This window comes from Gymnoscopelus microlampas (assembly GCF_963454915.1).
Source record: "Gymnoscopelus microlampas genome assembly, chromosome: 12".
NCBI classification, from domain to species: Eukaryota; Metazoa; Chordata; class Actinopteri; order Myctophiformes; family Myctophidae; genus Gymnoscopelus; species Gymnoscopelus microlampas.
Window position 1 is genome coordinate 25,911,692 of NC_139949.1, and position 72,089 is coordinate 25,983,780.

A 72,089-nucleotide genomic window follows, 5' to 3' on the forward strand; every position below is an offset into this window, starting at 1 on the left:
GGTCCGCTTCATATACATGTCTCTGAAGAACCAGAAGACGGGCGTCTGGAGCCAGTCAATACAACAGGCATTTCAGAGTTTCCACAACCTGACTGCTAACAACAATGATGACCAAGGTCGGAACAACAATGTTTACCACCGGGTTCTGCCGTACTGGCTGCAGTATCTGATCAAAAATGATGACCAAGTTCTGCTGTGCTGCCAGCAGTACAAGAGTCTCTACCCAGAGCACGCTCTCATCCTGTGCACTAATGATAAGAACCTGTGCAGTAAGTCTATAGGGAGCGGGGTGATGGCCCTCAGCAGGTCAGATCTTGTGGAAAGGTATGGACCCAAACCCACTGGCACCATATGGCAAGAAGAAGCCTAATGTGCATACGCACCCTCTGCGGTAGGGGAGCCATTTGGCAACAATTGGAGAGAGTTGAGCCTCTAAATAAAAAGGTACAGGAGACAAAGAAAATACGGAGGGAAATATGCACCATGTGCATGGCCTTTTTTTACAGCCGACCCTAATTTTGGTGTGCAGATTTCCCGTCAGGGAAGTTTGGTTGTTTCGGTAGCATTGTAGCGGCATAGTGTGTAGGCAGCCTGATGAGCCGCATCAGAGTGAGAAGCTCGTCACAAGCTCGTCACCAGGTCGAAAGATACCAAATCTTGTGCAAATGAAACATAAAACATCCACCCAGGGCATTCATCAGCAGACCAATGGGCATCGAAACCTTGAATAGCATTTCGCTACTAGCCATCAACCAGACATAGCAGCAGTCCATACAGAATCCTGGGACTGCATTAGAGTACTTTGCTTCACAAGCTCACCTGAACATCAGAATTTGGCCCACACCCTGAAATGATTGCTGCCACACCTATCGATCCAGAACACCTTTTATCTTTCAACACAATTAATCATCTTTGGTTGTCTTTTTTACCGCCGGCATCCATAGGTGACATCTTGATTTTTAAATGGTGACCGTGGTCTTGTACCACTGGCAAAATCATTGTTTCTCCACGGTATCATTAACCTTTATTTATACAGGGTAGGTTGACTGAGCATGCATGCACTTTTACAGTAACACCGTGTCACCATGTCATTGGTGTGGTAAGAAACCCAGGTGAACAATCAAATAACTTAATTTCTGGTCAAGAGCCACTTGGTCATTAGAAATAAGCAATGTACTTCTATTATAATTAACCTACAGAGACAAACGCAAAGGCTGTAAGACATCCTTTTGTTTTTTTGCTCTGCTGAGCTAGCAGAGCAGGGAATTCTATGCCTCTGTTTTTGGTATATAGATTTCACATACATTCCAAGAGCTCATTATCATACAGTATGAGGTCATAATAAAAGACAAACTCACTCAACTCACCCAATGTCACTGGTAAATTTCCAGTTGTTGCTCCATGAAGGGAGGAAAAAGAACTCACTCTGTTTTACAACCACCATATCTTTGCTTTTATGTCTGTCTGCAATAATGAGTGCGCGCACCAAATGACACTACTAATAATGAAGTACAACTTAATGAATTTCTCCATGACTGCTGAAAAGCAGCTGTCCAGGTATGAAGAATCATGCCATCAGTGGGGAAAGTTGCTAGATAGTGCATATTGACTTTACTTGGTATGATATTGGTATGTACAGTATATTAGAAGTACAGTATAGTCTTTATATGGAGCATGGGTGAGTTTACCAGCATGGACTTCTTCCACTCCCGACATCACACAACTTTAATTATGAAATGTTTTCTGAATGTTGGGGTGGGGCAGATTTTGCTGTTCAAACACTGATTTCCAAAATGTAGAACATAACTATTGTTTATGGAAACGCCAAATTAGGTTTTTACTCATTTGAATTTCCACCATTTAAAATGATCTGCTACCCTGTCTTTCACGTATGATTTGCACACCATCTCCAGGACAGACAACATACATTGTTATGAATTTATTGTTCTACAAGGGCCATGCCAAGATGAAATACTGTTAAGTGCAAGTCTTAAAGAGTGCAATGGTGCATATTTACATACGTTTTGTTGTATTAATGCATACATCCAAAAACTAAAACACACATCAGACAAAACAACTGTTTAGTTGGCCTAAAAGGGCCATAAATAAAACTTTATTCTCTCAATTTATTAACAAGCCACAGAGTGTCCATGGCTGTCTACCACAGCACTCAAAAAAACTCTCATTCTGGTGCAGTCCACAGAGACACGAGACCCATTTGAGATACTTAAGAGTCGCTGAAATCCTCAAGGCTCTCATTTCCTCACTTCCTTAGAAAAACAAAACAAAACAAAACAAAAATTGTGTAATACTGTACCAGACTGATGGCAGAGCAGCAAGGTGATCTTTTTCAGGCAGAGAAGGGCCGGTGCTTGAGAAAGGGCTTATGTGGGGTGTGGGGGCTTAAACCAAACAGCAACAACAATAAGAAAAATAAAAAAACTTAAAAGCCTACAAAAACCTTCAACCTTGTTTTACAAAGCTGAAGCAGAATGTGCTTGGCTTCCAATCACTGCAGGATTGCGTTTCTTTTTTTCTTTTCTGCTTCATTATTTGTGTCCCCTCAGAAGTTCTCATCCTTCCTCTTGGTTGTGATTTGCTTAAAATATAACTGAAATAATATTTATAATGATAACCTATAGCAGCAAAAGAGAAACAGAGGAGTAACAGCTATAAGCAAATGACCCCTGGTTTATAAGGAAGGCATGGGTTAAAAGAGAGGTCCATGGGTTTTGTTGTGAGTTTGTTTTGTATTTTTTGCCCAGGGCTGGGGCTGAGATACAGGGGGCTTGATGCTCCACCTAGCTCATCTTCCACCTGTGGGCACCCTGGCGAGGGCAGCCATGACGTGACTGAAGCGTTCACACAGCTCGAGAGTGGAGAAGGTGGGCAACTTGGGAGGGTCGTGGAAGCTTTTGATTTCGATTGAACAGTCCAGTAACTTGGGGAGGAAGTCTGTTAGCTTCTCCTGGAGGTTGGCTGTCATTGAAAGGAGAGCAGAAGATAGTGTTGAGGTTCCTCATTTTGCCCATGCATAATCACGACAAACACAAGCTAAATAGTTTCTCTGTGATATGACTAGTTGTCTCAAAATATGCAGAAACAAAGATTATGAAAATAAGATGAAACAAAGATTATGAAAATCTTGTTTTATGAAAATAAATGATTAACAGCAATATTTCTTAGGACTGGCATCCAAAACGCACCGTCACCAAAACAACACAAACAGCTTAGTAGCTGCACCTGGCCTTCTACTATACAGAAATCCTCATGTATTTCATATATCACATACCCAATCTCTCTGTTTGCCCTGAGTGAGGGAAGGGGTGATAAAAGGACAGAGAGGGTAAATAAGCTGTCAGCTCTAGCTGACCAATCAGCGCAAGCTAAAGAGCCACCATTCGCCGAACTGCGTGCAACCACACTGCAGAAGAAACTCACCATGAGACATGGACAAAATGAGTGAAACATCTATAGCAGCTAAAGAATGGTTGTTATGGATGATATGGTAGAATTCTCGGTTGAGGAGACACTAGTTTATCCAGGAGCAAAGGAAGCAAAACACGAACACGGAAAACGACGGCATTCATTGGGTCACAGAATGGCGGCCAACTCTCTGCCCACAATGTTGGGAAAACTATAATTTCATTTGCCGTGTCAGTTCTTTGGTGACAATAATGCTAATCTATTTAACTTAAAATGTTGATTAAATAAGGATATGGGTATGTGATATACAAATGATTGTCTGGTATTCGTTATTGCATGAGGTTATCCAACCAAGTACCGATGACTGGGCAACCTCGTGCAAAAACATAATGCTGGGTGATAATAAAATATCTCCCATTCCTTTTCTTCACAAGAACTTACATTCCATCTCCTGGCCCAGGTAGGAGCACCAGCGGTTCCTCATGTCTTCCACAGCCAGCAGGTCACTCTCAACCTCATGGACCAGCAGCAGAGGGATGCAGGGCACCACCAGCTCATTCATGATGCCCAGCCCTGTGGTCACCTCTGGCTCCTCCCCTGATTCAAACATGGCTGCTGCTTGCTCGTTAAGTTTCTGCAGGTAGAAATACAGGCGACAAATTAATGACTATGGTCGTTTGATTTATCACTCCACCACTCATTTCTAATCACGTCTTTGTAAGCTACAACACTAGCCTCAGGAACTGCCTCCATGCTACACAGGGCTCATAATTCATTTCACTATATTATGTACTGCTGAACTCACAATGTCGGCCATGAACTGCTACATTATAAATACTCTTTCCCTTGAGGAAATTTGGAGCGACATTTGAGTGAATGTATATCGTATTGTCCTGACCACTTAAATGGATGAATATACGAGTCTGTTAAATGTACATTCTTGGCAAATAAACTGATTTGGATTAATTACACAAGAAACCTAAATACTGTAAGCTAATGAACACAATTCCCCTGTACAGGCATGTATTGATGGCATTAATCAGTGTAGATGGTATAATGTGTGACTCGTCTCTATGCCTTATGTCCAAGTCATCTGTTTATTATCAAGTGCTAATTTGTTTTAATTTGTGACTCCTCCATGTCTTATTACCAAGTCATCCCTTTATTATCAGTGCTAAAAAAAACACATGTCCTACAGAACCCAGTAGACACTGACGTACTTGGACTGATGCACACTGGACAGACAATTCCACCCAGCTCTTGGCTGAAGACACCTTTTGCTGTCACAGACAAACTCTCTGACCTCGTCGTAGAAAACACCTCTTTGAGGCCCACCAAAAACATTACAGACTATGGTTGGATTTGCAAATCATCCAAGAACATTAACTATGTCAATGTTAGCTGTGTTTTCAATTAAAATAACAAGCCAAAGGTAAACAGCTGAGCAGACAGAGCGGGGACTTTGGGGCCCCAGCCAGAGATCTGAGATGGCCAATATAGCTGCGGAGACCTGGAGGAATGGAGGTTAACTGAGGACACGGTTTGTGTCTCATGGTAATGTTAATGCCTGATTTATAGTTGCATGCCGGTGTCGCACACATACATGCTGTGAGCTTGTAGATCGACTGTGTTCGGCGTGTGACACCGACACGCAACAAAGTATAATGGGGCTTTCATGTGTTTACACTCCCTGGGCCTCCTGCTTCCTATTCCCACTCCCAGTGATTACATTATGAGAACAATGCTGGTGTAAGGTTACCGAGTGCAGCAGTAATACAACTGCTACAGACCAGTTCCAGGCTGATCACACAGAAATACCCTTAGCCCTGACCAGTAATACCTAAGAACAGCCCGGAGCAGGGCAGCAGTGAAATAAAAACAAGGCTTTGTTTAAAAGACCGAGAAGACATTGGTATGAGATTGCAGAAAAAAAATAAAAAATAAAAAGTTCAGTTGAATCGTTTGTAAACCGTCTGGAAGCCAATACAATTATCTCTTCAAAAGCACACGGCTCTAGTCATGAGGGAGAAAGGTTTTTGGTGCTCTGACTCATTGGCTCAGTTGCTTTGGCATAGCTGAGGAAGTCTCACAGAGGGGAGAGAGGGGGAGTTTGACAGCAAAAGGCGTTCAGGGTCACATGAAGAACTGTTGAACAAAGCAGTTTCTCCTTTCAAAGAGGCTGGCAAGTGCTGTCAACGCCTTCTTTGCAATCAGTTAATTTGAAAACAAATTGCGAAATTAAACAGGTATACGTTTTATCATTACGTCTTCAGTTCATCAGCTCATTTAAGCGAGTGTGTTTATTAATCCATAATAAAGATTGAGAGATTGTTACAGATACGAGGAAGACGAAGGTAGTAATGAACTAAAGCATTCATTTAACTAAATTCTGGGTTTCATTTTAAACAGAACAGTGACGTAGACTTTTTTCTGATCTTGTGGGTTGACTCACCAACAAACACTGTCGACGGTGGTAACTAAGGAGTCCCTCGTCATGACCTCTGTAGGAGCCCTTGGCCAGCAGCTCCCTGTTGTACTGGTAAGCGTAGATCAGGTACATCAGGGCCTCCACATAACTGGACAGGAAGACACACAGGTAGAATACTCATCAAACACTGGTGTGGTACTGGCTTCATTGGCTGAAATGAAGATTACAGTAAAACTATTTAAGATTAGGCTGTAACCTTTTGAATAAATAATACAGGCTATTTAAGCAAATCAAAACCACAGATAGTTTTGGATGATACCAAGCTTGTATTAAATCAGTTTTATTAGTGCAATGAGTACGATATCAGATGAGATCAAATAGGTAATTTATCTAAAAAGATTAGGCAGGACATTTTGAGTGAATAATGAAACGGAAATTACACAATAGTGAAATTTGGATAACATTAAGCTACAACTTTTGACAGAATTATTATGAGGTTAGCCGAGTTAGAATGAGATTAGTTTGAAACAGCTATTGCTTGAGTAAATATCAAATTGAACAAGACACAAAATGTCAGCAGTGAACCAGTAAATGGACAACTGCCTAGATATCAGCTAATGAATATGTAGAGCATAACAGCAGTAGGTTAGACAGAAGTCACCCGTCAAAGGTCGTGAAGTTGTCTTTGCAACAAATTAAGAGTGCGCAACTGTGTCACATAATCCAAAAGGGTTGCAAATACAAGCACTGATTTTATTCCTATGAATGAAATGTTACCCAGCTAATAAAACAGGAAAGGTATTAATCTGAAGGAGTAACAAGGTGTCACCATACTTTGTTTTCTGGAACAGCTCCAAGCCAATCACCATATGGATAGTTGTCTCGCGGAAATTCCTGTATTCCTGATGCCACATCTGATAAAAGAACCAAACAGAAGCTAATGAAAGTCAGCTCTAAGGAGTGGCCGGAAAGAGATGTGAAAAGTCAGTTTCTCATCTATGATCAGGTTATTTCATGGCAATGGCAAAGATTGGAAAAACAGACAGGATAGCGTGTAAATAACATCTCTCTGAGGGTCTGTGAAGGAGTGAAGATTTGTGTGCTTTATAGATTGCAATGTCAGACCGTAAGTATTTTGCTGACCTCATATTCATCCATGTTGATCTCCTCTGGCTTAATGAGGTCCAGTTTGGCACGTGCCACATTCATAATGCTCTTACACCTGGTGAGGAAGGAGAGGAGAAGTGTCAGTGTTGGGATGGTGAGTCATTGTGAAATGCTCCGGGAGGATGAAATGCTCCAGCCTGCCCCTAGGCCTTAACGTAGCCTAATGAATCACTCTTTAGTGCTGAGTGGAGGAGTGAAATGCTCCTCCTGAGGTTCCTATTGAGGCCACGAGCACACATAAATCTAATTACCCTGGCTCAAAATAGAGGAGAGGGGCGAAATCAATTTTTGACTCATGAATATGGATTGAGGCCAACAAGCACAGTTGAAAAGTTTTTAGATGTCATCAAGAAGGAGCATTTGATCCTCTCCCAACATGAGAAAAAGGTACATTAACATGGCGGAACATAGATAAACCTAAACCTAGATAATTATATGTATCATCTGACATTACCATGAGAGTACCTTTTTATCATGTGTTTGCGCAGAGGTGGAGACAGCACTATTTATTTATTTATTTTGCTGCAAAAATAGACTGGCCTGATGAGACCCTATCAAGCTGCAGTGAGCTGCCAGTGAGCCAACAAGGCTGCATTGGAGGGTGTCATCTAGCCATGGGCTCTGCTACCCTCTACTGGCGATGTTTGGACATAGTCACAACACAGTAGAACACATGCGGCAGATCAACTCAAGTGGTGCACCCTACCTCTCATCAAAGGCCAGGTTCCTGTCCGCAAACTGCATGAGCAAAGTCCTCTCCAGGATCTTTTTAGGGGCCTGGTTTTGGATGAAGTAGACGATAACATGCTGCAGCCGGTAGTCGTTCTCTGGAGGCGTGTCCTCCTGGGCAAACCTCAGGAGACGAGTGTACTCCACCTTTATGGCCTGGCCACACACGGAAAGAAGGATGCTGAGATTCAATGAGAAGCTCTCACTGAGGATTGAGACAGTATGGATGTACTCTCTTCTGTCTGTTTTTTGTTTTTGACTGTCAAATGAATATGATCACTGGCATGACATTCTATAGGTCAGTTACTTTTAAGGCTGTGTCCACAAAGCTTTTTTCCTTGAGCACAGCATATGTTTTGAATAGTTTTTTTATGAGCGTCTATTTTGCACTGCACATTCACGTGTGGCATTTATCTGCTTGCCAATAGTTTCAATATTTTCAAGCCTTTTTAGACGGGAAGAAATGCTTTGGTGGATACACAGCATAAGTCTGCATACTTCCTGGTTTATTTTACTCACTGTTCATGGTATGTACCAAACCAGTCTGCTGGAAGGTTGTTTTAATGTTTGTTTTTTGTTTGTTTGTTGATGTATTTTTTTTCCTCCCCAATTCCCTTCAAACAATGAACTACAACTCGGTCCCTGTTGCTGCTAAACCCCACTTGTTGGTCTGGGGAGGGTGTATGCAACCACGTCTCCTGCAATACACATGGAGTCGCCAGCTGCTTCTTTTCACCTGCCAGTGTGGAGTTTCACCAGGAGAGTATAATCCCAGTTCCGCATGCTGCTGAACACCCACCTCGACCAGCCTGTAGGAATCACTAGTGCAGCACCAGTGACAAGGAACACAAACCCCTGCCGGCTAACCACCCACGAACAACGGCAATTGTGTTCGATGGGGCGCCTGGCCAAGCCAGACGCACTGTGGAGGAATCAAACCCCGGTCTCCACAGTGGCGGTACTTTACCCCTGCACTACCCAGATGCCCCTGGAAGGGGTTTTAAGACAACATTGAGAGGAAAGGGGCTGAAAGCACAAAGCCAAAGACCATAGTTGTTGCTTGAGATGGTAAAGGTCAACTTTCTCTTTAACAGAAGGTCAGTGTGTTCCAACAGATTTACACCAATAATTTATTGAGAAACCTCTAGATTTAAAAGGAGTAGTTCGCTCCTAAAATAACGTATTTTCCTTTCATTTACTCACCCTGTGATGGCTTGAAAAGAAGAAGAATTTATATTTGTATAAAATTCCTTAACGGTGAATGAAGAATCCAAAAACTAAGAATATACTTAAGTGGGCTACATTAACAACAGCAAAACTATATAAAAAAGATCTCCTCTATCAGTAAACTCCAAAACAACACCCACAGTGTAATCCAAACTGTCTTCTATCCAGTCTTATGATACTACTTTCAAAACGTCACTTTATGTTGAAGAAAATTACATTTTTAAATCACTTACAGTGCACTGTGGTACGCACAAGCGAAGAACACGCCTGGGCATGCCTGTGGGGTTTAACAGGAGCTCAGTTCACACGCACGCGCGCACCCAGGCGTGTGCAGAATTCGTGCATGAGACGATTTGGCCTGGAAATGTTTTAAATAATATATTTTCTTCAACATAAAGTGATCTTTTGAAAGTTGTGACATACGACTGGATAGAAAACAGTTTGGATTACATCGTCAGCGTTGTTTTGGAGTTTATAAACTATTTTTTTAAATAATTTGGCTGTTCTTGGCCACCTACAACTTAACTAGTTTTTGGAATCTTCATTCATCGTAAAGGAATGTTATACAAAATAATATTCTCCTTGTATTCAAGCACAAACGTAATCAAGCTGTCATTAAAAATTTCTTCCATTGTTTATGTTTATTAAAGGATCCCCATTAGAGACACACGAATGAGCCTCTAGTCTTCCTGGGGTTAAAACATCTGGATCTCAAAAACAAAAAAATGAAAAGCTGCTGAGGACATCAGTCACAAGAGAACAATCTTTGGCCAATAGCATGTAGGCCTAACAGGAAACATAATGCCATCACAATCCCCATCATACTCCTCATTCTTTTAAAGAAAACTTTTCTTTCCTTGTGTTTACTAGGAAATGGGGCACGCTGACAGTTTTACAATTCTATTCTTCACTGACGGACGTAGAGAAAGGAGAAGGCGGCAGACAAATGAAGGGTGACACATCAAAGAAGATGAGGATGGACAGATGAAGAGGAAAATAAGACAGGAAACAGAGACATGGGATGTACCTTAAAGAAGGCTGCCTCTGGCCCACTCTTTTCAAACACACTGCTGGATTTGCCAATGGCCATAATAGTACCCTGCATGTTTGGGGTCATCATCGCCTGCCCAGAAGGTGGAACCACGTTAAACATGACAAAACATCCTTGAGATGCACCGAGCAAGGCCAAAACACTATGTTATCTGCTATGAAGCACTACAGCACAGAACACCGTTCATCATTCAGCAGTCCATGCATTGGTTAGGGTGACAAATCTATGTGAGTCAGCCAGTGGAAAGGCACAATCTTTAAAATAAAAGAAAAATGTAAAAGAAAAAATACATTGTCCTACTACCAACCTCCAAAAGCCAAGACAACAATTTGTAGTGCGCAGTATGACAAAAAAGCCAATCCAAACCACACTGTACACACGGATTCAAAACTAACGTCACACCAGTCCAAATCACCCATCTTAATGAAATCAGAGCACAGTGCAATGCCAGATTATCTACTGCCATTTATATACTGAAGTAAATCAGAAGTTGAATGAACATCAGATAACATTTCACATTCTTCATGTCACTGGCATGTTAACCGGGTTCATTTGGATCGTGGTTGAGCTGCAGGTCACAAGCTCCTCTTAAGTGTGTAAATGAAAACATAAAGGATGCTTCTGTAGCAAGATGCAGGGCTGGGACAGGCATTCCACAGGGGAGTTTTCAAGTCAAGCAAGCCCGTCCCATTCCAGACTGGTTTCAAAACACTGGCCTTTAACCTGGAGTGACGCCCGGCACGGCCTAACCCTGACCTCAATCGGCAAAACGTGGTGGGCTTTTCTCAGGCATGAAAAAAACAAAATAAAAGTCATTCCAACAGCCATAAGAAAGGAGCACTGGTGTTCTTACACCACATCCAACAGGCACAGACTTAGCGCTACGAAGGAGCAGGGATCTGGCGGAGCGAGTGCTACCTCGTCATCGTAACCCCCTTCCTCTGACTCAATGACAAAGGTTCCCACATGAGGGATAGCCACCTCTACGGTGCGCTGGGCGGGGGACTCATCCTCCAGGGTGGGGTCAGGAGGAGGGGTGGAAGAGGCCTGAAACTCAGGCTGGGGGGGAGAGGAGGGGCAGGGAAGAGACTGTGAAAAGAACGGAAGGGACAGAGCAGATAGAGGACAGATAGAAAAGCCGTGGGACATTCAAAGTTGGTACATGAGTCATATTTCTGGTATTTTTAACCAATTAAAACCTATACACACTTCATTGACTGAGGTCCCCCATGGGTCTACACTTAGTCCCCAACTTTTTCCCTCTACACCAACGCTTTGTCAAAAATAGCCAATTTACAAGCTCACAATGCGTCACAAAGTGTGAGGTTGTAGATTTGCAATTTTAGCATAACGTTCACCTACAGCAATATGATATGCCCAGAATAGGGACGCTAGGGTTAATGCGGCTAAACATTCTTCACTACCTTGTAACATTGTGATTATTTTGTGCCTAAGAGATGGTCTTCCCTTTAAAATGGATTATTGGTTGATGTTTCCTTAACTGAGTTGCATGCAGTAAGAGACTAACTCCATTGACTGGTTATAACTCATTTCGAGCGAGCAGGCAAGTGTTGCTATTTTAGCAAGCCAACATGGGTTGTGTCCCTGAACTTTGAATATATAACCTTTTGACTGGCATAATTCTTTAGCTGTCTTGCAAACCCCATGACATAAACAACAATGTTCCAGTTAGTCAATAGAACATGCAGTTGAGAAGGAAGGAGCATTGCTCAAATTCCAAATTCTTCAGTGACTACAAAAATGATGTCAGAAGTAACTTTGTTATAGTAATGTTAAAGTAAAAGGGCATAATTAATAAGCCAAAATGTTTCGAGGGGGAAAGTTTTTGCTCCCGCAAGATTTAAGGTCACACACTCTCACAAAAAAAAGAAGAGAGAAAAAAGAATGAAAAAAAAGGGATGAGACAAAGATAAATACATTGGCACTAATGTCAACAGACTGACAAGGACAGTCTGAGGAGTGATGCATGATGAATGCCTGTGTGTGTGTGTGTGTGTGTGTGTGTGTGTGTGTGTGTGTGTGTGTGTGTGTGTGTGTGTGTGTGTGTGTGTGTGTGTGTGTGTGTGTGTGTGTTTTTTTACAGCATTCAGCAGTGCCTCAGGGCTCCTCTCCTCTAACTCAGAGGCAGCCTTGGAGATGGCCCTCTCCACGTCCTCCTGCAGGTGTTTGGAGTCACTGGTAGGACACGGCTGCTCCATGTACTCAGGGTCCTGCTGGGGCACTGAACAGCACAGGGAAACAAGGAGGTCTAATCCAACCAGAATCTTAACCACTTAACCCAGGCTTCGTCCACACGTACACGGGTATTTTCATAAACGCAGATATTTCGTTTTCGTTTTTGAAAACCTCCGCGTCTACACGGCCCTGTTTAAAAAAATCTCTCTGTCCACACGGCAACGGCTAAACGTTAACGGCTAAATGCAAAAACTCCGTTTACCGTGTCCACACGGGAACACATAGCCGGAGTTTTTAAAAATCTACACTGTGGCAGGAGTTTTCCAAAAGATGCGTTTACATGGAGCAAAAACGCGTTTGCGTGTGGACGAACCCCCCAAAACGCATATAAAAAGCTACGTTTATGAAAATACCCGTGTGCGTGTGGACGAAGCCCCATTAAGACCTCTACAAATCCAGTCTCTTTATCAAACTCCTCTGCAAAGACACATTGGACAGATGGTCAAACATAAAGGCCTATTTGTAGCTACTCACAGCTGAGTAACTAACTATCCTAATATTTTTGTATAATATTGTACAATAAAGCGAAAAACAAAAGACTGCGTATGAGGTGGTAAATCTTAAAACGAATCTCAAACTTTTTGGTAATTCAAAATTATTACTTCCAAGATTTTTCTAAAATGTTCGAAAAGTAGCAGATGTACAAGCTCGCGGCACGAAGTGACGCGCTGTGATCTTGTATATCTGCTATTTTTGAATAGCCAACACAAAAATCGAAAATGACACGGATCCGGTTTTAATGGGTTAAACCATATAGTTAATTGACTGGAGTCCCCCCAGGGGTCTATTGTAGGCCCCCTCCTTTTCCCCCTCTACACCAAATATCTTCATAGGGAAATGTGCCTACCAACCATTGATTGCTAATTTACGCATTCTGCTGGGCTGCTCTGTGTCTTGAATACTGTTACCCTGACCTGAGTTGTCTGGAGGACTAGACTCGATGCTCATGGGCTGCGTGGAGGGGGAGGAGGTGCAGGCATTGGCTGCGGCCAAGGCTGCCGCAGTGGCCAGGGCCAGCTTCTCCTGTTGGGCCTTGCGGGCCTGCAGGATGTCCCACTCATTCATCTCCTTGTCAAAGAGGTGGTTGTCCTCCTTCACGTACTGCTTCAGGTCGGGGGGAAGCTTATCCAAGCCACTCAACATCTGACCCGTCTCTTTATCAAACTCCTCTGCAAAGACACATTGGACAGATGGTCAAACATAAAGGCCTATTTGGAGCTACTCACTGCTGACTAACTTAAAATTTTTTGACTCGTAATATTGTTCAATAAAGCAAAAAACAAAAGACTGTTCACAAGGTGGGAAATCTTAAAACAAAAATAAATACTTAATATATTTTGATTAATTACACAAAGGTGAGAGAAAGAGAGATTATTAACTAAACTGTTAAGTAACTTAAGAGAATAACCAGAATATGTATGCACTGAGCCATTGTCACATTTCGACAAGGGTCTGACACTGACAGAGTAATCCAGTCCAACTTCCCTTTATGTGTACATGCTCAAGTGTGTGTCACCTTCTATGAGAAAAGGCTTCTTGTCGTTGATGTACATGAGACAGTAGGCGCTGGCATTCCGATAACCTCCGAAAGAGTCCCGGACCAGCTCCTCCCAGGATGACTTGGTAACAGAGATGTCGTTGTACTTCATCCAGCGCCGCTGGTGTGGGTCGTAGATGTAGGCCCAGTAGTGGCCCGCATTGGCCTGGCCCTCATGGACCAGGACTGCGTGCAACCGGTATGGAACCTGCATGGAACCACAGCCATGAGAAAAACAAAGAACTTGATATGTTCAGTTTAGTTTTTAAGGGTTTCTCATAGTTATACAGTTAACATGGAAAAGGGTGTTGCGCACACACACCTGCATCATGGATTTGTCAGAGTACATCATTTCAATGGTTCTGTGGATCCTGGATATGCTGCCCTGCAGATCTGAAATGACAAAAACATATAAAACGCAAATAGAAATCATGTGGACTTATTATAGTCTTGTAAACCAATATCCCCCCACGGTTATGGACTAATCCTACTATAATTCTACAAAGCTCTGTAGTGGTGAGGCCAAAATGTGTTCTGCCCGGTTCTCCTCAGTGGCTGGAGCAATTGATCTGAATTTGCACACAGCCATTGACCATTACCATGTGCAAGGAACAGCGAAGGCTGTTTTTTTCGATTTCACCAAATTTCAGCTGTTTATTAGCGTTTTGTGTAAAAGCATGTCGCCATGGTTACGGCTGCCCAGCTGTGGGATGGCCCCGTGCGCAATGTGACGAACTGACTGGGGATATGCGCAATGTGCGCATATCCCCCCACGGGTATGGACTAGTATACATAATTTCATATAGTAGAATGGGTTCCAGAGTATTGCAAATAAAGCTGTTTTTTTTTATTCTAGACATTTAAAATGTACATAGTGTATTCTACAACTAGCAACTTCCTCCACTCTTAATGTCATGTTTCTTCTAATCTGAGTTCCCAGAAGTTCTCGCATAAAAATAGGAGGGGCGAGAACATGTTTCTTCATACCCGACAGCTGCTTTTTCAGCAGTAATGTAGAACCTCTCCCCTTTTAAGTAATTTCCCTTATCTGCCCAAATTTTAAAAGACCATACCAGTGATGTGGTATGTTTAGCCCATTGACTACAACTCACAGTGTACTTGACATTACCGCTGACCATTTACCAAAGCACACCATGATTTGTTTGATTTTTGAGGAAGGCTTTTGTATGAATTGCATTTTAGTACAGTATGAAAATCAACTTGCAGAGACTTGAAACTTGCTCGAGATAGGTAATCCGACATTCTATCTATAATTGCACGGTTATTTCTGTCTAAGTTATGTTATTGTTCATTGTAATGCATTTCAGTGCGAATTAATTTGGAAAGTCCAGCTGGAAAGAATTTTATGAGCTAAATTCGAACATCGACAGCCAACACTGACTTACTTAATTACTTTGGAGAAAATGTAAATTTAATGCCAAGTCTAAAAATAAAGCCATTAACATGAGAATTGTCTATTTATGATACCTGGCTGCAGCTGTGAATAGACACTGGCATGTACTGACAGCAGTACGGTCCTTTAGGTTAACACCAGCAGTGAAAAACATTTTAAAAGGGGTCACACAAGGAAGTTGAAAGGTCGTACCACGGGTGTCATTCTCCACTTCACTCCTCCAGCGGTGTAGACAGCCCTCCAGCACCCTCAGCTCGTCTTCCGTGATGTTACGTGGGGCAGGGTGCATGGGCAGGTCCGGGGGAAGCCGGGACTGCGTGAACGGCTTGTGGATGGGCGCTCTCTGCTGCTGCTGCTGCTGCTGCTGCAGCTGGGCCGACGCCATGCCCTGAGCCCCGGCTGAACCCTCAGCAGGAGCCGTAGAGCCCTGCTCAGCTGTGCTGTGGGAACCAGAGACAACTTAAAATTAAAAACACTATCATGTACACACGTCACACACTAGCACTCTTAATGATCACATGGCAGCTTTAAATGAAAATGTTCAGAATTTTGTAGCATCATAAAAAAATACCGTTGTTAAATGTTAATATTATTGTTTTAGTACTTGTTAGGACAATTCACCTGTAAGGATTGCTGCTACTCTGTGAGGACGTCCTATGTAGGTTAATGCATGTCACATACTTTGTCTGAGTATGAGGAATGCACATACAGTATGTATGGGGACCGTGTCCTGCTACCGTTTATTTAACGACTTAAACCATATATCCTTGGTTGACTGGGTTCCCGCTCCCCACGGCTCTATACTAGGTCCACTCCTGTTTTCCCTCTGCACCAAATTCCATCACTATAGCTTGTCTACAAGCATTGCATCATGAGATGTGCGTTTGTAGAGCTGCTATTTTCAACAAATGTTTGGCCCAGAATAGGGATGCTATTGTAAAAGTGGTTAACAGTGTAGTGTAGACTAGTTTGGCTAATATGCAAATAAACAAAAATGTGGTTTATATTTTATTGTTTAGTCAGTGGCGGCGTTTCATTATAGATTAGAATCAAATTATTCTGCGTCGTTAGTGTTTTCTCTCTTGAGAGAACTGACTAACTTATACTTCTCATTTCCACATACTGCACTTCCTGAAACAATTGGAGAAGAAATGAGCAGCAGTGAAACCTTTGTTTGCAACTTGCCTTGGTGGGGGAAGCTGCTGCCCTGTTGTGCCACCAGGGGGCGCTGATGTGTCTACGTCCTCCACAGGGGAGGTGCACACAGGTTTACTGGAGGCAAACTCCATGGCGTATTGGAGGACATCTGCCAGAGGGAACCTCTTGGGGCCGGAGCCATAGCTTAGATATCTGAGAGGGCATAGTAGAAAAGGAGAGGGTGAGATAAAATAGACATTAGAGACAGAGAATAAGTCTGGAAAAAAGTGAGCAAGCGACAGTAGGCCACGCCTACAGAATGAGAAATCAGTCCCTTGGCTACATGCGAATGTTTTGTTGACTTTGACTAAGTACACAGGTGTTGTACCTTTCCAGTCGCTGTTGGAGCAGAGTCAAGTGCTCTTTTAGCCTCCTGATCTCCTCTCTCTTGATCCTGGTGATCTCCCTGTTCCTGTCCATGTACCTGACCACACACACCAGGGGAGCACTTCAGTCTTACATGAAACTAATGGCATTTTATTTATTTTATTATAGATAGACTAGGCCATACTAGTAAATATAATTTAACCACTTATGCCCCATATACATAAGATGATTAATCTAAACGCTTACAACACGTCACTACGTGACAATTTGTGAGCTTGTAGATCAGCTATTTTTGCAAATGGTCTTCTTCTTTTAACTTTGTTTACATTTATTTTCACCTATAATGACATGCCCAAAATAGGGACGCCAAGACAGCAATCTAATGTAGGCTTATATTTTGACGAGTGACGCCAACGCTGTCTCCTTCACCTGTCCATATACAGCATGGAGGGGAACTCAAGCTTGTTGTGGATCTTCTCCGGCCTCCCCAGTGCCTGGTTGAATTCAAATCTGGACAGTTCAAAGGTCAAAACGGGAGGGAGTTCACTGAACCAGTGCTGAAAGAAAGAAAATGTAATGACGGTATTATAATTGAGATAAATACACATACACACAGAGATTACAATTGTGCTGCAATGCTTTTGCACGGTAATAAAAACAGCCACCACTTTGACTTGAGGACAATCTTGGTTATTACAACAACATCAATAACTGATAAACGCACGCAAGGCCAAGTTGTATTGTGACGACCAGGTTGGGTTTTCTGGCTTGGACATGCCAGGTTTCCACCACTTAAACAGCCACACATTATAGGAAACAGTTACAGTCTGTACAAGCTACCATGTCTCACTTTAATTATTTTTGCTTTACCAAAGAACTGTCTACCATGCCATAGTTTTGTGTAGCCAGATGATCAGAGATCTCCGCCTCGAGTACATTTGGTGACATCTATATTCAATGTAGTGGCTAGAACAGCAGAGAAACCTACACTTCTTTGAAAACAAATCTCAATACGAAGGATCGCCTTAAGGTCTTTGCATTGGACCTGTAATAGTTTTTTTAATTTTGTATCTGAATTGTCTCCACCCGATTCTAGCAACTACATTGAATTTAGAGGTCAACAGTAGCTGGAGATCTCAGACCGTCTGGAAATGCGAGACTACCCTTGCCAGATTTTCTTTCCATTTCTTGTTCTTTCTCCGATGTATTTTTTCTCTTGTCCTTTCTCCATCTCTAGCACCCTGTAAGTTGTAATTGGGTCCTGGCCAGAGGCCATGTCTGTGTACTAACCTGGTAATTAGCTGTTCTCAACTCCTGGGAGACGGCCTAATCTGGGCTGAAGCTAACCAGAGGTCAATGCTAGACTAGCAAGGGGTCACAAATCTGGTCAACTCTTTGGGAGACGGGGTTATAGACGATTCCCAAACAGTTCAACCTCAGTCTCTTGAGTGGGCGAATTTAAATGCTGTCATTTGCTATGCATTTCTTTATGTAATAAAATCAAACTCACTAAATGTCAGGCATTTTTTCTTTGTTCTCCAATGTGTGCTATAATGGCATCTCATCACATGCAGACACAGTACTTCTTGCTATGTGCCTGCCTATGTTTAATTTTCTGTGGGCGTAATCCATCCTTGGTACTGACCTCCTGTCCAGACTTGGCAGAGTTCTCCGCTGAGTGTAAGGACTCGATCTCGCCCTCAATCATGGCTGCCTCGAGACACTCGTGGAGGTCCTTAAACCCGTTCACTTGCAGCGGGTACTGTCCGAACATCTCTGTGTTCTCAAACTTCTTACCTGGAGAATATCACACAGATCATTAGTAGGTACTTTCCCTTTAAGGCAAGTCCTATACAAAGTTTATTATTACATAAAGCTGTGTCCTTGTGGCAGTGTGTGCAAAAAAGAGAGTAAGCAAAATATGGGCAGGCCCAGGAAGAACTGGGTCAGGTGTGACAGAGTCCAAGATCACACGAGCGAGCGAGAGAGAGAGACAGAGAGAGAGAGAGAGAGAGAGAGAGAGAGAGAGAACTGTATAACTCAGGCTTAATGTGATATATGAGCCATTTCATATTCATTTGCATCTAAGCTGATTTTCACTAGTTCAGCAATCAGTCACTCATCATAACCACTTTAACATCAGCAGCACAGCACTCTATCTGCAGGAGCAGCACAGCCACACACAGCATTGACTACTGATGAGAAGTAAAAAAAGAAAAGAAAAAGAAAGCGACGTGGATGGGTTGTTAGCGGACATGCAGATGAGGCATTAAGGTCATTTTATGAGCAGAAGTGTCCGCTGGCCCAGCTTTTTGGTGGCTCTAGGCCAGTATTGTCATGCATAATAAGCGCAATGTCAATCAGCCGTCAAGGTCCTCCAGGATCAATGTGGCCGACCCTCTTTCTCTTTTACATGGACTCCATCTCATTAAAACAAGGTCACCTTTCATTACCGGGGGCAAGGACTTGCTTGCATTCTGGCTGCTGCATTGGGGCCAGGCAAGGCCTTGATCTCTCTCTTCCTTCTCTGGCTAGCCATCTCTAATTTTCTTTCCTTTCAGAGATTAAACAAGTTATAAAACTGTTATTACGTTTCAGCAGCCTACCTTCTAGAACGCCCACAGCCAGGAAGCGGCCATAGAACAGTTCCACCATGGGGTTTTTTGGCTTCTCGCCCTCCCTGCCAAAAACAAAGAAGAGGTCAAATACACACAAACAGCAGCTGCTAACCGCCACTTAAGCCCTATACACTGACTTCCTTGCACAATAATTATAGAAAATAGCCAAAAATAAAATGCAGTTAAAAGAGGACATCTCTGTCTCAGAGCCATGTGAATCGCACTCGTTTCATTCTCTATGCCCATTATCTATAATGCCTATTGTCTATTAATCCTTCTCTGAGAAGAGAGGGGAAATGGGGGGATTACCTGTCCTCCTCTGCCTTCATCTGGAAGGCGTCCTCTAGCCAGTCCAGCAGCTTGTGGGTGAACTCACTCACATCCTGCTGTTGGGTGAAGCACAGACATAAACACGGGACAATTACGGGGTCTGCTTTTTAATAGAGCCTGACTAATGCCACATTTTTGGGGTCCAATAGTGATTCTGACTTTGAAGAGTCCTCACTTAGACCACCGATTCAATTTGAAAAACCGAAGATTTGATTCAAGTTGACCATTTTTTAACTTTTGAAGCAAAACATTTTCAATAAACACTTATTGATAGAGAAAAATGTAACACAAATGGAAATTAATTTTATTTTACCAGGCCCTATTCATAAGTTTTTAATAACAGCCGATCTACAAGCTCACAATGCTTTAGAACGTGACACTACGTTTAGGACCCTGAGGTCAGAGACAAGGTTTAACAGGGGGTTTAACAGGGGCTATAACCATGCCAAGAAAGCAGTGGTTTAAACCAGTCAGAGTAAAACCTGACATGGCCGGAGTTTGTAAATGACAACAGCAAGAAGAGTTCATGAATTGGTGAACTTCAAAAAGGAGAACCTGGTAACCCAGACCCACTCTATCATAATGCAGACATCAATGGCGCTCTGTAATTCAGGTCAATGCCTCAATGTGATAATACACAGTGGAGGGACATGACTGATGAATGCGGTGACCAGAAGGCTGACCTCACTTAACCTCCAAAGAGACAAGAGCTATTATTGCTTTTCGTAAGGAGGGTGGAGGGGAGAAGTTTTTTTTTCGGGGGAGGGGGGAATTTGTCATATTAACATTACATTATCACATATTAGCATACAGAGGCTAATCCCCGGTGTTCAATAAGATGTTTTTCTTTTTGCAGTGTTCACGGGGACGTTGTGAGTCTAGGGATTAACATTTATAGACGATGGAGCGGTTAAAGCGCTGAATTAACAGAACTGTAATGTAAGTGAGGGGTCAAGCCCTGCGCCAAAAGTACGAGGCCCAATTAGAGGTTAAAGGGTAGCCTCGCGTAGCAGGAAGAACCAAGATCACATCTATCCCACAATTCTAAATTAAAAAAAAACTTAGAGACTTTAGGGGGCGGCATTTCATATTGGGATATTATCAGGATTGGTTTTCAAAGCAGCAGATGTAGGATTGTTAGCGAACGTTCTTGACGATGTTCTAGCGCCTACATTTTATTTAGATGTCACCAGACATATCGGTAGTCAGAGATCTCCGATCGTCTGGCTATGCAAAGGGTGTTTTTCAGATGTATGCAATAAAGTTCAAGAAATACTTTTAACGCAAGACATGTGGTTCTGTGAGTTACTTTATATCACATTTTCAAGCTCTAGCAACCTGTCTACATTCAATAGTTTACAACAATTAGTGAATTACTGTGCTACATAGTGAGAGCTTCAACAAGGCATTGTTGTCTGTCATTCACAGGTAAATTGTTCCCTCAATTTGTATTTAACAAAATCACTGAGTGCTGTGTTTCTCTCTGACAGATGTCGATCACGCAAAAAAGGAGAGTGAAAACCGTGCGTGCGTGCATGCGTGCGTGTGAATCAAATATTTGAACACATTTTAGATAATTGGCTTTGAAGACCTTGATTATGTAGGAATATTTTATACAGGAACACTATATTAAAGTGTGTGATGTCTACTCAAATACACAAAAGTAGTAATGGATTTTCAACATTTTTGCAATTGTAAATTGCCTCCTTTTTTTTCATCCTGCACATCCAAATGTGCAGGATGAAATAGTGCTGACCTGCTGTGACTCGCTGGACTTGAAGGCATCTTTGAGAATCTCCACGGCACGCGACGGGTCCACGTACTTCCTATTTGATCCCACCATGAGGGAGAAAAGGTTCCTCAGCTCCTGCATGAAGGGCAGGTTCCTGTGCTCCTGGTTGGAGAAAACACACAAATGCTAAATTAGAGTACGCTCAGTAAAGCCAGGAAGCGTGCCTTTAATCCGTACTTTTACTTCATCTTACAACAGGATTGCATTGTGACATGTTTTTAGATCTGCTATTTTTTGCATTTTTTTTACTTCGCCTATAATGACATGCCATAAATTGGGATGGCAGGTTTAAAGTTATTACATTTCTTGATACATACAGCCATGAAAGTGGCCCAACATGTGATAAACAGTTGTACATGATCTCTACGGTCTGCCTCCCTGTCTCTCTCATACACATTCATCGACTTCTCTCCATCTTTTTCTCAGGTTTCTGTCATTCAAATTTCTCTGTAATACGCAAAGCTTGATTGTTAAGTCCTTTTGTCAATTATGTTTGTGGGTATAACCAATCAAAGGTAGCGAATCTAAGTGACTACCCCGACACTGGCTTTGAGTCCTGGCGAGAGGAAGAAGGATCTGGAATGCCATTGACATTATGGCGACAACCCCACCATGGTGGGATATATGCAGGGGGACTAACATTCCGTTTTTAGTCTGCTACTGCATTAGATTAACAGTACCAGGCTAAATGAAGCTGCACAAAGATGCAGAGGCCCTGCAGCAAAGGCACACACTGTCTGTGTGTCTGTGCTGATGGGGGAAAGTGGCAAGTCCTCATCAAACATTTCACACCAGTGGAAAGACACTCCACTGGTGTGAGCTTAGGAGCTGGGAATAGAGTAGATTTTCTGGGTACAGTCTGACCTAAGGGAGAGATTTCACAGCTGTTTGAATGTAGCTGCAAACATGCCACGCTGATTTCATGCTAGTGCACCACACAACGCTTTAGTGGAGTTACAGCTTCAATGGCTCGCTAATCCTGCTAGCCACTGCAGACCAGCTTAGCTATGTGAACTAGGGCTGAGCACTGTACAGTACTGGTTCTAAAAAAGTGGGGTTCTGAGACCCCCAGGGGCGTTTGAGGGGGTTCCAAGAAAATGAGCAACAGTTTTAACACTTAAAGGACAAGTCCGGACTAAAATAACATATAGCCTTTTTTTCCTACTTATATTGATCCCAAATGACTGCAGAATCGTTGTCCAATTTTCCCAGCAGGCTAGCGCCATAGCATTGAGTGGAGCTCATAAGCATATCGCTACTGAAGCTATTTTTTTGCGGTCAAACTTGTTCTTCATTAATCTGTTATTAGTTGTCATTACACACGGATCCATGCCTTGGTTGCCCCACACGGGCCGCCAGTCTCGTACATCATGTTTTGGGATGAGCGTTCGGACAACTGCCAATCAAAGTAACTGTACTATAATAACTGTACAACATGCTTATGGGCTCCACACTATGCTATGGGGGCTGTTGGGGAAACTGGACGATAAGGGCAATCTGCAAATAGACCCCAAGGCCAGTCATTTGGGATTTAGTCCGGACTTGTCCTTTAAGTCCCATCTTTATTTTTAGCTATTTGAAAATAGCTTGTAGATCTGCCATCATTTTTTTTTTTAATTATTCTGTTATGAGAGTCCCTGGCACAAATTATTTTCAAAAGGGGTTCTGCGGCCAAATACAGATCAGAATTTAGGCACATAGAACATCATACAGTATTACTAAAAAAAAAATGTTAATCATCAAGAAAAGCCACCATCTCAGTTCAATTACTCTCCAGTGAGAGACCTAAGAAAAAGGAATGGGAAGGGGCCTCACCTTCTGGTTGCGAGGCAAGTCGTGGACCCTGGCCGGGGGCGAGTAGTGGAGCACTAGCCTCTGAAACTCCAGCAGGTTGAACAGGGACTAAGGGGGACAAATACAGAGGACATAGTCGTATCGTGGAAACTTAAACGAAAGCATATAACATTCCTGTGATAATGTATTACCAAGTGACAGTGATAACTAATCATAAACTACTGCTTTAAAGGACAACTTTGGTTTTTTACAACCAAGGTTTATATTTTAGCTTGTAATTAAAGTAAATAAATGATGAGTGTATTTTTTTTTTCATTTACTGCTTTCTATAGTTTTAGCATTTTTTGCGATATTTTTTACAGTGGGCGGGGGCATTCTGTCCGGTGGCTAAATATGCCTTTTTTACACCATAAAAAAGGTCCGGCTGTCTGAGATGGCCAGATGTGAGTTATTGGGGGCTAGAAGAGCTACTGTAAATAATAATAAAGAAAACGCCGGGTTAATGTGATAAAAAAAATGCATATTTAGCCACCGGACAGAATGCCCCCGCCCACTGTGAAAACACTCTGAAAAAGATTGTGAAAATTGCTAAAACTATAGAAAGCAGTACATTTAAAATTTTTAACACTCATCTTTTATTTACTTTAATTACAATCTAAAACATAAACATTGGTTGTAAAAAAACAAAGTTGTCCTTTAAACGGTGTATCAGTCTTGGTGTCACAAGTTGAATTTTATGGTTATGTTACCATTTCATTTCCCAGCTTAATGTGAGAGTGAACATCAAGCAACGAAAACATTCTATTCTTAAGCAGCCTTCTCAAGATTTGATGGTGGAAATGTACATCGAGTAAAGTTGTTTACTCCTTTTCATCACCTGACTGGTCCAAGCTAAGCGCTCTCATTTGGGTGGTTGGGAGGGTTACATTACACACTGGGGACATGCACCGTGTGACAGTGTATCCAGTGTTCATCTGGCATATTTCAACTCAGTTCACATTCCTGGCCCTGTAAAGGATACAACAAACTCACCAAAACTTTGTGATTGCTTCATCCCACATGAAAAGGATCATACCATCAGCAACACATGTATTGTGTAATCGAAGCTTCAGCCATGTATCTATTTTTCCGCTAAATGGATTTGTTTTTAGATTTTGTGTTTGTTTATATTTTCTCCTATGTCATTAATATCTTACTGAACTATTACCTGAACAATCCAGTTAATATTGGCTAAAAGACCGAACACAACACATCACAGTATGCTTTGGAAAATGGACAGCAGTTTTGGCAAGTGTTCTAGACCTTTTCACTAGAATTGTGAAAGGTCTTCAGGAAACTGAATTCTGAAACCGAAGATGGAATTTGATCCATTTAGCCACTGAAAAAGATCAGTAAAATATGTTTAAAGTTGTAGTTAACACATCCAAACTTGGTCAGAAATATAAATGTTTGATCAATAATGCCCCTGTCAAGTATTTTTCTCACCCAAAAAACGTCTATAAAGGAGTTTTATAGTACCTTGGACTTGGCTATGTCTGTGCGCTAACGCAGTACCTGAATTTCATGTCACGTGCCACACCTGCTTTCACAGAGAGGGTGGTCTTAAGAACAGTTGTTGGGGTAAAAATCCATATTACGGTAACTCATTCGCAGCCAGAGTAAATAAATAAATAAGCCGTTCGCTTATTATAGGCCGTTGAATATAGCATCGTCATCTCGTCAAAAATGCAGAATAAAACCAGGGAGGCGAGATACCGGTGTTTTTCAAAATCGAATAACAAGGAAGTGAACGGTGGAGGATCACGTGATCTCCTGGATCCGTGTGTCTTAGGATGAAATGGTCGCTCATGTGTTAGCGAAGAGTGCCATCTAGTGGAAAAACACTGAAAACACCAAAACACATCAAAGGCGGTGTGGGCTTTGGAAAAAAACATGTCAAAGGCAGAGAATGAGTTAATGCTTTATCCATTTTCATAGATAAGCTTAAAAAACATGTTAAAAACATGTGGAGTGCGTCTTTAAATTGTTAACGAAGTCAGTTATGCTTTTACAAACTTGAAAATATAAGCTCAGGATCATCTTAATATTTTTTACACCATAAAAAATGTTATACCATGGCCAAAGCTGATTTGCCAGTGGCAACCAGACGAATCTGCCAGGCTAACAGATGATAGGCGTTTGTGATTGGCCGTAAAGTGTGCATTATTTCAGACAACATGGCTGCAGAATCATCACCATATTAAATGAATATGCATAATAATAAATGTTGTACTGTATTGACATTATTTAAGTGACCATTAGATACAAACTATCCTTAAAAACATGGATGCAATATAATTTTCAACAATTGAATGTAATTTCTAGGGTGTTCCAAGTGAGCTTCTCTCGCTTGTTGGAGTAGCAAGTTAACGTTTATTCTAAGGTTGACGAAGATAGTGCCAACTCTAAGTTATATTCAATTTTGATAACCTCATGGATCGTCATGGATTATCATCCCATACATATAATTCAAAAAATTATAGATAGGGTTATATAGGGTACATTAGGTAGAGAATACTGAAAAATGATTAAAAAAAATACTAGCATACATTCTCTTAACCTTTCTCTTTCTGCTTTGTGTTTCACTGTCAGCTGGATAGGAAATTGATCATTAGTAACAGGGTCTCTAACAAACATAGACTCAAGTCAGTCTCTAAACATTTGGCTCAAATAGAGACTGAGGACAATCTCACAACTGTCATTTAAAATTGGATGGAAGCAATTACAGAGAAATATTGGGTCAGTGTCAGGATTGGTTTCCAAAGCAGCAGACGTACAATAGGTTTGTTAGCGGCTGCTGCTCTAGCAAATACCTTGCATTTAGAAGTCCCCAGGCATATCGCAGACATGACATCACCCTCTTTATAACCAACCCACTCTGTGGAAGAATGTAATGCTATGCATGTTCAATAAAAGAGTGCATCCACCTGAATGACCGCACTGAACCAGCAAGTATTGCCAACGTTCTTCAGCCCCACAGGGCAGTTGTCCATCCTCTTTCTGTCATGGGGGTTAGGGGAGTCGCTCCACACTTCAGTGTGGGTGCGCTTCAGGCATGCCTTGTTCTCTGCTATGCTGGCCTCCAGAACTCTAAAAAGAGGAAAGCATGACGTCACTAACACATTCAAATATAATAAATACACATTTCACCTGACTTAATGTTTTTTTTTACTTTTTTTTACTTTTAAATTTGTTCTTTTCAGAAGTAATGAGGAACAGAAGTAATGGAGCATTCACACTGATGGCTTAAAAAAGAATAGGCAGCTTTTAGGCACTTCCTTTTTACAAATGAGAAGTTATCAATAGGCAACAGCATGCAGGCTGCTTTTAGAAGGCGATGGGCACTTTGAAAAGCTGAAAATAGTTTAATAATCATAAGCGCAGAAATGCGCTCATGACGTGGGCCGCTTTTTATCAGCTGTCCAATCACGACTGTGTGAACACATGCTCAGCTGCTCCTCGTCTGAGCTAATTGTCTCGCTATGATCTGCTGTCTGCCACCAAGACACAAACGGACCAGACTTCCACCAGCGTCCCTCCTCCTCTTATGCCTAAAGAAATAGTATAAAAAAACTATTATTACCTAATATAATTACATCGTATTTGCTATATTCACAGTGGAGTTGTATTTTCTTACAGGCAGGTCTATTAATATATGGCAATTAAGGGAGTTGTAGTCCAAGCAGCGTGAGCTCCAGCCTTCAGGCGACACAAGCAGCAGCAACGTGCCCAGGTCAGCACAGCTGTCAGACGGGAGATGAAATGCACTGACCTCGGTTCTTGTCTTTGGCACCTTGTTTATACAATATGATAGATTTTAGGCGATAAATATGCCATATACTTGCTCAATCATATTTCATCCACATCTACACCTACTAGTTTAAAACATTGTTTTCAATATTCGGTAAGTAAGGTCAATGGAGTATTGAAGTCTGTTTCAGTCATTCGCGCAATCAACCGCCCCTCTACCCCTACCCCCTTCAGTTTTTTCTGTTTATATTTTCAGCTAAAATGTCAACAATAACTCCAACCTACTACTACTACGGTTCATTTACCAGTATGTCAATTATTAGGTTCTCTGTTGTTTCAAATATGTCAGCAATGTTTCTTTTTTTATTTTTTTATCTTTATCCATACAGGAAAATCCCACTGAAATACAAGACCTCTGGGAGCCCTGTCCAGTCCACCTGTGTATTTACGGTTTTACCTGCTTTTACATGACAGAAACCAGTGGCTTGTCATTTCTTTCAATAATGTTGTAGAGAATCACCCAAGATGGAGAGAATCTCTGTAAAAAAATCAGGGATGCTAGTTCCTGGTGTTAATCCCTACAAGGTAATTAATAATTGTCGACTTTGATGGGAAAACCTGCAAATCGATTGTAAAAAATATATATCCGATTAGTAGGTGTGGCTACAGCTCACCAGCCTCTTGTCTATCAAAACAAGCTGGTCGGTGACAAGTACGCGCTTTTGGTAACGGTACATTACATAAATTTTCTGCTAAATCTAATAACAATAATGAATAATAAGAATTAATCCCCAATGTAAAACGATGTTCTGTGCAAACAGTTCTGGTTTTCTGCTGTAAAAAAGTCATCATTCAGAGGCAGAATTGAGCCCACCTGCTGATGGCCTGCTCCTCATCGGTGATGCCCGTCTCCCTGAAAGCCCGGCTGGACTCTTCCAGGCTGAGGGCGATGGCCCTCTGCAAGTCATCCTTGTCATCCCCAGTCAGGTCAATCACATCTGCAACAAGGCACATGGCATTCACTCTGACACGCTTGTGTCATTGGGAGAAATGGACATGCGACTACGGTCTTATAAAGACCACCCAGGAAGAATTTGCAGTGGAAGGTAATTCTTCAGAAATATCTGCAAAACGGTTGAGGGATGCGGTGGGGCTAAACCCATCAAGTCATCCATCAAGATAGAATGACAGCATGACTTAATATCATAAAGAATTTTGGTGAGGGACTGCAAATAATTTTATTGATTCCGGCAAATTATAATTGGCTTGTAGATCAAGTATTTTATTATGAGAGGAGAAAGAGAAAACAGCACAGTAGCGAGATTCCATTTTTTAAATTTGAGCTAAAAAGCATTATTTTACACTTTGGTCGAGTGCCGCGCTATGAGCTTGTAGATCTGCTATTTTTGTAAATCGAGAAAATGTGTGCAATTCTTTGAATATACATTTTTTCAAAGCGAACATTTGTAACTCAGATCTTTGCTTCTGGGGGTCCCTGGAACAAAATATTTTGAGATGGGGGTCCACGGCCAAATACATATCATTTTGGGTGGTCCTTGATATGAAAAAGATTGAGAACCACTGACATAGTAACATCTTTTTTTTTTTTAAACAGTTAGGATTTAGAAGACATTTTGTAGAATCGGCCTCAGGTCTTAATGGGTTATGACAATGTAAACACATAGTTAACCCCCATTAGTGCCCCCAAAGTGTATAGTCCCACCCTATGTGAAGCATGTAAGGGGGAATTCAGCCCCATTTTGAAAAATGAATTTCAGGCCCCGGTTGTAGATTGTGTGTACTCAGGTTGTGTCAGAAGTATGCCACTCACTTGTGTCTGCCTGACTGCCCACGCTGATGTATCTGTCATTGGCCACCTGGGATGTCTGGTAGTAGGTGGCCTCATCCTGTTGTTGTGGTACCTTAGCGTTCTTCTCTGTCAGATATGTCACTGCCTCTGCCAGGTCTCCATTACTGACCTGGGCCGGAAGAAAGGAACCGGTTTTTAGACTATGTGGAGTCATTTTTGTAACTGTCAGAGAGTGAGTGATTTATTTCTTCATCCAAGTCTAGGCTAGCATATGTACAGTATGGCATACAGGTTATGGCTTAAAACTTGATACTGCTAAGAGCATGGATGGGCGTATACAAACTCAGCCGGATCTGTTCCATTTGCATTAGTGTGTTTGTTGGACAGTATTTGTGTGGATAAACATGAGAAGAACAAGTCATTGAGTGTTCATAACACTACATGTGTGTATGTGTAAGTGAAACTGTGTATGCCACCAACTGTATCATTTGTGGATGTCTGGGTGACGTGATATGCATTTATTTAGAAACGTTGATATACTGTACCTGCAGAGCCTGTTGGAGGAGCTGGACATCTGTGGTGCCTGTGACCTCTCTCAACTGGTTTAATAAAGTCTGCTGGTGCTGAGGTGGTGGGGGATGGAGAGAAACAAAGGGCAGGGTACAGGGTAGGTCATTGCGGAGATATTCACACTTTTAAGATCATTGCCGGACACTAGTTTAAAGTGGTCTCTATATGTTTGTGATGCCCACCATCCACCACCACAGGGCAATTTTTATATAGGACGGAGAGAAACACATTTCAGTTTACAGTAAAAAATAACTTCTCTACTCCAAAGTGGTAGGCCAGATCTGCACAGATGCCTCTGCCTGAAAACTATTCTATATGGCTCCACCTGGTCCTGTACTTCTATATCACGCTCACTGTAGCTACACAATTTACTACTGGCTTAAAAGCAAGAGTGCTTCTTCACCAAGCCATTTTAGAGAGAGTGAAAACAGAGTTCACACCTCTTAGAATAACAGCACATGAATAATGCACCTGAGTCTCTGGTCCTGCGCTCAGTTTGCAAGGCTACAGGCTCTGTACAATGAGTTCAAGACTTTGCTAGGTTGTGTGAAAGACAACAAATGTGACACTGAACATCCCAAGAGGTCATCTCCACAAAAGGACACCTATCCTGTTTCCTGTCTGATCAAATGTCCAAATCCATAGATATGCCATAGAAAGGAAATGCTGTTGGTAGGATAAATCTACGGTATATTAATTGTAACTTTGTACCACGGCGTCGCGAGGCTCACACCATAAACACCTGACGTCCTAAAGCCTTCAGAAAATGGCTGTACATTATCGTGTAGCACAGTGAGCTGTGCGAGATTGTTTAGATGGGTGTCCATCATGTCCTCTGATCAGATGATAAACAAAACAAACCAAAGCAACAGTTCATCCAAGAATACAACCTAGTCAAGAGATCACCACAATCCTTTTAAGTTGGGATGAATTACGCTGTGTCGCACGGAACGGAGTGAGTGGATTGTCCATTTAATTATTCATTATTACTGGTAAGTAACCAGTTTGTAATCAATTTATCCCTTAATCGTTTCACTCCTATTGTACGCTTATAGCACCTTTTCATTCAGCCATGTTTCAGCCACTTGAGAAGTAAACAGGTGTGGCTAGTGTGTTTGTTCACTGTCAGAATTTGATGTATGTAGGGCATTCCGAGTGGCAGACGTTAGGTGACAGTGTTAGAGAACTCATGTGACAGATTTGGGCCTGCTCATCGAGAAAGGCATGTACACCTCTCATCTTCATCTGGGAAGTCTTGAGTTCCTATCTGTCATTCAGGTCATCTGTCCTTACTTGTCAGCTTGTCAATGACACCCTTGAGGGTTTAGAATGAACTGAAGTCCTTGCCTGCCTGAGAGGGAGTGAACTTGGTGGCTTTACGCCAGGTTATGAAACTGGACATCCCCAAGTGTTACTGCACTGTCAAGGAGCTCATAGTATACTTGTTATGTGTCTGTCTGAAGTCAAATGCCAGGTGGGCACTGGGCAGTGGGCATGGTTGATCCCCACTATGACATCACCTCACCATGAGCTACAGGCCACAGGATTTATGTCCATCCTAAATTCATACAGTGCACAACAAAATCTGGTAGGCTTAATAAGCCTTGAAATGTTGTACAATACCCTAGCAAGTAGGGCTGGGAAATATGACTTCAAACTCAAATTAAAAAACATGTGGTCCAAAAAATATGTCCAAGGAACATACTACCTGACTCCCCATCTTCAAATGAGTCCAGTGACTCTGATTAGTCTATGACTGACCATGTATGAACTTTTGACACTGGTGTTTCTACAAATATTAGTTATTTGAAAATACCAAGATTCTTTTTGTGAAATATCTAGTATTTAGACAGCAAACAGCAGGCATAAATGAATACATGAATCATAAGCACAGTTGTTGGGCCATGGAACCTGCTGACTTGTAAACAACCATACAGGCATGCACATGCCAAATAAATAAAACTGCACCACGGATGAGGTTGCATCCTTCTCCTTGCCAAGTTGCCATGAACCAGATAGCATGACTCCATGGCATCAAGTCTGTTATCTACAAAGCAGACACCCCCGTTAAGTGTATTGCTTTCAACTGTCAAAACCAACCAACATATTGCCTAAAAATAGCCCAGGATCCTTCGTGGCTGCACTTTGTCCGCCTCAAACCACACTCTCTGTTTGATTTGGCCACACGTAATACGTAATGTGAGTGCTTTCAAAATGCTCAGAATTAAATAATCAAACTAACTAATGTTTTGGGCACGTGTAATAAACTGCAGGTGTATACAGTAGAAATGTGTTACAGAGTAGTTATAGTAGGAAACAAGATCATATTAAGTCAATGATGAACAAAAAAAATATGTTTTTCAGTTTGGAACCAACTGAAACTGGGTTGAGACCTTAAGATTTTAGTAATTTATTGGGCCATGACAAACAGTATTACACTCAAAGTGTTACATAACCAAGCACAGTGAGCTGTGCTATGGTGATCAACAGTACTTTATTGAAATGCCATGTATGTTATCACCTCTACCCTGGTGATCTGTCTTTGCTCCAAGTTCCTGTGATTATTGGCAGTCATTCAAGACATCACAACAACACACACATCCAATCCTTAGGCTTGCATACATTAGCTCAAGTCTTTGGTTGCCAGCTAGCCGCCTAGGCTCCTTCTCGGCTTAAGTATGTCTCACCACCGTCACGGCTGACCACCACGACTTGTAAACAAACATATCAGATATTAGAAACCTAAGACAAGGTTCTAGAACCAGCCACTACTAACCAAGGCGCAGCTAAAGGCAACTTGCCCATGACAATGGCTGATCAGTGTACTGTTAAAGTCACCAGATTGTGTATCTTTAGAATGGTGTTTTGTTTTCTACACCAAACCGTTATCTGTCACTTGGCCTTGTCTAGCTAATTCAACACAGTTAGCTAGCGTTAGTAAGCAATGTGTTGGGTATCCTGTCATTAACGATCACTACTGCCGTTACAAAACTCAGATTTACGTGGTTAAACTTGCTAGCTAGCTAGTAGCTACTTAGCAAAATATTAGATAACGTTATGATGACATAAGCTAGGCCAGTAAACGCTACCACATTATTTAACCAAAAAAACAACAACACCGAATGTGGAACTTAAAGCAGTGTAGCAGAGTAACTATCAATCTGATTCTGACTATAACGTTAAATAGTCGGAAAACTATTAACTAGCCAGCTAAGCTAAAGCTAGCTAGCCAACCAACCAGCCAGCTATTTTACGCTATCGACCAAAATGACGCATTTCTAACTGTCAAACGTTGAAAATGTTGAAAATGCGTCATTTTTGTTGCTGAAAATGCGTCATTGTGTCGAGCGACACGACCGCGCGACAAAGCTACAAATTAGCCGTTAGCATCTACGCTTACCTTCTGAGAATGCTGTTGGAGGACATTCTGCTCCACGGTCATGGCCGCTTGGAAGTGAAATTAAGTAAAAAATCAAACCAAGGGAGCGAATTAATTACGCAGTTGCGTTTGATCCGAGCGATGAAATAGAAATGTTCAACTAGGATGCGCCCTGCTGTGTGTTTATGTTTATCAGTGAGGTGACGGCGGGCGCCATGACACAGTAACACTGGTCGTCAGGGATGAAAACATTGCAGACACCGTTGCCAGATTTTGTGAGAGAAACAAGCAGCCAGTTCTATGAAAACAAGCCCCCAAAAAGCTATAAGCCACATCTACAAGCTCTCAACGCACCGCAAGCTTGTAGATCTGCTATTTAAAAAAGCAAATTGACATAAAGTGTGGGATAATTTGGAAGATTTTTAAACATTTTTTTGACAACGCAAATGCTCCCTGGCACAAAACGTGTTCATGAAAATATTTGAGAACCACTGGTTTGTATTGGAATCAAGCATAAATAAGCAAGTACACTTTGGAAACAAGCCCAAAAAAACGCAACCCGCAACTACCAATATTTACAAGCAACTTTACAGAAAAACAAGCCCAAAGTCGCTTATAATAAGCAGACATGGCAACGCTGCATGCAGATCCATGGACTGGACTGTGGGTTCGATTACTGATGTCTGTCTGAACTCTGCATTTACGTCACGCCTCAAACTTGTGAGAATGACGTAATTTATTTTGTTTAAAAATAGATACATATCCGATTTTGTATATTTGTTTATTATTATTATTATTAATAATAATACAAATAACAATAATAATAATGTTTCTTCTTCGTATTATTATTATAGCAACAATAATAAAATATATAATACAATATGTGCAGGTTTCAAGGAAATTGTTTAATGGAAAAATATTATTATTATTATTATTATTATTATTATTATTATTATTATTATTATTATTATTATTATTATCATCATCTCACTTATTTTCTTCACAAGTCGGTGGATATGCATGACATACACCATGCACCAGTGGTGTAAAAAGTACTCAAATGTTTTATAAAAATCTTTTGAAAATAGCAGATCTACAAGCTCACAATGCCTTGCATCACAACACATTGTGAGCTTGTAGATCGGCTATTTTCAAATGGCCCAAGATGTATATAGGGCTGAAGTGATAAATGTATGTGTTGTAATAATAATCAAAGTAACTGATTGATTGATTGATTGATTGATTGATTGATTGATTGATTGATTGAGTGATTGATTGATTGATTGATTGATTGATTGATTGATTGATTGATTGATTGATTGATTGATTGATTGATTGATTGATTGATTGATTGATTGATTGAATACTTTATTTAGAAATGTGCAGAGAAAAAAAGCACATGAAAGTAAATACAAGGTCAACTAAATAGGATTGAAAAGCCCATGAAAGCCTAATGGCTTATTTCAAATGGGGTCCCCATGTACTCAATTCATACTTCATAGTGACATTAAAGGAGTAGTTCACCCAAAAAAAATACCTATTTTCTATCAATTGCACACCCCATGAAGCATTGAATTCATTGAGATTTTTTTGTTTTTATCGCATTCCTAAACCAATAAATTGATAACCGGCGGTCTCTCTGGTGACACAATAAAGAGTCTACTTTGTGTCTCCTACCGGATACATTAGCACCTTTATTATTATCATCAACTTATTGGCTCAGGAATGTTACAAAAACATCATCGGGTGTGTAATTGATAGAAAATAAGTCAATTTTTTGGGTGAACTACTCCTTTAAATGACAGACAGCTATACACTACTATGCAGAACATTATATAAACAGTTTATAAATTGAAAACTAGTATCTAAAGTTTTTAAATAATTGTAGTGGAATAAAAGTATAATATTTGCCTCTGAAATGTAGTGGAGTAGAAGTAAAAGAAAAAGTACTGAAGATTGGAAATACTTAGTTACTTTACACCACTGACCATACCATCAGGATAGATTAAAATAGAATTTGCCCAAAAGAACAGTGACACCATGGCGTGAAATCAGATTATCGCTCAAATGCTTTTATTATGAAATATTGTTTTAGAGTGAGCTTACAAGATCATGACAACAATACATTACAACAAAATAAGGATAAAAGGTTAGTAAACTGTGGTATGCTGTAATTATGTTTGGCAGAGCCAAAGTATGGTTTCTCAAAAACTATTGTTGTTACTGTGACAGTCTGAAAGTCAAGTCACTAATAGTTCAGGAATAATCTTGAGTCCAAAAAATATTACAGCTGTCATGACCGACCACGACCAGCTTAAAGATGCATTTTGCACGTTAAAATATTTTGTTGGGCATGCATGAGGTGGACATTTTGCTCTGCCTTGGATCATAAATCCTTAGATTTCCTAATTTGGACATAAGGGGGTGCTATTACAACAGATACAGATCGAGTGAGCACCTCAATGTTATATTGGCTATATTTTACCTAAATGTAAAAAAAAAAGGAGGGGGGGGGGGGGGGGTAAAGAATAATAATAAACGTATGCTGTGGGAAATAGTCTGAAATAATGTAAAGTAGGCCTATACATGATTTGAAAATGCTCGGTACATCAATATCAGACCAAAATTTACCCTTCAACTTCTTTATGCCCAAAATTACCTATGCAAAGGTTTTGTTACAATGTTTTAGCAATTGTAGAAATATTAGGCATTGAAGGTATAGGGTAAGTGATATTCTTTGGTCAAAACTAAAAGTTTTCTGTTAAAAGGTATTCTGATAGTATTCATTGCCATAGAGTGTTTGAACAGTAAGAGGGGTCCCCCCATATCTCCAGCTCTTTCATAAACAGAAAATACCTTTTCAGGTGGGTTGCAAATGTTCAACCAATCAGGAGAGAGTACCTATTTATCTTCAATGTTTTTATTGTTCCAGTTCCGATTGGGTCTGCTTATTTCTCTGTGTCATCACTTCCAATTTCACTTGTATATCCTGTATGAGTTCTCTCTCCTGATTGGATAAAATTGGTATCCCGGCCTGAAAATGAAAGAGCTGGGGAGACAGGGAGACTCCTGTTACTGAACAAACACTCTATAGCTCTATGATTACTATCAGAAAGAATATATAGTTATTTAACACTTATTTTAACAAAGGAATATCTCTTACCCTACCTTTAAAATATACTACCTGTGGATTAACCAGTAAAGAAACCTTTTGTGGACTATGTGGTTGAACTTGACACTTGCCGATACTCTGCACCTTAATCTCATGTACAACGCACTGATACTCTTCTTACACTAATGTCAATGTCATAAGCAGTATACCAGCTGCTATGCTCATGCACCTTATTTCTAAACCTCATGTAGGCCTACATAATGTTTGGATGGATATGCTATGTGTGAATATGTAGATGCTATGTTGTCTATTTTTTGATTCCTTCTTTTTTTTTTTACAATCCCTTGCCTTATAGATTATAATAAAACATATATACATGACCAAGCCCTATTTTATATTTCAGCTATTCAAAAATAGCCCATCTACAAACTCACAACACATTGCATGACGACATGTGAGCTTTTGTTTTGAGAAATCTGATTACTTTTACTTTGGTACTGTATATTTTACTCAAGTAAAATTTGAAAATAGGACTTACCTGTGACAGAGTACTTTTATGCAGTGGTGTCAATACGTTTACTTAGGTAAAAATCAGAGTATTACTTCCACCACTGCACTCCAATATGCAGTATGCTTCCCCAAAGATACAGTAGCATGGTACCACTATCCAAAAACGGGGCAGTTATTTATTCAACAGAGGATGGAAGGGAATAGTCTTGCAGGCCAATGCAGAACTGGGTCATTCTTTAGATGTTCAGAGACGCCTCGCTGTACTCATTGTAACTGATGTATTTACAGACCCTTCATTAATACAAAGATGTTTTTTTTTTTCTTCTTCTTTTTTGTGTCATCTAACTGGTGCATATAAATATTCATTGGCATACTCTCAACTTGTTGGTGTTATCTGGAAAATTTAAAGGAGCATACCAGCCGTTGTGACATGTGGGTCCTTTGTCACTTTTACTTTGATATGATTCTGATTCTGAAGTCTAAAAAACCCATCCCTGCTTAGGCTGCTTTTATATTTATAAATAAATACATATATACCGTATATATACAGTGCATATACTGTGTATGTATGTAAGGAAGTGTGTGTGTGTGTGTGTGTGTGTGTGTGTGTGTGTGTGTGTGTGTGTGTGTGTGTGTGTGTGTGTGTGTGTGTGTGTGTGTGTGTGTGTGTGTGTGTGTGTGTGTGTGTGTGTGTGTGTGTGTGTGTGTGCTCGTGCGTGCGTGCGTGCGGGTGGGTGTATTTCTGCAAAATGTGTTTTATTCTTTTATGAATTTCTGCTGTCTTTAACTAGGAGAAACATAATTTAGTTTTTTCCTAAAGCTGCTTGCAGATGGAAACAAATGACAAATAAAGCAATCTTGAATCTTGTTTGACTGTCACAGAAATAACTTGGACAGTTTTAATCTGATGTGGATCAAACGTAGCTTAGTTTGGGGTAGGGTCAGGACCTATACTGTGTTTATTTTGTATTTCTCAAATCTCAAATCAAAGGTCAAGGTCACAATACAAGGTCATGGCTTTGCCCTACACTAATGTATCATGTATCATCTCACTGAGTTCTCCTAGTTTTTATTTTAAAACACTTTGTGTAATGTATGTTGGCCTAATCCAGATACTGTATACAGATACATTGATTATTGCCAGGTAGGGGAACTGGGCTGCTCAAATGTTGAATCTTTGTCCAGCAGATGGCAACATAGCATATCATTTGGAGTGGACCATCAGTCTGCATAATGACAGATCCACATACCAGTAGGAGTAATGAGGAAAAGCAAATGATTCATGAAAATGATTTCACTTTGTAAATCAAGTAACACAGTAAATCACAGAGTCTGCTTTCCAATTTTCAGCACTGCTACTTAATCAATATTTTATACTTTTATGTGCTGCATGCTGAAATATTGACTGACCACCAGAGTGTGTGAAGGTTACCTTGAGCTATCAGAAGGCTTCCCAAAACAGCTCTCTTGGCTGACAAAAAAAAACATATCACACAATTTGACCCAAGGGCAGAAGGTATAGAGCCATCAGTTAGTATATGGGACAGCAGTCAGTAAACCAATCAGGAAACAAACTGATAAATCAATTGACAAGTCAAACAGTGAAGCACCATCCTTTCTTAACAGACACTGGCTGAAATACTGTATAGATTTACATCATTCAGAGATGTTTGCGCAACAAGAAAGTGGGTCCTAAATGCAAGAAGCAACTTAACCCTAGTTATGCTTTGTCACACGTCTGTGTTGCTCATCATAGAAAATAACAAATAATCAGAAAGCATGGCTTTACTCACTGGCACTGCAGATTTAATGATCCCCAATGTACTGTATTTGTCAGAATAGTCTAATAATGTGTTGAAGAAGAGAGAGCAGGCATCGAACGGCCGGAGAAAAATGTCAGAAGGGATTTGTAACAGAAGGGTACCAGCCAGAGTGAAAGGGAAGGTGTATGAGACAGTAGTGAGACCAGCCATGCTTTACAGCTTGGAAATGGTAGCAGTGACTAAAATACAGGAGGCGGAGCTGGAGGTGGCAGAACCGAAGATATTAGGATTCTTATTAGCACCTCTAGTTTTCCTCCTTGTTTATAATCAGGCATTAAAGCCTTGGTTTTGTAATATAATGCTCTCATCAATCATCAAGCAATCAAGCAGACACTTGTATTGTTTTAGTTTAGAACAGTTTAGAACATCATTCATGCAAATCTCCAAAGAGTCAATACTAGTCAAGAGTCAGTATGACATATTATCTCATGAATTCCCCTTTCCTAATGTGTCCCCTTTCCTAATGTGTCAAATGATATATCTTTATATTATCAGACTGGTCCCATCACAAACTGGATGATCACAAATCTCCAAAAGTTATATTTGGGCCTGAATACCAGGATAAATGCATGTGACCAACTGCATAACAATTCTGTTATTGGCACACACACACTGTTTTGTTTTGCTCTTGGTTTTATAGATTTCCTGACTACAGGCATAGACCTTAATGCATTTGTATTAATTTATGCCTTCCACTAAATATAATTCCTGGTGGGTTTCTGCTCTGAGGACATTGTCATGAGAACATGCAACCTTTTATGGGAACACTTTTATTCATAACTCTCATTGAAATGTGTCTCCCACCAGCTTACTCATGAGCACGGAGAGGGAGTTCTCTCAGTTGTTACCCTTATTGATTATGGTTTTGAACCAAACACACAAAACAAGTGGTAAATGAACATAACAAAATGACTTTGATAACAATTCACTACATCACTTTCCCGTAGAAAATGATAACAGAATAACAATAATTATTCATAACTCTCATTGAAATGTGTCTCCCACCAGCTTACTCATGAGCACGGAGAGGGAGTTCTCTCAGTTGTTACCCTTATTGATTATGGTTTTGAACCAAACACACAAAACAAGTGGTAAATGAACATAACAAAATGACTTTGATAACAATTCACTACATCACTTTCCCGTAGAAAATGATAACAGAATAACAATAATAGAACAATACTTTACAGTGTGCGCCCCCGAGGCATGCTGGGAAGCCACTCCCCTGCCCAATGGGGTCTTGCTGTCCCCAGTGACCCATACACCCAACACAAAGTCCCGCAGGTGCTGAGGCATTATGTGTCCTTACCTTGACTCAAGGGCTCTTGTGTCCCAGGGTGAGGAGCGTTAATGTGGAGGGTCTGTCCTCCTCCACTAGGCTTTTCTCCATGCTGACCAGAGGCCAGTAAGGTGCCAGCTGCTCTCGGCGTAGAACCCCCTTGTGGCCCCATACATTGGTATCCAGTAGACAACGTCAGACAGCTTCCACAGAACAATACATGGCCCAGTCCTTTGCTGTGAAGCTTTGGTGACACCCCCTTTTTCCGGGAGGGGTCGAATACCCACATCCAGTACTCTGGAGCAAAGTCTCCCACACATTGGCAATGATATGGTAGGTATGAATGAGGTAGGTACCATTTCTGGTGAGCCAAGTGCAAGTGCTTTGCGGACCAGTTCACGTGTCTCTTGCAGTCTCTCTTGCAGATGTGTGAAGTAATCCAGCCAAGCCTCTTCCTGGGGATGTAGGGGCCTCTTGTCCTTTTCACTCCAAGATGCCGACAGATCTCCTGGAACACCTGGGCCTCAAAGTTGCGCCCCAGGTCATTGTGTAGCTCCTCAGGAGCCCCAACATGACAGAAATACCTCTGTGGCCAGCTTCTCTGCTATGGCAATAGGCATGCTCTAATCTGGGAGTCTGGGACTCATACACCTATGCCCCCTTAGCCATTTGAATGTTAACAGCCCTATTCTGAGAATTTCTGATCATATCTTAATAGGCAAACATTCTGTGAAAATAGGCAAACATTCTGCAAAAATAGCACATGCTCGACAGCTTGTACATTGGCTATTTTCAGCAAAGATATTTGTAGATGTGAAAAAGGAGAGGACCAAGTATAGATAGTTCACTAGTTAGTTAGTGATGTAATCAATTGGAACTATGCTGTAGTGATTTTGACCCCCACGTTCCAGGAGAGCCCTCACAGTACTATTGCAGTGTGTGAGTGTCAGGTCCTTTCTAGGCAGTACCCATGTCGCACTGTTGGACGTGCAATACTCCAAATCTTACTGGCAGTCGGCCAGTAGAATCAGGAAGTAACCTGTCCCCACCAACCCACGGACCACAGGGCTTTTGTGGAGGCCACAGGGCCGCAGGGGCTGCCGTGTCTCACCCTCAGGTGCATGACATCGTCTGTTGAGGGCAGCGAAGCTGGCCCACTGCAAATAGTATGGCTTCTGTGTTTGCTCTCTTTATCCAGCAATGATACTGCAGACCATTCGGGGCCTTGACCAGCTTCAACCTAGCGCTGGATGCGATTTAGGACAACGTTGTTGTCCTGCTGTTGGCGTGTGCTGTGTGGGTCAATGGGCCCATCAGGTGCTGTGGGGCTGTTACTGCTCCTGTGTCATTGCCCTGGAAAACAGCCACTAGTGGTGCTGGCGGGCTATGTTCGTCCAAGTACTAACAGTAACGGCACTCAAACTCCTCACAGGGTCGCGTGACAGGCTGCTGATGATTCCGTTTAGCCAGTTTGCTGATTACAATATAAAACTACAATCTCAATACATCAAAAGTTAAGAATCTAATATTTGCAGTTGTCTAAGCTAAAAATCTAACCTAAAACACAGATCTAAGATCTAAAATCCACTATCATTTAAGAGTCTGCACATATATGGAATTGGTGATTTCTTGTATCTCTCATTTCGGCATCTTGGGATGTCCAAGCAGTGAGAAGTGAGGCCTGAGGAAAGCCAGTGGAGGAGGAATACTCATTTAGAGTGTCCCTGGCTGGTGGTGAGGTTTGTACGGTAGCGGCTGTAGAACTCTGGGGTCTACAGTATGTCAGACATTCCCAATGCAGAGTTGTCACTGCCTTTAAATTAGGAGAGGCATCTTCTGCAGTATAATCCAGTACCGTCACCCGGTGGAGAGTGTCTGCTCGCTGGCGTCATACTCACTCTTACTCGGCCTCTTCCCTCTTCCCTCTAATGTGATCATACTTCTGACACCAATGTAATGATGACCGGTGGGTTTCTGCTCTGAGGAAGTAGTCATGACAACAACCTTTTATAGGAAGGAACACTCTTTTATTTGTAACTCACAGAAATGTGTCTCCCACCAAACTCACTTACTTACCTTTAGCATAGAAGCGGAGGGGGTGCTTCCTGTAGAGTTCCCCCTATCGATTTTGGAACAAAACTAAATAATAACACATAAATTCCCCCCAACACATTCTGGGTGGATGGTGGGTGGGCGTCACAAACGTAACATCCGGATTTGATTGATCAAGCAAGCTATCCCTGTACAATGCTAGCTTGTGTTTATTATTATAGTTTACTCATAATAGTATAGTATTATAGTGTATATCGGGTTAAAGCATAGGGTTTAGGGTTTTTTAATGCTATGTTAACTTATTTTACGGGGGACCCCCTTGGATCCCCTCAAGGACCCACTGCTGTACTTGATGGCAGCACCTCAACTGTTTGAACCAAGGGCCCAGCTTCTGAGTTGTAAATTGAGTATATGTAGGAAATGACAGTTCATATGAATGGCCTGTAGTTTCACTGTTTTACCCCTGCTGGTGTCAGAAATAATTTATCTCCATTCAAGTGGATGGGTTTTTGCCGAACTTAAACATTGTCATAATACTACATGCTTCTAGTCGCTAGTTTAAAATATTCTTTCAATCACCATGATATGCGTTTTGCTAAATTATGGTCCCATTTATTTTATTGGTGATAAAGTAGGGTATGTTGTAGGAGGGGCGTGGCTACCGTGTGATGCTTTGATTGACAAGCTACACAACCAATAGCATTAATTACCCACCCCCGCTCTGGTTCAAATCAATAGCATTCATTTCCGTGTGCGTCGTATATGACGCAATATGACGCAATATAGAAAGATGGCGGATTTGAAATTGCTGAAAAATAGGCTTCATTTACGGTCTGTAGAGTCTATGGTGTCCATTCTTTTTTACAGTCTATGGTTTGAACACAGGGTTCCTTGAAACAGTTCCTACTTGACTCGTTGCCCCTATACAGCACTATACAGCGTGACAGCCACAGTGACTACACAGTACACAATCTATAGATCAATATAGTTCATTATAGCTTACTGTAGATCAATCAATCAATCAATCAATCAAATGATTCAGTTATTTTGGTTATCACAACGAATCGTATAATAATGATTTTACTATGGTATGGCCATGGCAATGGCCTAAATAATATATAATACAAAACAATATAAATAATGCAACAATTCCTTGCAAGTGTTTTGATTTTGTGTGGGTTCAAGTCCTACTGTACGTGGGGTAGAGCATGCAGTGGGCCGCGTTGTGAGCTTGTAGATCGGCTATTTTCGAATAGTCAAAGTGGAAAATAGGGTGGTTAACTCTCTGGCATCCACATTTTGTTTTAAAATACAAAATTACTATTCTTTATAGTCAGGGCTGGGCTGGTAGACGTTAATAGTTTCAACTGATTTTGATGACGATTTTTGCTTGGGACCCCTGGAACCCCCTCACTGGGGGACCCGGACCCCACATTGAGAACCACTGGGCTGCCTAGAGCGAGAGTCCCATTTGTTGTACTACCAGCCTCATGGAGTTTGAGTCCCCCTGGTGGTGTATACATGGACCTGTCCATTTGTGACCTTTCTGAGTTAAAGTAACAATCCATATTTTGCTATTTATATCTGCTCTTCTCTGATGGTGATTTGATCATCAAATTAGTAACTAACTTAAGTGCCAGTTTTATGGGAAGAACACTATTTTTTTATAGACTTGAATATTTGTCAAAACATCATCATGACTGAAATGACATCTTCAATCAAATAGTTGTGCAGTGTTTCAACAAGGGGATGTTATGGTGTAATTACAAATAGCACAGGTGCTTTAGTGCTGTGGTTGAGCAGCCTTCTCTTCAGGCCCCAAGTGCACAATACTGAACTCACCCAACCCGCTCTTTATCCAGAACAAACTGATATATTCATGTCCCTTCTCCCATGTCCCTTACAGATAGACTGCCTCTCCACATTTCCCACTGTCCAACTTTTAATGGCTTATAAATATTCATGCTACATTCATTTTCGGATCTAACCAAACCCCTACTGAATGCCAGATGCATCAGTGTTTGTTCCGTCCGCCTTCACTCATGGTGAAACATCAGAGCACAAATTCAACAGAGTTAAATTTGGCATGCTTCCCCCTAAATGGCCCTTATCCCCCACAGCACAAGGTTCACATCTCAAGCTGGTCTTAGCTAGACTGGTTGACTTGACACTGAACTGCCCTTTCTCATTCTACCGGGGATTCTGAAAAATGTTTACTTGGAAAGTTCATGACCTCGCAGATCAACCACAATGTCATGGTGTGTGACAGAGCATGCAGAAAACCACAGGCAAATACATTTCCTGAAGATTTTGACACACCAGAACATTTATAAGGTTGAAACTGGTTAAATTATTGTTGACATAGTTGTTTAAGTCAGTATTATTGGAATCAGTTCAGGGAGAAAAAAAAACAGAATCAGGTCAATCAGGTCAGTGAGGTCACATAAGAATTATTCACTAGTGATACAAAAAAAGAAAATAAAAAGTTTGTCAAGGGAGTTATTCTTTCTTTGAATGTAGATCCACGTAGAAGGAATAAGACATTGGAGACTGACATCGCAAGTTCTCCCTGGCCAGTTTGTAAAACATTTACCGTTGTACTTACCCGATATAGCAAATGTCAGCCATGTTCTTTCAATGTCAGCTAAGATCCCTCAAGCCGACAGGCTGCGCTGTGGACTGCAGGGACTTTCACTCAACATCAATATTTCATTCATTCTGTTTACATGCATTCAGTTGACCATCAATATGCAGGCAGAGCAAAATGCATATCTTTGACCTTATCAATAATGAAAACTGGTGAACCCTTGCCCTTTAGTCTTGATTTTCTCTTTACAGCCTGGTGAATTCAATGTCTTAGTGAATAGACTCCTCACTCTGTCTGTGGCCTGGCTGACCATATTTACAAACTGGCCTCATACTTAAGGCTCATCACATCAAGATTATTAATTATTTATGAATAATTATCCCAATATTTATTCAAGCTGACGAGGAGGCTTGAGACAGAACAGGTTAAAAGGCTATCTAGTGTGATTAAAAGGGACAAGTAAAACCATGCTGCCATATTTATAGGAAATGTTATGAGAATGGCCTTGTGGTGGGGGTATATAGGATAATGGGGGGTATGTCACAGCTGCAGGCCAACAATTGATCCTGTGCCAGGAAACAGGATCAGCCAGGTCAGGGCAAGGGGAGACAAGAGGTCATGACCCCAGGGGGTAAAGAACAGACTTCACAAAGAGGTACATCTTCAAAAGCTATAGGCCCACTGGGGAACTGTAGTGGTGGGGAAAATAAACTAATTTGACCTCTTTTCTCTGTGCAGGAGTTTCCCCAGGTGTTTAACCTCCTTGTTGTTGTCTGACTGGATATATTACAGTTACGTTACTTGGCAGGAACTAAGCTCTTAAAACAAATGATCCTCTACCTGAATGAGACTATATAAGGTCTTCTGACCCATAAAATAATAAAATGATGTGTGTGCACTCACTCACGCGCACGCGTGTACATACGTGCATGCGTGTGTGTTTACATAACATCTAAGGTCAAACCATGTGTTCAAGGTTCAAACACTTGTATTGGCCCGGGTGATTGAACATCTGTGAGCACATCCATCACACCAGTCACCATGACAACCAATGACAAGTGTCAGCTCTCTATGGCCTCAATGTGAATAAACAAAGTGTCGCACCTAACCATAAAACATTTTCTCACTAATGCTAAAGACCACATACACACACAAACATAGTAGAGTGTGATTGTTAACTCTTCAAGACTTATTTACAATAAGGCTATAGAATATTCATCACTGGCCAAATAATACAAGCTCCGGCCAGGATGTTGTTGTCGGCGATTAACATGTTTAATGCCAGGAAATTGTTTCAGAGACCTTGTGACTATGAAATGCCAGTCCTCTGCCTTCAGAGTCCTTGGCCTTAATTTCAGTCATTGGTGGCCTGCTGTGCAACGTTCACATCCTTTTGGCCCCATGCTGAGGTCAGGAAATCAAAGAGAGAAACCACAGACAAACAGCCGATTGTCAAGTTTTATACCTTGACCTCGGCTTAAACTTGTGACTCCCTCCTTTATGTTTGCCGCTGCTTTAGCAGTTGGAGGAAATCAAGGGGTTATTGGCGGTTCAGCCTTGATAAGAATCTTGAAATGGAGAAGTTCGCCGAGGGGAAAGGTTACAGGGAGTTTAAAGAGAGCGCAGTCAGTCATGGGGAGGATTAAATAAAAAGGAAGCCTGGACTGAGGAACTGCTGGATTTCAAAAGTGCACTGCAGACAAAAAGCCAACTGTTCACCCGCTGGACTTCATATTCAAACCCAGGGCAAGGAAAGTTTGGCGTGAACTCCTCTTCACCTTTGGATAGTCTCTAACCACAGGCTGTTTTACTCTATCCAAGCAGAAAATTATAGATTGGATAATCATGGTGAGAGAACACAGCAGTTCAGGTGTTCATGGCTGCATAAGGGCTCATTTCTTCTTTGTTGCGCGACCGTGTCCCTCGACCAAAATAGTAGACATATAACGCGATGCGGCATGTTTTTCAGCTGAAAATCATATTTTCATCAAGGGACACATTATACGAATGAAGCTTAATGCTATCTATTTTGGGGTCTAAATAAAAGATGCATGTTCCATTTTCTAAGGAACACCCTTGGGCATGGATTCAGGGCACATCTGTTGACCTCCAGGTGTCCTCCCTCCCCTCAATGCCTTTCCTGCCTTTGTTAAGACTTCACATTATAATGAACAGCAGCCAACTCAGAAGCAAAAGTTTTGGGGAAAATACAGGACATCCTCTGACTCAACTATAGTAATGACCATGGTCTTTGGTCTTTGGTTTCTCAAAGGAGCCTTTGAATCAGGTTTTATTTAGACACGATCTGAAATCTCCAAATGACACGAACTACGAGCAATCATTAACATGAATACAAATATATAACAACAGTGGCATTATTATTATTGGTTACTTTTTTTCAGTCTTAAACTGATTGTGTGAGCTTGATAAATATAAAGGTAGCATGTAACAACTCCATATCAGTTGTTGAAGAGAAGTGAGAAGTGAAGTAGACGAACAATTTAGATTTAGAAATGGAAAAGCATCGGGAAAAAAAGGAAACACATTCATACTAGGTCATGCATTTTAGTACTTTATTTTTGAGATATCAGTGCAAATGAACACCAAAAATGAAAACATAAAAAAAAGAAATAATATTTTAGGTCTTCACATGGAAAATGAAACATCTTTTTTTTTTCATTTGTTGCTACAAATGTTATTTCTCAGATGCACAATGCAGGTCTATGATTGTACGTCAATCCTCCTCTATAGCCCCGAGCTCTTTTCACCGAGCTTGTTAACCAGAAGAAAAATAAATCACAAAAATATTCGATGCACGTTTATTTTCACACATTTTTATCAACTTGCTCAACAGTCGGTAGTTATTTAGGGACTGTTCATGTTCTAAATGAACCTCTCTCTGTGATAATAAAAAGACCTATTTTAAGACTTGACATTTCCCCCATCACCATTAGGGATACACAGGTAGTTCCCATGCGTCTGCATGCAACAGGCAGCAGTGAGGAGAGTCAGACATTATTACACAACACAGCGCAGGATAGATTATCATTTACCACATAGAGACACATGCAAAGAACAAACCAACAAAAAAAAAAGATGGGCATAACATCTTCTGCCTTTTATGTACACTATTACGCATTATAATATTTACATATCAGGGCATTAAAAACTAGGGTAATATCTTTTTCTTCAACAATACAAAATAGTCATCTTTCATAATGAAAGTACTATTTACACAAATATATTTAACCATTGTGAAAATGTATTAATAATAGAAGAAACATACTTCATAGGTATATGTATTAAAAAGATCACAAGACTAAATGGATAACGCAATGTGCGGAACTAAAACTGATACTGAAAAAAATACAGTACAATCAAAATAAGGAGCTAGATACCAGATATCCCTCAAGACAGCAACATGTCTGGGTGATTATTTGGGGGCAGGTACACACATCCAGATGCACTGAAAAAATGTACCTGTAGTTTTCTCTTTATTTTCATGCAATTCTTTTGACTTTTTTTGTGTAAAGAAACTCTCACAAAAATAACAGGTGTCCATAAAGCACAAGAGTCAAGAAATTATAAAAGAAAAAAAAAGTTCACAAACTGTCAAAGTCTCAACGGATAACAATACTGACATTTTTCATTACATGCCATTAACTTATGCTTCAAAGGACAACAATGACTGAAAATCAACAGTGCAAACTCCACAAGCTACACTTTCATGTAGGAGCAGAGGTATTTATTCAAAACTCAATATCTAGGCTCGTACGGGGAGAAAATGTGGTGGTTTAGTGAGGATGCAAAGATAACAGATCCAGCAGTCTTCTAACTGTTGCTCTAGAAACCTGTCCAAAACAATTGATGCTTGCTTACAGTTGCTAAACCGCATGCGCCACATACAGCCTTTTGACCCGTAGTAACTACTCAAAACTAGCACAATCGGATAAGACTTTACCTTGAGTTTGCACTGTCAATTGTCAGTCTAATTTGTTTCAGATCAAAGGAAAATACAATGAATTGTGACCAATCTCCAGTTGACAAATAGTCAACTCACTTGTAGTTCTACCTTACCAAGATTCTTGAGGAAATGCTAAATAAAGCATTCATCACAGAAGGACCCCATCTGAAACTATTACATTGTGAATATTATTTTCAAGGTCCTCCTTTGAATGTCTCTACCTTGCATGTTTTTGTAATAGACTGCTGTGCTTGTTTGAGAATATCTTTATTTAGAATCTGATATAAAATTGATAGGTCTCTGTCAGTCAGGAAAAGATTCTGATGGGGGAATAAATAAATGTTCACTGAACTGAGCACTAGAATTTTTGGATTCATCAATAATAAATGTTGCTTGAAATGCTTGAAATGTTTTTTCTAAATGTTTTATGGCAGGCAACAAAGAGGACACAGCATAGTGATATGTGTACAATTCAGACACTAATTATGGGAGTAAAACCAGACTAATTTTTAAAGTGGGTCTTTCTGATTCATAATTTGAAAATATATACTGCATGGTTATAGCAATGGTCCAAGTTAAATTTGTCGATTTTGCAAATTTGGTGAAATCAATTACACATTCTGCTGAGATAACACCTATTTTGTTTCATTCAATAACCACAACATTTAAAATTGAGAAAATAAAGAAAACATGTTTTTGAACTTGAATTAGCGTAATTCCTCCAGTTCAAAAATTGTCTTTTTTTCTTTTTGCATTCTTATTATTTCTTCTCATCAAACTGCAAAACCAATTTGGCAAGTCAGTTACAAAAGAATCACTGTAATAATTTCCCCCTTTTTTTCACCTTTTTTTTTTTGTAGTTGACAAAAGTCTATTCAGATGATTGGCTCAGCCGCTGGCTCTTGTGGCTGTGCTTGTCATTGTGAGAAGGTGAGTGTGGGGTGGAGCTCAGTCTGTGTTCATAAGCATGCACATCACTGATGGTCTCCTCCTTAACTCGGACCCCAGGCTGACTCCCCTCCGCCTGATCCCTCACCTCCTTCCTCAGCTGAGCGCTGCCCCTCTGCAGCATGTAGTATAATATGGGGTTTGAGCGGGTCAGCCGCGGAGAGTCCGGGTCAGAGTCACAGCCGTCCTCCTCTTCCTCCTGCCCAGTCCATCGCACCGGGCTCTGTGGCTCTTGTTTGACTAGAGTTGGCGGGTCCCGTTTTTGCGAAGTTGGCCACTGTGCTGCTGGGTGGCGGCCCCACGGGGAGTGAAGCGTGGCTTCACCCGTCGGGGGGGTCGGCAGGGGTCTGAGATTTCCAGGGAGCCCTGAGCTGAGGGAACCGTGGGGGTGCCAGGGCATGTGGAGGAAGTTGGGGTTGTGAACCGGTTGCCCAATAACGCTACCATTGGCCTTTCCATTGGCCTGCAGTAGAGAAGGGCTGCGTGCACCCCGAGGCTGCTGGGAAAGTTCCTTCAGGCAGTTATCAGACAACAGCAGCTGTTTGAGCACGTTGAAGCCCCGGCTCTCTCTGCTCAGAGATTCACCTGGGGGGCTCCTGGCCGGGGCCTCCTCCTTGGGACTCCTCTGCTGGCCAGGCTCGTCCTGAATAGCTGAGGTCAGGGTGTTATTGTCTCCACTGTCCAATGCCCTGGCAGTGCTTCCACTGTTCTGGCTGTCAACTTGATCGGAACAAAGGCGTCTCTTTTTGGGGCTGGGCCCCTGGTATTCCCTCTGTTCCTCCTTAATCTCCCTGGGCTGTAAGTCGGCCTGCACAGCTGCACTGGTGTAGTAGGTAGCAGTCTGCTGTTTTAGGAGTTGGCTCAGAAGGCCATATTTTGCTATGACCTCTGCAGGCCGTGGCTGCTCCGCTTTGAAGTCCTGCTGGGGTTCGCACACGGGACTATACCTCTCGTAGCCACCCTGCCTCTTTCTGCCGCCCATTTCCTCAGACGTGGCCGAGGACAGCCCCATCTCCTCCACAAGCTCCGTTTTGACCTTCACGGCCACCGAAGGCCCATTGGAGCTGTCACAGATGACAGAGGTGCCGGGTGTCTTTTCAAAGCAGCCCGCTGCCGCCTCCACGCTCCTCCTGCCGCTCCCTGTGAGCCTGTCTTTGCGGCCGCCCGCGGCAGCAGACGGGCCCGTCCCCAGCAGGAGCTGGAGCACCGTGCGCCTCTCGAGAAGGTTCTCGATCTGGGAGGACGGGGGCGAAGGGTCCCTCCGGCTGAACGGCGTGCCGCTGCCGGAGGGCCCATCAGAGAGTGGAGTGGCCGCATTCCTGTGGACGGGGGCACTGAGCCTCTCTAAAAGTGCCATGGGCCTACCCGCATCTACCTCATGGCCCAGCCCTTTGCCGGAGGGGGCCGGTGGAGAGGGCGATGCCGTGCCACACTGGGCCAGGTTCTGTAACAGTTTACTGGCACTAAATGCAGGCTCCGAAGCCTTCTCAGCAGGGAAGGTTTTGGACTTACACAGATCCAATGGGCTGGACTGGACGTGGGGGGATGGGTAGGAGAAGGGGGACAGTGCACTGCTGGTATCTCGATTACGGGAGCATAGGGGCTGGGCTGCGGCTCCGGGCTGGTCCATGGGGCTCTTTGTCCTAGCCTCCTCCCAGGGTGCCGCTCCCTTTGGATGGCCCTGAGACATGCTGGCCATGGTTACGTCAAGTGGCAAATCTGGATTAGTGACACTTTTGTTTACCTTCTCATTATTTCTGCGCTCCAGGAGGAGCTGCATGAGAGTGACCTTAGGATGGGATTTAAGGTCCGGGCTTGTTTCAATCTCTTTGCCCTTTGAGACCTTTGGCCCGCAAGGCTCCGGTTTCCACTTGTTTATCATTGACTCTGTCAATTTATCCAGTGAGGAGGTGAAGGCGGTGGACGAAGAGGAGGACAGAGTAACAGGGGCAGAGGAGGCAGCAGCAGAGGGGGAGGAAAAGGCCGCGGAGTGAACAGAGGGTGGTGAGAAAGCAGTTGGGGGAGATGAAAACATTGTTGAGGGGGAGGAGAAGGAAGAGGCTGAGGAAGAGGAGGAGCAGAGAATAGTGGAAGAAGAGGTTTTGGGCCCAGTGTCTTGGGTCTTGTTTCGGCTCCTCATGGAGAGGTCAATGGGAGAGCAGCTTGAATATGAGCTCTCTGCATCGCTACTGTCCTTTGCCAGGCTCCTCTCCTGGGTGGAGCATTCACTGTCCGAAGTGACCGAAGAGGCTCCGCTGGGCGGCAGGATGCTACAGTTGTCCTCCAGGTGCCCATTCTTCGTCAGTTGCTTCTGGTTGTTGTGGTTGTTGAGGAGCAGCAGCAGTAGACTGCTGCAGGTCTGGGGCGGGCGCGTTGGACGCGAATCAAAGCCTCGCTTCTCTCTCGGCGGCTGGCTCTGAGTGTGACTCGGGGTATGAGTGTGACTCGGGGTATGAGTGTGACTCGGGGTATGAGTGAGACTCGGGGTATGAGGTGGCGGAGGGGTGGGAGAGCTCTGACTGAGGCTCCGCAGCAGGGAAGGGCTCCGTGGGCTGGGGAGGGCCATTCGGGGGGGTGTCGTCGTGACCGGGGTTGTTGACATTGTCCCGTTCTGGGTGGATAAGGGGCTCAGTGTGCCTGGGTCTCCCGGCAGAGATTCTTCCACACTGGGTGGCCTTTGGTCTTGGCCCTGCTGCTGGGTTGCCATGGCAGCCAGTCGTTCACTGGCAGAGCGACCTGAGAGCTGGGCTTTGAGCGCATGCTCCCGGGAGTACTGCTGCAGGTGGGCCTCGCTGGAAAGCAGCAGGGCCAACTGACTACAGGCCACACTGGGCTTAGGGGAGGGTGCCGGGCTGGAGCGGATCTTCACCATATTGGCCACTGCCTTCAGGCGGTCTGCACAGGACACAGAGTCAGTGGCAGCGGGAGCAGAGGGAGGCGTGGCGCTGTGTGTGGAGCGCGGAGATTCAGGGGGTCTGTCCTGACACTGACCCCGACGGCTGTAAGGCGTGTTGCTATGGTTCTGCAGTTTGTTTTTCCTCATTAGACCCTTCAGACGGCTGGATGCTGTCCCATACACGGGAAGTGGCTCTTTGTCCGCAGGCGGGGTCTTAGATGGAGGAGAGCGCTCGCTAGGAGGCTTGTTGGGCTGCTGTGACATAGCCACACTTTGCAGCCTTGAGCTGAAGGACTGGAGCAGAGAGGCCAATAGGGTGCTCTCCCCACCGTGAGGAGACGCCTCCAGGGCTCCGTTCTGCAAGCTCCCCCCTTGACCGTTAAGCTCCGCTGCGGGGGAGCTTAGCCTTTGGCTCCCTGGCTCGCTCCAGTTGCCCAGGCGTAGAAGGCGGGCCTTCTTCAGGTGCTGCGAGGCACCCAACGAGGGCCCGTTGGCGCTGCCAGCCTTGGGGGCAGCGGGGCCATGGTTTGGCAGCTGGAAGGGGTGGCCGCCCTTGTCGGCCTGCTCCTGGTTGCTGTGGGCAGCCTCGGACCTCCTGCTTGCCGTGGCCCCAGGCCCGGCCACCACTGGATGCATCAGTAAACCTTCCAGATAAGTTAGAACAGCTGAATCCTTGTGTGTCTCAGGGCCAGGCTCCTCCCCATGAGTCATGTTCAATACTAGGATCCCCTCGTATGGTTCAGCACTGCTACTGGGAAACAAATGTCCTCAAGGTCATTTGATTGACAGTGGCATGTATTTCCAAAACACCAAGAAAAAGGTGGGGGGATGGGGGTGGGCGGGGTCCACTGATGTTAAAGTGGGGACACTCAGCAAAACAGTGCAACGGTGGACACGGACGGAGCCATTCCGGGACGGGTGGCAGCCCTCCCCGGCATTCTTGTGTGCCTACAGGCCGGCTCCAGCCTTAAGTGAGTAGGAAGCAGGGAGTCAGCGGAACTTCGCCACAGAGATGTTGACGCATTCCGTGGTGGTGGATGTCTGGAATGTCTGTCTCCAGGCCCCAGAGGTGGCTCCCTCGGTGGCTTCTTTCTGCTTTCCTGCCCTCACACGGGGGACCTATGAGGAGATGAGAGAGAAAGGGAGAGGGAGAAATTTAGAAGCAGGGACTTGCAAGACACTACATCACATTCATCTCAACACCGTGTCCGCCGTCTCTGTTACTTAGCAACATTTCAGACTGAATGCACATCGCTCTCTCTGTCTCCCTCCCTACTCTCCCTCGCATCCGCCCCAACAGACGACAAATGCAGATTAGGCCTGATTGGAGCCAAATTGAAGATGCAAGCCCACTGCCTTCAAAACATTCAGGTCTTGAGCTGTAAGCCCCCTCAGTGGGATGTGTATACGTGTCTTTCAAAAGTGAAGGGCCTGTGAGTGCTGTGAATAATTTTTTTATACCGCCTGTCATTTCAGTGGATTATCCCCTCCCCAAACCACCCACCATCCACCCACTCCTTACGCATTTAAGCAGCATCTCACCATGACACAACCATGGCTCTGCACACAGCAGCTGCCAACCTACATGCTAGCATCCAACCCTTGTGTCTGAACACAACCACCCTAAAGACTAATCATTGTGTATATTCCTGCACTATACCTGCACCCAGTGATCTTGGTACATAGAAATTGATCTATTGAAGATTCTGACATTCAAATGTACATTTTTTTGTTTTGATTGTATCGCTGTATTGTTGTATTGTGCTTTGGCAATGTAAACGTATGTTTTCTCATGCCAATAAAGCCCTTTGAATTGAATTGAATTGTCTGAAATCTGAACAAATATGCATACACATGCACACATATACAGCAACATTTACACATTTACACGAGTACACATACAGAAAGACACACACTTCAGAGAATAGTCCAAGTGAAAGAGAGCTGTGGTCGCGGTATCTTTCCAGGGTACTAGTGTTATCAACACCTGCCCGGTTAAATCCCTCACCAGTCCTCTGTGATCTGAGCCCGCATGGCTTTGAAATTCGAAGACGGTCACAAAACATGAACTGAATCGACTTGGTGCGATATGGAGTCTTGTCTCCAGCCGCAGTACAAAGGAAACCCCAGATCACAGCATGGATCAAGCTAACAGACAGGCAGTCTTGGCCAGACGATCAAAAGCAAAAGTGTGTGAGTGTGTGTGTTTATTTGTGTGTGTGTGTGTGTGTGTGTGTGTGTGTGTGTGTGTGTGTGTGTGTGTGTGTGTGTGTGTGTGTGTGTGTGTGTGTGTGTGTGTGTGTGTGTGTGTGTGTGTGTGTGTGTGTGTGTGTGTGCGTGTGCATGTTGGGTGGGGGGATAAGGATCAGGTGCACCTGTCACACCATGCCACTGTCAGGAGGGCAGAGCCAGTGACACTGGGGTGAGTGCTGTGCCAGTAGCCGTGACAGTGTCACTGACGGTGCCCTGGGAGACCTCTGCTCTGAACCCTGTCAGCGTGGTCTCCGTGGATACAGGACACCTCCGACAGTCCCGGCTGTATCCCATAAAGGTTAATTAATACAGAGTTTCCACTTCAGCCTCAGCTGCTGCCCATGTCCTTTCCTGACGCTGTTCTCACCTTTGGTGTCCGCTGAGTGGACTAACATAGCAGGTCACACCACAGGACAGCAGTCCTTGATTATGACAAAAGGCCATGATAGCCATGCCTTCTCTAGCCTAAATATTTCACAAGGCGAGGCAACAAAATCAAACACAACAAGGGCAGCAGGCCCCTAATCCAGCTGAAATCCATCCTCTAACCTGTGGACTTTGCCCACAGGTTGGCCCAGCTAAAAGGGCAATGAGGTGGCACCGGCACTATTAATGCCACCTTGAAAATGAGCACGGATTATAGACTGGATTAGATTTGATCAGTGTGCAACAACAGACTAAGAAAAGAACAGGGTTGGCCATTTCAAGTCATCTTCAAACTCAACAGGTTGTTTGAGACCCTTCATTTCTGTAAGTTTTAATATGTTTGGCCAACATGAATAAATAATTACTTCATTTAGATTGTCCCATCAGCATCAATTACAGTTCAAGGCCAAGCATAAGCTGTTGACCTAAATCTGACAACAAAAGCCAACCTGGTCACACTGGGCCATCTGACGTCTGCTGTCCTGCTAATCTTAGATGGCAGGATTAGAGCTATTTTCCCGCCAGTGAGCTTAACACAATTAAAATGGAATGCCCTGAAACACTATGTTTTATCACCACAAACACACACATACACGTTTACTACTTACTTCAGAACACAAATTATAAACACCTTGATTTGGTGAATCTAAGGAAGATAATACCAATGAGGAAGAGACGGACATGGTGTCAACATTTGAAATCCTGTTAATCTCTTTACTGCTGGCAATGAACTTTAGGAATTCAAAACTTCAAAACAAAGAACACAGAACAGCCCAGGCTGCGCACGGCCAGCATAACACATAATATGCAGCCTATACAAAACAAAGCTACCATATCCACTATATCGCATAAAGTATGAGTCAGCCTTTACAAAGGCAGTGGAGACCTTCAAGCTCTTGAAAGACACGTCTAATGACAGAGCTGATGTCAAAAAAGCCCTGCAATAGCAAGGGCAAGAGAAATATGCTCTCCATACCGAAAGTGCTCTGTGAACAAACAAATGACCTTAATATAGGAGCTGTCCTCTATAGAGCCCCTAAAGCATAGAGCCCCTCCTTTCCCCTTTCAGGACGTGTGATGTGTGTATTACTATTACATTATCTCCCCTGGTGTATACATTGAAAATGACCTTACACATCTGTTAACATGTCATCTCATTGGTGGTGGCACCCCAAAAGCCTGACCCCTCCCTCCTCCACCACGGGACACCGGAGCGCCAATGAGCTGCTCTACGGTTACCGTGGTGATTATCCATTATCTTTGACAATGTCAGCCAATGACAGAGCAGGCACATTCTAAAGTGATTTTTACTACAGCGGGCCACATGCGCGAGGGAGGGCAAGTGATGGGGGTGAGAGATCCTTGATCCCCGGCTGTTCTTTTCTCTATCTATTTCTCTGCGTCTCTCGCGCTCGCATTAGGAGACACCTGGAACAAGAAGGTCACCGCGCCTCGCAACCATTTCCTCTGTGGCATTACCAGAAAACTGACGCGAAAATGTCACAATGCAGATGTCACGGATTAGATCTCAAAAGTATGACCTTCATTTCCCATTGGCCTCGGGATTAACCCGCAACCCCGTCACAACCCTCACGCACACACGTGCGCACAAACCCCGCAGCCCCACCCCAGCCCCCTTTTTAAAATGAGAGTTCCTAAATGACCTTCATTGTCAGGAATGGTAATCCATTTAAGCCATTTAAAATGTATGAGACCAAACAAAAGAATTAAAAAGGCGAAGAAGAGCCACAGGAGCCGCAGTTAAAGTCAAGGTCATCCATGCCGCCAAGGCTTTTCACTTGATGCAACAGCTGGTGTCCATGCGAAGCTCTGGGCGTTAATAAAAAGTGACAATGCTGCCCGAGTGGTGTGTATTACTAATGTCTGACACCAGCCTGGCAGATGTGTTCTCCCTGCATTAAAGGGGGAGTCAAGGTTAAAGGAATTTAAAAAGGAGAGGCGATGCCTAAACACTATTATATCATGTAATCTGCAGCCCAGCCCTGCTGCACATACTCAACAGGGTAGCTCACTTACACATGCAGCGTGACCGCTATTTGTAAATTCGATATGGTCCTGACATGATTAAATAAGACAAAACATAAGCTACCTGACCAAATGCAGTTGTTCAAATGCACAACAGGAAAGTCAAACTACAAAGCCCCCTCCTCCTTCACCTTGAGAGAGGTAAACAAGAGAACAACATGCTACCGAACAGCAGGGCACTGGAACAAGAAATGTTTTTAATGGACAAGTCAATCTGGGCAAAATAATGCTGGAATATACAGTAGATGCACACAGAGAGAGAGAGAGAGAGAGAGAGAGAGAGAGAGAGAGAGAGAGAGAGAGAGAGAGAGAGAGAGAGAGAGAGAGAGAGAGAGAGAGAGAGAGAGAGAGAGAGAGAGAATGGGAACTAGGGCACTCTGACCCACTTCTAAGGATACATTGACCAAACAAGTCATGCATAGTCCATACACGCCCACATGTGCACACACACAAACCCGTGGACCTACTCCACATAAATGACATGCGATACATTAAGTCTGAAAAGTCACACCTCTTGTATTAAGTAGCCCAGAGCATCCTGGGGGGGGCGAGGGTATTCTTCACTTAACACGTGAACGTGAGGAAACGTGACAAACGTCACGTGATGAGTGAGCGTTAACATTTCAGTAACAAACATGACCCGATTCCCGCAGCTCGTTGACATATGCTGATGCCTGACTTATACTTGGTTGCGCTTCAGGTTGTGCACTGGAAACAACAGATCTACAAGCCCACAGCGCATTGCGCTGCGACACGCTGTGATCTTTAGATCTGCTGTTTTCAGTGTGCGACACTGGCAGGCAACTGCGTATAAATCAGGCTTGAGCCTTGGACAAGTGGTGGTGAGAGTAATTTAGGCTAACTTATGTAGTCATTGGTACAAAGAGTTCCCGGGGTTGAGTGAGAAAATGAGGGTGTTAGAGAGAGGAGAGAGAGGGAATTCATGCACACAGATGATGAGTCATCTAAACGATTCAGAGCCCAGCTGACAGGCGGGGTGACACAGTCAAAAACCTAAGTGACCCTGGATGATATTGCCATTTCTCCTTGCAGCCTGACAGCCAAGCACCTGGGCAAAGCTGTCTTTCCCTTACCTTGCCCAGGGTGGCACAGACATGCGCACAAAGAATGTTTGTGTCCACGGTAAATATTTGTGTGCCATTTGGAAGACCCACCCAAAGGCTATTTCCTGAGTGGCCTGGAATTAGTACATTGATTAAAACACACACATTCCTTCTTAATGAGCCGTGGCCACTATCAATCCATACACGATTTGTTTCTATTGGGCTCCGAGGTAATCTTGCACTTATATCGTCTATCCAAAATGCTACCCATTTCCCCCACAGCAGCACACATTTTCCATTTGTAAACACGGCAGCACAGCAGATTGCCCCATGGCCAGCATGCCAAAAGCGCTGGGCCTTTGAAGCTGGTTGTGGTGGCAGTGTTTGAGGGAAATGGCCCATTGTGCTATTGAGATCAAATGTCCCAGTGTCAGGCTGCCCTAAACACTGGATGGGCTCAGCTAAAAACCTAGGCCTTTAATGAATCATTTCCATAATATCCCTGGCATCAATTCTAAGTGGCCATCGCCGTGAGTCAGCAAGGTCTGTCTTTATCGGGTTAAAAATGAATTTACCTGATTGTGACTGGGAGCAATTTGGGGCGGTTTGGCGCAGGAAGGCCTGTGACCTGATGTGTATCTGCCGTCATTTTGCCTTTCATAATGATCGACCTAATTTTCCTGTTTGTGTTAAATCATCATAAAGCTTTCTCAGAGAGGCTGAGAATGGCATTGCTAGGAACAATACATGGTGACGAGCCATTTCATTACATTCATCCAAACATTTTTTCCCCTGTTTTCTTCTCTTGCATAAGTAAGCATACTACAGTTCCATTCAAAAGGCACACAATTAAATGAATCTCTTTAATCAATTAGGTACGCTACACATAGCCTACCAAAGTCTAAAATTATTATGCGTTTTTGGGAAAAAGTCTCAGGCAGCTGAACACCATTCAAGCTGGCAGGCCATGAGTATTATGCCAATGAACAGGACATTTCAATGAAATTATTCATATATTTAGCCAGGACAATACATATTCATAATACCAACTCTTCTGTGATGTAAATGCAATGTGATATTTAGCCAAAAGTATTTTTTTCATCTGCTGTCCATAAATATAAAGCCTACATACATACACACACCAGGATTGGAATGTATTACATTTGATAAATATGAACTGTTGGGAAATGTTCAGACTAAATGTAGATTTTTATAATAATACAATTACAGCTAAATTCAGAAAAAGCTGATTGCAACTGTCATGGAACTGTCACAGAATGGATCAGATGGCTAATAGAAGCTAGCTAGCCTTACCTCATGCAAGCATTGCATAGTAAGGTGCACACTGATAGATAATTACTCATTTTTATATTTGCTTGAACATTTATAATCGGGGTTAATAGGGTTAGATTTAATTTTCTAATGTTGGCATTCATATTTGTAGACGTGAGAACGGAAGAGCTCAGACTATTATGAAAATGTTTTTTTGGGCCATTCAAATTAAACTGTTGAAACAGCCATTTAAAACATGCAATTTCTCATGGGCCTGTGATAATAAAACTATAAGACCACTGTTAGTCTTATTGTCTTTGTGCCGCATGTGTCAATATGTGCTGTTAAAATATCTTTTTTGTTATCGACATGCAATGTGTACAAGCGGTGTGCGCATGGAGTCCATTAACTGAGCTGTAACATGACACAAGTTGCAATCCATTGTGTCCTGTCAATTTAGGAGAGTGTGCCCCAGGCTTCAGAAATGTCATGGGGAAACAAATTATAACGTACAGTAATAGATAGATTTATGCTGTTTGCTTGTACACATATGGCAAGTCTGTTATTTAAATAGTATGTTATTGAGACAGATCCCAGGTTTGTTGAATGTCTTCAATGCTACCCCAGTTACTTTGTGGCACTTTTTCTTTGCAGTCTACTTACTCAACCGCTTACCATGTTGTTGACTGACTTGGGTTCAGGCTTAGTTGACACTGTTGTGTCTGCTAAATGCCTACATTGTAATTGTAAATTGTATATTGAATCAGTATAAAGAAAAGCTTTACATGATCCTTCTCTATTAGGAACTGCATGGCTAAGGCATGCAAAATGATGTCTTTGTGTACGATCTCCTTGATCTCGACTTCAATCACAGGTAAACCTGTATCACATGGAGGCTAGATTCTACAACAAAATACTCTCATTCCCCCTGGCCTCTACCTCACCTGTAAACTGCCTCCTCACAAGCCGTTTTGGCTAATACACCTACAGGGCCTGTAGTACAGGCTGTTCCACTTGCTAACTGTACAGCAGGGTCATTCTTGCACTAAAGGTGAAGGGAAGATGTGTGGAGGCTACTGTTTGTTTGTCCACAACTGCCCTTGTCAGGAACTCATTACAGACCTGGGCAATTTGTCAACACATTGTGAATCAACACTGAACTGAAGGGGGTTAAGAGATTCGTCTGTACAGCTCTAAATGCACCATAGTTTAACAGGCAGCCTGTTTGGGATAAAGCGTTCTCCCTAACCTGTTAAGTTATATCAGAATATAAGTCCCTGCCTTGTCTATTTGGCTACACAGTTTGCACAGTAGAACTCATGCTTTGAAGGGGGTTATTCACTAGGCAGGCACATTTATTTCATAGTCTGTATCGAAGTGGAGTAACAATAACTTAACACTACAGCATTGTGGTTAGCACACCTAGCTCATGTAGTTTTAGTGCAGCTACTATTATGTGGTTTTCTCTTCAGTCACTCAGTCAGTGGACGAAAATATGCCTTAAATGGATAACGGTAAAAACTGTGGATTAGAAAGAGAAATTTGGCGTTATTTGGCGCAAGAGTTGAATGCAACTTCCTAAATCCGTAAATAGGGAACATGTTTCTACACAGACGATACAGATGAATGATTAGATGAACTGAGACATCACTACTGTTATTTAAACTGTACAGCAGAGATGTTTAAGATATTTCCTATAGCTTCTGAAAGAGAAAAATCATAAAAAGAAATAATCTTAGCTTCAAATTTTTAGTAAAGAACTAGCCTACCTGTTATGGGCAGATATTGTAACAAAACCACAAAACAAAGCAACTTCTAATGTATTGCTTGCAGACACAGGGATATTGATTTGTGTCTGGTCTTGTAAGTTTTCATTATCAAATCCTGTTTTATTAGATATTTGCTGCTTAGGCTATTTGCTGTTAGTTATGAAAACAATATCATAATGGAAGTTTTCTCGTTTGCATTCCGTTTTAAATACCTAGTCTGTTGAAGGGAGTTATAAACCTACAGAAACATTCAAAACAGATTTTGATATGGCTTTAACATTTCTTCTAAATTGGCCTGCGGTTGCTTCCATTCGAACTAATTGTACTATGGTTTGTCTCATCACTGCTGTAGTCACAACCGCTGGGCCGTACCTTGTGGGAAATGAATCTGTCTCACCCTCAGTCAGTCATTGACCATTAAATGACATGGAGGGAGACGAGGCTAGCAGCAAACTACAACCAGCAGCCCTATTATTTTTTCAGTAATGAAGGAGAATGAGGGGGGAAGTGTCCAGCAGTAAACAGAGCTAACACAGCTAACAACAATTAAGAAAAAAACGAAACTAAACTCTGCTAAACCAAACATGAACACCCATTCTGCCGTGTTTGTGAGGCGAACGCAGAGACACATCATGCTCCCGTACCTTGTCATCCTTAGCTGTGGAGGCTGATACAGGTAAAGTGCAGTAATCAATTTGCTCTACTGGCAGTAGGGTTCCTTTAGAATACTAATCAGGCCTTCACACAACCCCCCACCCACCCGCTCCCTTTCTCCTTCCTTGTTCACCTTTCTCATGACTTGACACCCAGCCCCCCTGCACACCCCCACCCCGTGCCCCAGACCTGACCAAACGCTAAAGGAGGGCGGGCTGTCTTCTGCACAGATAACTGCTGCCACTAATCAAGCCTACGTGCACCGGGGCGTGGGATTAAAAGAGCTTGCACAGCTTGACTCAGGCACTGAATAGCGCACGTGCACACACACACACACACACACACACATACGAGGTCAAAATAAAAAGCCTACAGCAACCCAGCAGTGTCTCGCCCCAGAAACACACACACACAAGCCACAGATGAGCAAATACACAACAAGGTCACATAAAAGCTGATGTGAGAAAGAACATTCTTTGACTATAAAAGAACACACACACACACACACACGCCCGCGCGCAAGATTAGATCTAAATTTACTTCTGCAGTCAAAATGAGGCACCCATCTCCATCTCTCAGAACACATGTCACGCACAGAGCACGCTGTGTTTTGTGCATCCAAAGGGAAAAGAGGAACAAACTCAACTGTGAGCTGACAGGACCTTAATTCCTGTTCGTTTTTCATTTGGAGTGATGGCTTACAAGGGAGGGTGTCTACACCATATCAAACATACCCAAGTTGCCTGGAGGCTGTAACAGATCATCCTCAGTGTGTTACACACGCGCACACACACACACACACACACACACACACACACACACACACACACACACACACACACACACACACACACACACACACACACACACACACACACACACACACACACACACACACACACACACACACACACACACACACACAGCAAGCAGCCATGGGGCAGAGATAGGAGTGAGGGAGAGAGAGAGAGAGAGAGCGAACGCCACCCTATGCATCAGCAGGGATATTTCATTATGTACATAACGAGTGCCATTAATCGCTCTTAACAAGAGGACACAACCTCACCTTGGCAGTCTCACACGCACAGCGGGGGGCGGGTGGGGTTAGGCGGAGAGAGGAGGGGCATAAAAAATGTCTATATGGGCATAGAAATTAAAATTCACCACACTCAAGTATCTGGCACCTCCCTCTCTGACCGACCACATCCCTGCCCCGAGTGCCGCGCTGCTCCGCGCCGCGCCCGCCCCGTACACCGATAGACACACACACACACAAAAGAAGAAAAAAGAAAAACCCCAAAGGAGCAGAGGAAAGTGAGGAAATAAATATATAAATTAAAAGTCGAAAAATGCCGCAGTGGCGACACCAACGGGGGCCTGTGCCCTTGACATGCTGACACGGGGGGCCACTGTCATGTGACACTCTTGTCATCCGCCCGCCCGCCCCGGCCACCTGGCAGATTCACCCCCCCCCTCCACCCCCACCCCACCTCCATCTCACGCCCACCTTCGCATGACCTCATCCTCCGGTGACCTGATGCTGCTTGGCCCGCCAGCGCCCAGCCCCCCCCCCCCACTCCTCCCCCCACTCCACTCAACCCCGCTCACCCCCCTCCACCTCTCTGCAGTCCTAAAGCCCCCCCCCTCCCTCTCCTACTGCTCTGTCTCCCTCTTCCCCCCATCACCCCCCCTCCCTCTCCCCCCGCGGCTGTGCAGCAAGGTCAGGCGGGTCACTGTGTCCTCATCTGTAATCCGCTGCCATTCGTCAGCAGCCCCAGCCCAGGCTGGAGGAGAGAGAGGAGAGGAGAGGAGAGGCAGGCGCTCCGACGAGGGGAGAATGCCCAATTAGGCAGCTGTCACACACACACACACACACACACACACACACACACACACACACACACACACACACAGCAAAGCAGAGCAGGAGAAAGAGAGAGAAAGAGAGTGAGAGAGAGAGAGAGAGAGAGAGAGAGAGAGAGGGAGGAAGGCTGCAGAATCAAGCCTACTGTCCACAGACGAGGGGGGGGTGGCATACATGAACCCTTTCAGCTGTGTGTGTCTGTGTATTGTTTGGGAGTGCACGGAGGGGGCAACTACAGTTTAGCCATGTATGACTGCTATTTCAGGCACGCTAGTATGTCACCAAGAGATCTGGGGAGTAAAGAATTTAGTAGCTACTTAGTAAATGAAAGGACAGTTTTATTACAGCACACCTTTACCAGGCAGATTGGGACAAGTCGCCTGAGTACTCTGTTGATAACAACTACAGTAAAATCCTCAAATGTATCCATTTGTAACTCAGAGTGTACAAATGCTACCAAATGGATCTGGTACATTTGTAAACTCTCAGAGTAACCACTTAAACCATCTAGACTTATTAAACTGGACCTGAGTTGGCTCTGTACTTGGACCGCTTTTTTCAGTTAACGCCGTCCACACTAAGCACGATAACTATAACTATAAATACATTGTTTTTTAAAATCGTTATAACTCAAATGGATGGCAGAGTCCACACACCACAACTATAATGACAACAGTGATGAATTATATAGATATATAGATATAGTTATCGTTATAGTGCTAGGTATGGACGGCCCTTTAGAGAGTAAAAATGGACCAGACTGGATATACCAACAAGACTGAAACTCATTGGTGCCCCAGACTACAGCACATATCAAGTGGGTGACAAATATCCCATAATTGGATCATTCATCATTTCCAAACACATCTGCTTTGAGTAATGGGAAAACTAATCAGCAGAAATGATACAGAGAAGACTCCACGCCAGCCTGGGGAAGATTTATGCTGGAGTGAATCAGGACTCACGCCTGGGCTTATTGATTGTTTAGTCTAAATGGTTTTTCATTTAATCACGCCAAAGAGTCCAAATGGTGCTGTGCCAGTTAGGACAGTGGAACAGGTGTGATGGAATGACCCCGCGGTGGTGTCTGTCCACGATGTGGTCTCTGTCCGGCTTCATGTGAGAAAGTTGTTCCCTTTTCTTGCCTTACGTATCAAAAGTTCACAGGGTTCGGTGGAGCTTCAAATCCAGCTTTGAGTGGTTAGTGTTCACACGGATTGCGTCACAAGAGTGAGGGACACTTATCCGGTAAAGCCTGTCTGAGTAGAAAGTACAGTTCATAGAGAGACTTAAAATAGATGTCATACCGGCCGGTGTACACGTTCCTCTGTCCAGAGGGACGCTTCGCATTCAGCCACAGGTCCCTCACCAGCTAGATCAGTGGTTCCAAACCTGGGGTCTGGGGGGGGGGGCTCTTTAGCACCCCCTGTGCTACAAATCACAGGGGGTGTGTGAGGCCTTGCCTGTTTTGAGGTAGTCCAACATTTAAACTTAGCCAACTCCCACATGTAACGTTGTTGAGAAGAAAAGTAACAAAATGAACCACTTTCAACCTGGTCTTTTTTCAATATCTTTAAAAAAAGTTTCAAAAATAGCAGATCTACCATTTATATTCGTCAGATATAAGAAGGGGGTGTTGAAGGAAAAAAGGTTTGGGAACCACTGATCTAGATGATAGTCAGTCATATGGCACTGGTTGTCAATGAACGGTCTGTTCGTTGACAACCCCCCAAGAGGGGGTTTTAGGGGGTCTCCCCCAGCTAAATGAATGATAGTTAGGAACCAAATGGACCATTACGGGTCTGTAACTCAAAGAGTGTACAAATGGAATCGAGGTCCATTTGGTTACATATGGTACACTCTCAGAGTTAAATCAACACTGGATTTTACAGTGTAGATGGGTTCCAGAGATAAAAATAAATATCAAATGGGGGTCCGTGGCCTAATGCATATGAAACTGGGGTCTTTGACATTTAAAAGGTTGCGAATCACTGAGCTAGGGCAGTGGTTTTCATCACTTTTCATATCAAGGTCCATTATTTGTTCGGCATTTGAGCCACGGACCACCATGTGATGAGATTTAGACACTCAGACACAAGCTCAAGACTTAGAATATTTTGTTGTTGTTGGATGAGATTTTGTCCACAATTCCATGCTGTATTGATGCTGGTACCATTAGGAGAGACAACAGGCAAACGTTGATCAAGATAACAATTCTTCTACATTCTCTAATTGTGTAGACTTCTTGTATGCAGATGTTTAACAATAATTTAACTCTTGAGAGCCAAATTGACATTACGAGTCCATCTGGTTTCATTTTACACTCTCAAAAGTTAAAGATCTGTGTCCATTTGGTTTCATTTTACACTTAACGATCTATAAGGGTCCATTTGGTTACCAACTCTCCATCATTTAGCTGGGGACCACCTGGAACCCCCTCAAGGACCACTGGTGGTCCTCGGACCACTGGTTGAGAACCACTGAGCTAGGGGAATGTTTTGCACTCATCCACAGGTGCCTTTGTTCTCAAGCTAGATGATAGTCATAAGGAATAGCAAATGTTGCTGGCAGTGCAGAACTGTCCAGTTAATGTCCATTGGTATAATTAGAACAGGATGAAGTCTTTACTTGTAAATTGCACTGCCAAAAGACGTACTGTGCTGCAATTTGAGTGCCAATTTATTATTTACTTTATTATTTATTTTCTGTGTTCTACAGCCAGCCTCTAAAATAACATCTGCATTTTGTGATAATGTGTAAACCAATTTAGGCTTATAATTTATTTTCCTGGTGCACTGGACAACCTTGCTGTCCTTGTTCTGCCTTCTATCTATGATTTGAATGGAAATCAATCATTTTTAGAAGCCTGTGATTTTGGTTGCCAACACCCCCTTTTAGGACATTTAAAAATATGTTAAAGTCATACTGTGTAACGTTCATTTTAGAATTATATTTTGGCGACACCTCGTAGCCCCGTTGTCATTACAGTGTTTGTCTATAGGGAAGGAACGCTCTATCCCACCGATGATATTTTGGAATGTCGGGGGGGGGGGGGGGGGGGGCAGACAAATAAAGATAGTGTTTTAATAATGTTTAGACAAGTTGTCACTGGCACATTTATGGGGAATGGTTATTGTGAAAAAAATGCCAGTGAAAGATTATATCAAAAAATAACTTTCATCAGTTTACGGAGAAACTGACACCATTTGTTATTATTGTTATTTGTGTGTAACTCAGTGGAGAATGATGCTAATGTTAGCTTGCCAGTTGGGGGCAGATTACATCTCAGTAGGCTAATGTTCGTTTCATCGGGGTTGCTTTCACAGTCTTACAAAATAACAGGTGTGTGCATGTATCTATGAGTTTGAGGCTGGTGCACCGTGCTCTTCAAAACCAGTAAACCTGAGTTATACTTACTTGAACACAGGTGTCGTGCACCCAAAATAGCCGATCTATAAGCTCACTAAGTGTCACACTGCTACATGTGGTGAGCTTGTAGATCGGCAATTTTCAGTGTGCAACACTGGTGCATAACTAAGAATAAATCAGGCCTAACATTTCACTAGCCCACTCTCGACTGACACACAGGCAGCAGTGCAGGCAGACTGACTGAAACTGCAAATGCGATGCAATAAAAATAAATATATTTCCAGCCAATCTGTAGGCTCCAGCATGGTTCTAAAGCACGCCTTTGTTGTTGTAATACAGGAAGAACACGTTGTGTGCAAATGACTTAACCCCTTTCAGTGCTGTTTCAGTCTCTTTCAAACGGCTAATCTGTATAAACACACTCTAGTTCAATAGGCCTATGTATGTAACCTCTGTGTCTCCAGCTCCTATGTACAGCAGCCGGGCAAACCATTGTTCAATTATGTGCCTGCAAGAATTCATCCATGATGAAGAGACCCTGGCTGGCCAGTTAACTACAACTCTTTTAAATGGAAATGGGACTGAATTTACACTGTACTGTAATATATTTATCCAATTTAAGGTTTGACTTCCTCCTTTCTATTATAAATGAATGTTTGCCAGCAGTAAACAACCCGTAGCCAGACAGGAGAATAACATTTCATTGCTGAAGTTCAATGGTATCCGCATACTGTAGTGTGCTGCTGTCATAGGCCAAGCCAATGTCCTGATGGAGCAGCCACACAGCGTAACAAGCACTGCAAGTCGATACCCATGATTGACCAATGGACACTACAATAACTACAATGTAAACAATAAGTGGGAGAACAAGGAAGCCCATTGGATAGGACTGTAACAATATTCTTTCAGGTCACTTATTGGGATTTAAGACAATGGCTATCACACACAACGTCATACATTATCAATCTTCAGATTTTGCTTGATATGAAGTAGGGGTGCTACAGTTAATCAAACTCATCGATTTAATCAATCATAATCAATAATTTAATAAAATAAAAATTGTTAAGGCTACATATATTAATGACAAACTTTGACTGCGCCAGAATGTTATGTTATTATGCCTCGGCAGCAGACAGCCATGGCCCGGAGGCATTATGTTTTCAGTTTGACAGTCCTTCCGTCCCGTCCCAACCTCACAAACGGGATATCTATCCTTGGGGGAATTTCATGACATTTAGCACAAACATCCACTTGGACTCAAGGATGAACTGACTAGAAGTAGGTGGTTCAAAGGTCAAGGTCACACTGAACTCATTTCTCTCCGATTCTTATGAACTCAATATCTCAGGAATGCCGCGAGGGAATTTCATGACATTTGGCATGAAATGTTCACTTGGACTCGAGGATGAATTGATTAGAAGTCGGTGGTCAAAGGTCAAAGGTCAAGGTCACTGTAACCTCATATCCATCCCATTATTGTGAATACGATATGCCAGGAATGTCTTGAGTGAATTTCATGACATTTGGCAAAAATGTCCTCTTGAACTCAAGAGTAAACTGATTAGACGTAGACGGTCAAAGGTCAAGGTCACGGTGAACTCACAGAACACGCTCATTAAATTCTTTCAGTCTTCACTACATATACTATATGAGTCTGGACAGACATGAATGCAAACCGCAACTGGTTGGTGGAGGCATACAATCACGATACAGTATTTCCATTTTAAAGTTAAACTGCAGACTTTGTTAGGCTGGAATAGTAGTCATACCAGCATACCTTTATGATTTTATCACATTGCAATTCTCCTCTACTTTTTAACAGCACAGTTAGAACAACATACAATATGTAACCTGCTCTACCAAAATCAGTCAGATGTCACTGAAACAAGGCTGCTTTTTGCTAAACCGGTTTTGGGACAGTCAGTGTGTAATCTGCCCTATTTACTGGAATATTTGGAGAAGACAAACAAAGGTTAGATAGCCCTGCATAATTTGCTGTACATCAAATGGCAAAAATAGACGAATTACAAGCTCACAACACATCCCATTGCAAGGCATTGTGAGCTTGAAGATCACCGAATATTCGCCTATTTCAGGGACGCTAGTATTCATGGGGTTAAAAATGTGTTTGCAGTCATGATGTGCCTGACTGCAGTAAATCAGGCCACCGATGTGACATGTCCTTATCCATGAGGGTGCACTGGCAAACCCAGGACAGACAGATGGGAGACAGAGCATAATTTATCAGGACATCATTTTATTTTTGAATAAAACTGAACAAGACAAGAACTTCAAGGTAATGCCGTGGGCCTGCTTCACACGCTGGCCCATGAACAACCTTCTCGGCACCATCTGTGGAGAGCCAACAGCAAACCCTTAAGCTCATCCATCCAAAATAATACCACAGTTAATATCAAGACACAATGCATTATATTTTGACATCTTGCTGAACTGTTGTGTGGTCCGTCAAGAGAAGTGTCCCACGTCAAATACGTGTTCACTTTCACTTCAAAAGCAAAGTGAAGAACATTTGGAGGAGGCTGCCATTAGTTCACTGTCCCTTTAAATAACTTTAAGACCTTTTTTCTCTTCTCTACCTCCCTCCCCTGAGGTTTATCACACTGTGGCTCTGTCTTCTCTCTCTCCTCTCTTTCCCTTGCATGCACGGACACACACACACACACACACACACACGTGCATGTGCGCACGCACGCACGCACGCACGCACGCACGCACGCACACACACACACACACACACACACACACACACACACACACACACACACACACACACACACACACACACACACACACACACACACACACACACACACACACACACACACACACACACACACACACACACACACCCTGTATGTGTGTCTGGCAACTACAAAGCAGTTAAGCAAGCATCTCTTGGCTCTGTGCAGAGAGAATAAGACACTCTCATTACTGCTCTTAAAAAGCTCTGCCCTTACAAAGTCCACTGTAGACCCAGACGGCAGCACAGAAAGTCAAGGGAAAGATTCAGAGTTAAAGGTTACTCTTTTTTTCCTACAACTCAATTCTCTGTGCTGCTGCTGCTGCTACTGCTGTATATGTGTGTGTATGTGAGTGCTTGTCTGTGTGGTTGATGGTTTTCTGCAACCCCCCCCCCCCCCCTTCCTGTTCCTCTTTAATGTCACAGGGCTGGCTCATATGACCTTGAGCAGCAGTGTTGGCATGGCAAGCGCGAGAGCTGCCTCGCCCGCGGGCGCCCTTGAACTGGATCTGCAAGACAAAAAAAAAAAGAAAACCTTCACGCGGCCTGATAGACATCTCAGACCCCCCCTTCCTCCCTCTCTCTCTCTCCCCAGTCCCCACTCCCCCCTCCTATCCTCCCTTCCTGACTCTTTCTCCCCAACTCTTTTATTCAATCTACGTCGCTCCTTATCTGTTCCCCCGAGTGGGAAGAGATTTATCAGGATGCTGTATCTTTAACCTCTCTATCAGGCCCAAGATAGAGACGGAATTTCAAAATGTCTGACCGGCCTGCATGGATTTATTTTTAACCCCACCATCCCCCTACTCCGCTGCGGTCAAGCCCCCCCCCACCCCACCGAAAGCCATTTTGGGAGAGGGGGAGCTTTTGGAATACACCTGTGCATGGCCAGCCGTGTGCACCATGCCCACTCCAGAGGTGTTGTTTACGGACAAGGAATTCCAGTCTGCCCCCCCCGCCACCCCACCCCACTCTGCTCTCATTGGCACAGGGTGATCCGAAGCTCCCAAAGCAAATATCCTTATTTCTGTTGGGTTGGGGGAGCGACGACTGCAGTGACACACGGAGGACAGGGAGGAGCCTCGCAGAGCCAGTGTTTTGACAAGCTGGCGAGGGACTGCTGGGCCTTGATGTAGAGCTCTGATTTACCTATGTAAACAACACAGTCCATAGTCCAAAGTCTAAGCCCTCTGCTGCCAAATGCTGCTCTCTTGCATTGAGGGCTGAACACAAGTCTACAGTAAAAGCACAAAGATAGTTTTATCAGCATGCAAACACTGCAGTTCCCGCCTTCCCGCCCACTGGCTGTGGTTTGGGCCGCAGAGTTTCAAGTAAGAACGTAAATATTTGCGTTGCACTATTAGCAATGTTGTTCTTAATGTGAACTTTTTCTTTACATGCCACACATAAGGTATGTGTGTGTACAATACGGTGTATATGTGTGTGTGTGTGTGTGTGTGTGTGTGTGTGTGTGTGCACGCATGTCAGAGGAAACGAAGACAGGCATAACCCCCTGCCAGTCCTCTTCATGCCTGACCTTTCAGCACGGTAATATTATCACATGTCATATGCAGCCCTGCTGGAAACCATCTGCTAGAGGCACTGTGGTCACACACACACACACACACACACACACACACACACACACACACACACACACACACACACACACACACACACACACACACACACACACACACACACACACACACACACACACACACACACACACACACACACACACACACACACACACACACACACACACACAAGCCCAACCCCCCCCCCAAAAAAAGAAACCAAACAAAAAAAACAGCACTGGACAAAGACGCTGAGTACTGGTTCCGACTGGTTACAACCCTGCATGCCTCACCTTCACATGCATGTAGAAACAGCAATAGTGAACCTAGTCCAAAAGGGACTGTTGTTGAGCGACGTGAGCCATGAGCAGACTCTTCAATTAGCATAAGGGGCTTTCACACAGAGACATAAAGTTCTGGGGCTAAGAATAACATTAGCGGAGGTCTGAGAGTGGCATGGCTTCAGCACTATGGAGAGTCCAGGGTGTATGCTAACTAGAGTCTTGATTCTAATCCAGCCCCCCGCCATGTAAAGCCCCACCTCGGGATATTATATTATGTTTGTTAGTGTAACACCTTGGCTAATAGGGTTGCTTTTACAGAGAGCAAAACCAATCTGATTAACATTAGCCAAGTCTGACACGGGGAAAAAAGAGCAAGCACGGCCGCTAACAAGCGCTAGTGTTTATTCACGGTGAGATGCCTCCCCGTCAGCGAGGGCCATTTTCACATTGGAGAGTAGGGGATCTGCTGAAATCTGCCCTCTCAAGAGAGCGAGCCCTGCAGAACCAAGGAGAAGCTTACTCGGTATGGAAGGCACCACAATGTCCTGCGAGATTCATTACAGGCAGATTTATTCCACATAGTGAAATATGAGTGAGCTCCACAGTCAGAAAATTGCATTGCTCCATAAGCATACCCGATACCAGAATAAGCCCCGATTTTCACTTCCAAGGCCCTATAGCTCCCAACACCAACCACAGCAATTATTTGTGAGGAAGGGATCAAACCCTGAAGCG

General features: G+C 43.0%; 2 protein-coding genes across 6 annotated transcripts in view; both read right to left on the reverse strand.

Moving 5' to 3' along the window:
- Nucleotides 1–2,772: 2,772 nt before the first annotated feature.
- Nucleotides 2,773–33,071, reverse strand: usp25 (ubiquitin specific peptidase 25). 4 transcript variants are annotated; one of them, XM_084075061.1, is made up of 26 exons: nucleotides 32,863–33,071; nucleotides 29,438–29,515; nucleotides 28,914–29,061; nucleotides 27,957–28,080; nucleotides 26,260–26,422; nucleotides 23,315–23,401; nucleotides 21,464–21,601; nucleotides 19,687–19,760; nucleotides 19,366–19,439; nucleotides 18,405–18,556; nucleotides 17,189–17,316; nucleotides 16,761–16,856; nucleotides 16,421–16,585; nucleotides 15,428–15,675; nucleotides 14,144–14,214; nucleotides 13,801–14,029; nucleotides 13,199–13,453; nucleotides 12,131–12,270; nucleotides 10,947–11,117; nucleotides 10,005–10,100; nucleotides 7,728–7,906; nucleotides 6,998–7,076; nucleotides 6,689–6,768; nucleotides 5,879–6,002; nucleotides 3,868–4,060; nucleotides 2,773–2,979 (listed from the first exon to the last, which is right to left on the reverse strand). In XM_084075061.1, exons 1-26 carry the CDS (start codon nucleotides 32,902–32,904, stop codon nucleotides 2,807–2,809), a joined length of 3,507 nt encoding a protein of 1,168 aa, XP_083931187.1. In that variant the 5' UTR covers nucleotides 32,905–33,071; the 3' UTR covers nucleotides 2,773–2,806. The 4 variants fall into 4 exon arrangements, with proteins under 4 accessions (XP_083931187.1, XP_083931188.1, XP_083931186.1 ...); XM_084075062.1 differs by having other exon boundaries at nucleotides 10,947–11,087; nucleotides 19,687–19,763; XM_084075060.1 differs by having other exon boundaries at nucleotides 19,687–19,763.
- Nucleotides 33,072–46,756: 13,685 nt separating this feature from the next.
- The window catches only part of nrip1b (nuclear receptor interacting protein 1b), a 40,627-nt gene continuing 15,294 nt past the window's right edge, over nucleotides 46,757–72,089 (reverse strand). For both annotated transcript variants that reach the window (XM_084074978.1, XM_084074977.1), the window contains one exon: nucleotides 46,757–53,131. In XM_084074978.1, coding sequence (XP_083931104.1) covers nucleotides 49,040–52,723 — 3,684 coding nt within the window. In that variant the 5' untranslated portion in view covers nucleotides 52,724–53,131 and the 3' untranslated portion in view covers nucleotides 46,757–49,039. The remainder of the gene's footprint in view (nucleotides 53,132–72,089) is intronic.

Coding starts and splice junctions, on each gene's coding strand:
- usp25 (XM_084075060.1), bottom strand. CDS start 32,904: ATGACCGTGGAGCAGAATGTCCTCCAACAGCATTCTCAGAAG. Junction 29,516..32,862: donor TCCAACAGCATTCTCAGAAG/GTAAGCGTAGAT, acceptor CCACCACCTCAG/CACCAGCAGACTTTATTAAA. Junction 4,061..5,878: donor ACCGTCGACAGTGTTTGTTG/GTGAGTCAACCC, acceptor TTCTACCTGCAG/AAACTTAACGAGCAAGCAGC.